Source organism: Diuraphis noxia, unplaced genomic scaffold (assembly GCF_037042655.1).
Source record: "Diuraphis noxia isolate RWA-SAM2 unplaced genomic scaffold, SU_Dnox_SAM2 contig0004, whole genome shotgun sequence".
In the NCBI taxonomy this organism is placed as follows: domain Eukaryota; kingdom Metazoa; phylum Arthropoda; class Insecta; order Hemiptera; family Aphididae; genus Diuraphis; species Diuraphis noxia.
The window spans coordinates 73,907,288-73,979,376 of record NW_028301714.1 but is presented as its reverse complement, the minus strand read 5'-3'; the positions used below and the strand labels follow the sequence as shown (position 1 = coordinate 73,979,376).

At 23.7% G+C, this 72,089-nt stretch overlaps 2 protein-coding genes across 2 annotated transcripts; both read left to right on the top strand.

The window, feature by feature from the left end:
- The first annotated feature begins 53,087 nt into the window (after positions 1 to 53,087).
- LOC149056482 (uncharacterized) lies at positions 53,088 to 59,029 on the top strand. Its single transcript, XM_089226450.1, has 10 exons — positions 53,088 to 53,165; positions 55,521 to 55,724; positions 56,180 to 56,341; positions 56,416 to 56,607; positions 56,695 to 56,817; positions 57,067 to 57,219; positions 57,289 to 57,399; positions 57,478 to 57,740; positions 58,101 to 58,260; positions 58,825 to 59,029. Exons 2-10 carry the CDS (start codon positions 55,529 to 55,531, stop codon positions 58,941 to 58,943), a joined length of 1,479 nt encoding a protein of 492 aa, XP_089082576.1. The 5' UTR covers positions 53,088 to 53,165; positions 55,521 to 55,528; the 3' UTR covers positions 58,944 to 59,029.
- LOC149056483 (uncharacterized) lies at positions 53,251 to 55,347 on the top strand. Its single transcript, XM_089227088.1, has one exon. The coding sequence runs from the start codon at positions 53,251 to 53,253 to the stop codon at positions 55,345 to 55,347; it is 2,097 nt and encodes a 698-aa protein (XP_089083214.1).
- Positions 59,030 to 72,089: the final 13,060 nt, after the last annotated feature.

Here is a 72,089-nt window from a genome sequence, read left to right as displayed (position 1 = left end):
AATAGAAATGACTTAAGACGATATTTAGCGGATTCATCACCTGTATTTCAAAATTTTTTTACGACCTTTTATATTCACCCAAATGTATTGTAAATACGTGTTTTAGATGTAAAATAATGTGAACTTAACGATAAAAACATAAAAAGTATGATTAGTTCAATACAAATGACTTTAAAAGATATTTAGCGGAATTATCACCATTTTTTTTTATCAAATTTTTTCCCAAATTTTTTTTCTATTTTTTGTATTCACCCAAATGTATTGTAAATACGTGTTTTAGATGTAAAATAATGTGAACTTAACGATAAAAATATAAAAAGTATGATTAGTTCAATACAAATGACTTTAAACGATATTTAGCGGAATTATCACCATTTTTTACCAAATTTTTTTTCTATTTTTTGTATTCACCCAAATGTATTGTAAACACGAGTTTTTAGATGTAAAATAATGTGAATTTAACTTTAAAAATATAAAAAGTATGATTAGTTCAATACAAATGACTTTAAACGATATTTAGCGGAATTATCACCATTTTTTACCAAATTTTTTCCCAAATTTTTTTTCTATTTTTTGTATTCACCCAAATGTATTGTAAATACGTGTTTTAGATGTAAAATAATGTGAACTTAACGATAAAAATATAAAAAGTATGATTAGTTCAATACAAATGACTTTAAACGATATTTAGCGGAATTATCACCATTTTTTACCCAATTTTTGCCCAAATTTTTTTTCTATTTTTTGTATTCACCCAAATGTATTGTAAACACGTGTTTTAGATGTAAAATAATGTGAACTTAACGTTAAAAATATAAAAAGTATGATTAGTTTAATAGAAATGACTTAAGACGATATTTAGCGGATTCATCACCTGTATTTCAAAATTTTTTTACGACCTTTTATATTCACCCAAATGTATTGTAAATACGTGTTTTAGATGTAAAATAATGTGAACTTAACGATAAAAATATAAAAAGTATGATTAGTTCAATACAAATGACTTTAAAAGATATTTAGCGGAATTATCACCATTTTTTATCAAATTTTTTCCCAAATTTTTTTTCTATTTTTTGTATTCACCCAAATGTATTGTAAATACGTGTTTTAGATGTAAAATAATGTGAACTTAACGATAAAAATATAAAAAGTATGATTAGTTCAATACAAATGACTTTAAACGATATTTAGCGGAATTATCACCATTTTTTACCAAATTTTTTTTCTATTTTTTGTATTCACCAAAATGTATTGTAAACACGAGTTTTTAGATGTAAAATAATGTGAACTTAACTTTAAAAATATAAAAAGTATGATTAGTTCAATACAAATGACTTTAAACGATATTTAGCGGAATTATCACCATTTTTTACCAAATTTTTTCCCAAATTTTTTCCCAAATTTTTTTTCTATTTTTTGTATTCACCCAAATGTATTGTAAATACGTGTTTTAGATGTAAAATAATGTGAACTTAACGTTAAAAATATAAAAAGTATGATTAGTTTAATAGAAATGACTTAAGACGATATTTAGCGGATTCATCACCTGTATTTCAAAATTTTTTTACGACCTTTTATATTCACCCAAATGTATTGTAAAGACGTGTTTTAGATGTAAAATAATGTGAACTTAACGATAAAAATATAAAAAGTATGATTAGTTCAATACAAATGACTTTAAACGATATTTAGCGGAATTATCACCATTTTTTACCAAATTTTTTCCCAAATTTTTTTTCTATTTTTTGTATTCACCCAAATGATTTGTAAATACGTGTTTTAGATGTAAAATAATGTGAACTTAACGATAAAAATATAAAAAGTATGATTAGTTCAATACAAATGACTTTAAACGATATTTAGCGGAATTATCACCATTTTTTACCAAATTTTTTTTCTATTTTTTGTATTCACCCAAATGTATTGTAAACACGTGTTTTAGATGTAAAATAATGTGAACTTAACGTTAAAAATATAAAAAGTATGATTAGTTTAATAGAAATGACTTAAGACGATATTTAGCGGATTCATCACCTGTATTTCAAAATTTTTTTACGACCTTTTATATTCACCCAAATGTATTGTAAATACGTGTTTTAGATGTAAAATAATGTGAACTTAACGATAAAAATATAAAAAGTATGATTAGTTCAATACAAATGACTTTAAAAGATATTTAGCGGAATTATCACCATTTTTTTTTATCAAATTTTTTCCCAAATTTTTTTTCTATTTTTTGTATTCACCCAAATGTATTGTAAATACGTGTTTTAGATGTAAAATAATGTGAACTTAACGATAAAAATATAAAAAGTATGATTAGTTCAATACAAATGACTTTAAACGATAGTTAGCGGAATTATCACCATTTTTTACCAAATTTTTTTTCTATTTTTTGTATTCACCCAAATGTATTGTAAACACGAGTTTTTAGATGTAAAATAATGTGAACTTAACTTTAAAAATATAAAAAGTATGATTAGTTCAATACAAATGACTTTAAACGATATTTAGCGGAATTATCACCATTTTTTACCAAATTTTTTCCCAAATTTTTTTTCTATTTTTTGTATTCACCCAAATGTATTGTAAATACGTGTTTTAGATGTAAAATAATGTGAACTTAACGATAAAAATATAAAAAGTATGATTAGTTCAATACAAATGACTTTAAACGATATTTAGCGGAATTATCACCATTTTTTACCCAATTTTTGCCCAAATTTTTTTTCTATTTTTTGTATTCACCCAAATGTATTGTAAACACGTGTTTTAGATGTAAAATAATGTGAACTTAACGTTAAAAATATAAAAAGTATGATTAGTTTAATAGAAATGACTTAAGACGATATTTAGCGGATTCATCACCTGTATTTCAAAATTTTTTTACGACCTTTTATATTCACCCAAATGTATTGTAAATACGTGTTTTAGATGTAAAATAATGTGAACTTAACGATAAAAATATAAAAAGTATGATTAGTTCAATACAAATGACTTTAAAAGATATTTAGCGGAATTATCACCATTTTTTATCAAATTTTTTCCCAAATTTTTTTTCTATTTTTTGTATTCACCCAAATGTATTGTAAATACGTGTTTTAGATGTAAAATAATGTGAACTTAACGATAAAAATATAAAAAGTATGATTAGTTCAATACAAATGACTTTAAACGATATTTAGCGGAATTATCACCATTTTTTACCAAATTTTTTTTCTATTTTTTGTATTCACCCAAATGTATTGTAAACACGAGTTTTTAGATGTAAAATAATGTGAACTTAACTTTAAAAATATAAAAAGTATGATTAGTTCAATACAAATGACTTTAAACGATATTTAGCGGAATTATCACCATTTTTTACCAAATTTTTTCCCAAATTTTTTCCCAAATTTTTTTTCTATTTTTTGTATTCACCCAAATGTATTGTAAATACGTGTTTTAGATGTAAAATAATGTGAACTTAACGATAAAAATATAAAAAGTATGATTAGTTCAATACAAATGACTTTAAACGATATTTAGCGGAATTATCACCATTTTTTACCAAATTTTTTCCCAAATTTTTTTTCTATTTTTTGTATTCACCCAAATGTATTGTAAATACGTGTTTTAGATGTAAAATAATGTGAACTTAACGATAAAAATATAAAAAGTATGATTAGTTCAATACAAATGACTTTAAACGATATTTAGCGGAATTATCACCATTTTTTACCAAATTTTTTCCCAAATTTTTTTTCTATTTTTTGTATTCATCCAAATGTATTGTAAATACGTGTTTTAGATGTAAAATAATGTGAACTTAACGTTAAAAATATAAAAAGTATGATTAGATTAATAGAAATGACTTTAATCGGTATTTAGCAAAATTATCACCATTTTTTACCAAATTTTTTCCAAATTTTTTCCCAAATTTTTTTTCTATTTTTTGTATTCACCCAAATGTATTGTAAATACGTGTTTTAGATGTAAAATAATGTGAACATAACGTTAAAAATATAAAAAGTATGATTAGTTTAATAGAAATGACTTAAGACGATATTTAGCGGATTCATCACCTGTATTTCAAAATTTTTTTACGAACTTTTATATTCACCCAAATGTATTGTAAATACGTGTTTTAGATGTAAAATAATGTGAACTTAACGATAAAAATATAAAAAGTATGATTAGTTCAATACAAATGACTTTAAACGATATTTAGCGGAATTATCACCATTTTTTACCAAATTTTTTTTCTATTTTTTGTATTCACCCAAATGTATTGTAAACACGTGTTTCAGATGTAAAATAATGTGAACTTAACGTTAAAAATATAAAAAGTATGATTAGTTTAATAGAAATGACTTAAGACGATATTTAGCGGATTCATCACCTGTATTTCAAAGTTTTTTTACGACCTTTTATATTCACCCAAATGTATTGTAAATACGTGTTTTAGATGTAAAATAATGTGAACTTAACGATAAAAATATAAAAAGTATGATTAGTTCAATACAAATGACTTTAAACGATATTTAGCGGAATTATCACCATTTCTTACCAAATTTTTTTTCTATTTTTTGTATTCACCCAAATGTATTGTAAACACGTGTTTTAGATGTAAAATAATGTGAACTTAACGTTAAAAATATAAAAAGTATGATTAGTTTAATAGAAATGACTTAAGACGATATTTAGCGGATTCATCACCTGTATTTCAAAATTTTTTTACGACCTTTTATATTCACCCAAATGTATTGTAAAGACGTGTTTTAGATGTAAAATAATGTGAACTTAACGATAAAAATATAAAAAGTATGATTAGTTCAATACAAATGACTTTAAACGATATTTAGCGGAATTATCACCATTTTTTACCAAATTTTTTCCCAAATTTTTTTTCTATTTTTTGTATTCACCCAAATGTATTGTAAATACGTGTTTTAGATGTAAAATAATGTGAACTTAACGATAAAAATATAAAAAGTATGATTAGTTCAATACAAATGACTTTAAACGATATTTAGCGGAATTATCACCATTTTTTACCAAATTTTTTTTCTATTTTTTGTATTCACCCAAATGTATTGTAAACACGTGTTTTAGAAGTAAAATAATGTGAACTTAACGTTAAAAATATAAAAAGTATGATTAGTTTAATAGAAATGACTTAAGACGATATTTAGCGGATTCATCACCTGTATTTCAAAATTTTTTTACGACCTTTTATATTCACCGAAATGTATTGTAAATACGTGTTTTAGATGTAAAATAATGTGAACTTAACGATAAAAATATAAAAAGTATGATTAGTTCAATACAAATGACTTTAAAAGATATTTAGCGGAATTATCACCATTTTTTTTTATCAAATTTTTTCCCAAATTTTTTTTCTATTTTTTGTATTCACCCAAATGTATTGTAAATACGTGTTTTAGATGTAAAATAATGTGAACTTAACGATAAAAATATAAAAAGTATGATTAGTTCAATACAAATGACTTTAAACGATATTTAGCGGAATTATCACCATTTTTTACCAAATTTTTTTTCTATTTTTTGTATTCACCCAAATGTATTGTAAACACGAGTTTTTAGATGTAAAATAATGTGAACTTAACTTTAAAAATATAAAAAGTATGATTAGTTCAATACAAATGACTTTAAACGATATTTAGCGGAATTATCACCATTTTTTACCAAATTTTTTCCCAAATTTTTTTTCTATTTTTTGTATTCACCCAAATGTATTGTAAATACGTGTTTTAGATGTAAAATAATGTGAACTTAACGATAAAAATATAAAAAGTATGATTAGTTCAATACAAATGACTTTAAACGATATTTAGCGGAATTATCACCATTTTTTACCAAATTTTTTTTCTATTTTTTGTATTCACCCAAATGTATTGTAAACACGAGTTTTTAGATGTAAAATAATGTGAACTTAACTTTAAAAATATAAAAAGTATGATTAGTTCAATACAAATGACTTAAGACGATATTTAGCGGATTCATCACCTGTATTTCAAAATTTTTTTACGACCTTTTATATTCACCCAAATGTATTGTAAATACGTGTTTTAGATGTAAAATAATGTGAACTTAACGATAAAAATATAAAAAGTATGATTAGTTCATTACAAATGACTTTAAAAGATATTTAGCGGAATTATCATCATTTTTTATCAAATTTTTTCCCAAATTTTTTTTCTATTTTTTGTATTCACCCAAATGTATTGTAAATACGTGTTTTTAGATGTAAAATAATGTGAACTTAACGATAAAAATATAAAAAGTATGATTAGTTCAATACAAATGACTTTAAACGATATTTAGCGGAATTATCACCATTTTTTACCAAATTTTTTTTCTATTTTTTGTATTCACCCAAATGTATTGTAAACACGAGTTTTTAGATGTAAAATAATGTGAACTTAACTTTAAAAATATAAAAAGTATGATTAGTTCAATACAAATGACTTTAAACGATATTTAGCGGAATTATCACCATTTTTTACCAAATTTTTTCCCAAATTTTTTCCCAAATTTTTTTTCTATTTTTTGTATTCACCCAAATGTATTGTAAATACGTGTTTTAGATGTAAAATAATGTGAACTTAACGATAAAAATATAAAAAGTATGATTAGTTCAATACAAATGACTTTAAACGATATTTAGCGGAATTATCACCATTTTTTACCCAATTTTTGCCCAAATTTTTTTTCTATTTTTTGTATTCACCCAAATGTATTGTAAACACGTGTTTTAGATGTAAAATAATGTGAACTTAACGTTAAAAATATAAAAAGTATGATTAGTTTAATAGAAATGACTTAAGACGATATTTAGCGGATTCATCACCTGTATTTCAAAATTTTTTTACGACCTTTTATATTCACCCAAATGTATTGTAAAGACGTGTTTTAGATGTAAAATAATGTGAACTTAACGATAAAAATATAAAAAGTATGATTAGTTCAATACAAATGACTTTAAACGATATTTAGCGGAATTATCACCATTTTTTACCAAATTTTTTCCCAAATTTTTTTTCTATTTTTTGTATTCACCCAAATGTATTGTAAATACGTGTTTTAGATGTAAAATAATGTGAACTTAACGATAAAAATATAAAAAGTATGATTAGTTCAATACAAATGACTTTAAACGATATTTAGCGGAATTATCACCATTTTTTACCAAATTTTTTTTCTATTTTTTGTATTCACCCAAATGTATTGTAAACACGTGTTTTAGAAGTAAAATAATGTGAACTTAACGTTAAAAATATAAAAAGTATGATTAGTTTAATAGAAATGACTTAAGACGATATTTAGCGGATTCATCACCTGTATTTCAAAATTTTTTTACGACCTTTTATATTCACCCAAATGTATTGTAAATACGTGTTTTAGATGTAAAATAATGTGAACTTAACGATAAAAATATAAAAAGTATGATTAGTTCAATACAAATGACTTTAAAAGATATTTAGCGGAATTATCACCATTTTTTTTTATCAAATTTTTTCCCAAATTTTTTTTCTATTTTTTGTATTCACCCAAATGTATTGTAAATACGTGTTTTAGATGTAAAATAATGTGAACTTAACGATAAAAATATAAAAAGTATGATTAGTTCAATACAAATGACTTTAAACGATATTTAGCGGAATTATCACCATTTTTTACCAAATTTTTTTTCTATTTTTTGTATTCACCCAAATGTATTGTAAACACGAGTTTTTAGATGTAAAATAATGTGAACTTAACTTTAAAAATATAAAAAGTATGATTAGTTCAATACAAATGACTTTAAACGATATTTAGCGGAATTATCACCATTTTTTACCAAATTTTTTCCCAAATTTTTTTTCTATTTTTTGTATTCACCCAAATGTATTGTAAATACGTGTTTTAGATGTAAAATAATGTGAACTTAACGATAAAAATATAAAAAGTATGATTAGTTCAATACAAATGACTTTAAACGATATTTAGCGGAATTATCACCATTTTTTACCAAATTTTTTTTCTATTTTTTGTATTCACCCAAATGTATTGTAAACACGAGTTTTTAGATGTAAAATAATGTGAACTTAACTTTAAAAATATAAAAAGTATGATTAGTTCAATACAAATGACTTTAAACGATATTTAGCGGAATTATCACCATTTTTTACCAAATTTTTTCCCAAATTTTTTCCCTAATTTTTTTTCTATTTTTTGTATTCACCCAAATGTATTGTAAATACGTGTTTTAGATGTAAAATAATGTGAACTTAACGATAAAAATATAAAAAGTATGATTAGTTCAATACAAATGACTTTAAACGATATTTAGCGGAATTATCACCATTTTTTACCCAATTTTTGCCCAAATTTTTTTTCTATTTTTTGTATTCACCCAAATGTATTGTAAACACGTGTTTTAGATGTAAAATAATGTGAACTTAACGTTAAAAATATAAAAAGTATGATTAGTTTAATAGAAATGACTTAAGACGATATTTAGCGGATTCATCACCTGTATTTCAAAATTTTTTTACGACCTTTTATATTCACCCAAATGTATTGTAAATACGTGTTTTAGATGTAAAATAATGTGAACTTAACGTTAAAAATATAAAAAGTATGATTAGTTTAATAGAAATGACTTAAGACGATATTTAGCGGATTCATCACCTGTATTTCAAAATTTTTTTACGACCTTTTATATTCACCCAAATGTATTGTAAATACGTGTTTTAGATGTAAAATAATGTGAACTTAACGATAAAAATATAAAAAGTATGATTAGTTCATTACAAATGACTTTAAAAGATATTTAGCGGAATTATCATCATTTTTTATCAAATTTTTTCCCAAATTTTTTTTCTATTTTTTGTATTCACCCAAATGTATTGTAAATACGTGTTTTTAGATGTAAAATAATGTGAACTTAACGATAAAAATATAAAAAGTATGATTAGTTCAATACAAATGACTTTAAACGATATTTAGCGGAATTATCACCATTTTTTACCAAATTTTTTTTCTATTTTTTGTATTCACCCAAATGTATTGTAAACACGAGTTTTTAGATGTAAAATAATGTGAACTTAACTTTAAAAATATAAAAAGTATGATTAGTTCAATACAAATGACTTTAAACGATATTTAGCGGAATTATCACCATTTTTTACCAAATTTTTTCCCAAATTTTTTCCCAAATTTTTTTTCTATTTTTTGTATTCACCCAAATGTATTGTAAATACGTGTTTTAGATGTAAAATAATGTGAACTTAACGATAAAAATATAAAAAGTATGATTAGTTCAATACAAATGACTTTAAACGATATTTAGCGGAATTATCACCATTTTTTACCCAATTTTTGCCCAAATTTTTTTTCTATTTTTTGTATTCACCCAAATGTATTGTAAACACGTGTTTTAGATGTAAAATAATGTGAACTTAACGTTAAAAATATAAAAAGTATGATTAGTTTAATAGAAATGACTTAAGACGATATTTAGCGGATTCATCACCTGTATTTCAAAATTTTTTTACGACCTTTTATATTCACCCAAATGTATTGTAAATACGAGTTTTAGATGTAAAATAATGTGAACTTAACGATAAAAATATAAAAAGTATGATTAGTTCAATACAAATGACTTTAAAAGATATTTAGCGGAATTATCACCATTTTTTACCAAATTTTTTCCCAAATTTTTTTTCTATTTTTTGTATTCACCCAAATGTATTATAAATACGTGTTTTAGATGTAAAATAATGTGAACTTAACGATAAAAATATAAAAAGTATGATTAGTTCAATACAAATGACTTTAAACGATATTTAGCGGAATTATCACCATTTTTTACCAAATTTTTTTTCTATTTTTTGTATTCACCCAAATGTATTGTAAACACGTGTTTTAGATGTAAAATAATGTGAACTTAACGTTAAAAATATAAAAAGTATGATTAGTTTAATAGAAATGACTTAAGACGATATTTAGCGGATTCATCACCTGTATTTCAAAATTTTTTTACGACCTTTTATATTCACCCAAATGTATTGTAAAGACGTGTTTCAGATGTAAAATAATGTGAACTTAACGATAAAAATATAAAAAGTATGATTAGTTCAATACAAATGACTTTAAACGATATTTAGCGGAATTATCACCATTTTTTACCAAATTTTTTCCCAAATTTTTTTTCTATTTTTTGTATTCACCCAAATGTATTATAAATACGTGTTTTAGATGTAAAATAATGTGAACTTAACGATAAAAATATAAAAAGTATGATTAGTTCAATACAAATGACTTTAAACGATATTTAGCGGAATTATCACCATTTTTTACCAAATTTTTTTTCTATTTTTTGTATTCACCCAAATGTATTGTAAACACGTGTTTTAGATGTAAAATAATGTGAACTTAACGTTAAAAATATAAAAAGTATGATTAGTTTAATAGAAATGACTTAAGACGATATTTAGCGGATTCATCACCTGTATTTCAAAATTTTTTTACGACCTTTTATATTCACCCAAATGTATTGTAAAGACGTGTTTTAGATGTAAAATAATGTGAACTTAACGATAAAAATATAAAAAGTATGATTGGTTCAATACAAATGACTTTAAACGATATTTAGCGGAATTATCACCATTTTTTACCAAATTTTTTCCCAGATTTTTTCCCAAATTTTTTTTCTATTTTTTGTATTCACCCAAATGTATTGTAAATACGTGTTTTAGATGTAAAATAATGTGAACTTAACGATAAAAATATAAAAAGTATGATTAGTTCAATACAAATGACTTTAAAAGATATTTAGCGGAATTATCACCATTTTTTACCAAATTTTTTCCCAAATTTTTTTTCTATTTTTTGTATTCACCCAAATGTATTATAAATACGTGTTTTAGATGTAAAATAATGTGAACTTAACGATAAAAATATAAAAAGTATGATTAGTTCAATACAAATGACTTTAAAAGATATTTAGCGGAATTATCACCATTTTTTACCAAATTTTTTCCCAAATTTTTTTTCTATTTTTTGTATTCACCCAAATGTATTATAAATACGTGTTTTAGATGTAAAATAATGTGAACTTAACGATAAAAATATAAAAAGTATGATTAGTTCAATACAAATGACTTTAAACGATATTTAGCGGAATTATCACCATTTTTTACCAAATTTTTTTTCTATTTTTTGTATTCACCCAAATGTATTGTAAACACGTGTTTTAGATGTAAAATAATGTGAACTTAACGTTAAAAATATAAAAAGTATGATTAGTTTAATAGAAATGACTTAAGACGATATTTAGCGGATTCATCACCTGTATTTCAAAATTTTTTTACGACCTTTTATATTCACCCAAATGTATTGTAAAGACGTGTTTTAGATGTAAAATAATGTGAACTTAACGATAAAAATATAAAAAGTATGATTAGTTCAATACAAATGACTTTAAACGATATTTAGCGGAATTATCACCATTTTTTACCAAATTTTTTCCCAAATTTTTTCCCAAATTTTTTTTCTATTTTTTGTATTCACCCAAATGTATTGTAAATACGTGTTTTAGATGTAAAATAATGTGAACTTAACGATAAAAATATAAAAAGTATGATTAGTTCAATACAAATGACTTTAAACGATATTTAGCGGAATTATCACCATTTTTTACCCAATTTTTGCCCAAATTTTTTTTCTATTTTTTGTATTCACCCAAATGTATTGTAAACACGTGTTTTAGATGTAAAATAATGTGAACTTAACGTTAAAAATATAAAAAGTATGATTAGTTTAATAGAAATGACTTAAGACGATATTTAGCGGATTCATCACCTGTATTTCAAAATTTTTTTACGACCTTTTATATTCACCCAAATGTATTGTAAATACGAGTTTTAGATGTAAAATAATGTGAACTTAACGATAAAAATATAAAAAGTATGATTAGTTCAATACAAATGACTTTAAAAGATATTTAGCGGAATTATCACCATTTTTTACCAAATTTTTTCCCAAATTTTTTTTCTATTTTTTGTATTCACCCAAATGTATTATAAATACGTGTTTTAGATGTAAATTAATGTGAACTTAACGATAAAAATATAAAAAGTATGATTAGTTCAATACAAATGACTTTAAACGATATTTAGCGGAATTATCACCATTTTTTACCAAATTTTTTTTCTATTTTTTGTATTCACCCAAATGTATTGTAAACACGTGTTTTAGATGTAAAATAATGTGAACTTAACGTTAAAAATATAAAAAGTATGATTAGTTTAATAGAAATGACTTAAGACGATATTTAGCGGATTCATCACCTGTATTTCAAAATTTTTTTACGACCTTTTATATTCACCCAAATGTATTGTAAAGACGTGTTTTAGATGTAAAATAATGTGAACTTAACGATAAAAATATAAAAAGTATGATTAGTTCAATACAAATGACTTTAAAAGATATTTAGCGGAATTATCACCATTTTTTACCAAATTTTTTCCCAAATTTTTTTTCTATTTTTTGTATTCCTCCAAATGTATTATAAATACTTGTTTTAGATGTAAAATAATGTGAACTTAACGATAAAAATATAAAAAGTATGATTAGTTCAATACAAATGACTTTAAAAGATATTTAGCGGAATTATCACCATTTTTTACCAAATTTTTTCCCAAATTTTTTTTCTATTTTTTGTATTCACCCAAATGTATTATAAATACGTGTTTTAGATGTAAAATAATGTGAACTTAACGATAAAAATATAAAAAGTATGATTAGTTCAATACAAATGACTTTAAACGATATTTAGCGGAATTATCACCATTTTTTACCAAATTTTTTTTCTATTTTTTGTATTCACCCAAATGTATTGTAAACACGTGTTTTAGATGTAAAATAATGTGAACTTAACGTTAAAAATATAAAAAGTATGATTAGTTTAATAGAAATGACTTAAGACGATATTTAGCGGATTCATCACCTGTATTTCAAAATTTTTTTACGACCTTTTATATTCACCCAAATGTATTGTAAAGACGTGTTTTAGATGTAAAATAATGTGAACTTAACGATAAAAATATAAAAAGTATGATTGGTTCAATACAAATGACTTTAAACGATATTTAGCGGAATTATCACCATTTTTTACCAAATTTTTTCCCAGATTTTTTCCCAAATTTTTTTTCTATTTTTTGTATTCACCCAAATGTATTGTAAATACGTGTTTTAGATGTAAAATAATGTGAACTTAACGATAAAAATATAAAAAGTATGATTAGTTCAATACAAATGACTTTAAAAGATATTTAGCGGAATTATCACCATTTTTTACCAAATTTTTTCCCAAATTTTTTTTCTATTTTTTGTATTCACCCAAATGTATTATAAATACGTGTTTTAGATGTAAAATAATGTGAACTTAACGATAAAAATATAAAAAGTATGATTAGTTCAATACAAATGACTTTAAAAGATATTTAGCGGAATTATCACCATTTTTTACCAAATTTTTTCCCAAATTTTTTTTCTATTTTTTGTATTCACCCAAATGTATTATAAATACGTGTTTTAGATGTAAAATAATGTGAACTTAACGATAAAAATATAAAAAGTATGATTAGTTCAATACAAATGACTTTAAACGATATTTAGCGGAATTATCACCATTTTTTACCAAATTTTTTTTCTATTTTTTGTATTCACCCAAATGTATTGTAAACACGTGTTTTAGATGTAAAATAATGTGAACTTAACGTTAAAAATATAAAAAGTATGATTAGTTTAATAGAAATGACTTAAGACGATATTTAGCGGATTCATCACCTGTATTTCAAAATTTTTTTACGACCTTTTATATTCACCCAAATGTATTGTAAAGACGTGTTTTAGATGTAAAATAATGTGAACTTAACGATAAAAATATAAAAAGTATGATTAGTTCAATACAAATGACTTTAAACGATATTTAGCGGAATTATCACCATTTTTTACCAAATTTTTTCCCAAATTTTTTCCCAAATTTTTTTTCTATTTTTTGTATTCACCCAAATGTATTGTAAATACGTGTTTTAGATGTAAAATAATGTGAACTTAACGATAAAAATATAAAAAGTATGATTAGTTCAATACAAATGACTTTAAACGATATTTAGCGGAATTATCACCATTTTTTACCCAATTTTTGCCCAAATTTTTTTTCTATTTTTTGTATTCACCCAAATGTATTGTAAACACGTGTTTTAGATGTAAAATAATGTGAACTTAACGTTAAAAATATAAAAAGTATGATTAGTTTAATAGAAATGACTTAAGACGATATTTAGCGGATTCATCACCTGTATTTCAAAATTTTTTTACGACCTTTTATATTCACCCAAATGTATTGTAAATACGAGTTTTAGATGTAAAATAATGTGAACTTAACGATAAAAATATAAAAAGTATGATTAGTTCAATACAAATGACTTTAAAAGATATTTAGCGGAATTATCACCATTTTTTACCAAATTTTTTCCCAAATTTTTTTTCTATTTTTTGTATTCACCCAAATGTATTGTAAACACGTGTTTTAGATGTAAAATAATGTGAACTTAACGTTAAAAATATAAAAAGTATGATTAGTTTAATAGAAATGACTTAAGACGATATTTAGCGGATTCATCACCTGTATTTCAAAATTTTTTTACGACCTTTTATATTCACCCAAATGTATTGTAAAGACGTGTTTTAGATGTAAAATAATGTGAACTTAACGATAAAAATATAAAAAGTATGATTAGTTCAATACAAATGACTTTAAACGATATTTAGCGGAATTATCACCATTTTTTACCAAATTTTTTCCCAAATTTTTTCCCAAATTTTTTTTCTATTTTTTGTATTCACCCAAATGTATTGTAAATACGTGTTTTAGATGTAAAATAATGTGAACTTAACGATAAAAATATAAAAAGTATGATTAGTTCAATACAAATGACTTTAAACGATATTTAGCGGAATTACCACCATTTTTTACCCAATTTTTGCCCAAATTTTTTTTCTATTTTTTGTATTCACCCAAATGTATTGTAAACACGTGTTTTAGATGTAAAATAATGTGAACTTAACGTTAAAAATATAAAAAGTATGATTAGTTTAATAGAAATGACTTAAGACGATATTTAGCGGATTCATCACCTGTATTTCAAAATTTTTTTACGACCTTTTATATTCACCCAAATGTATTGTAAATACGAGTTTTAGATGTAAAATAATGTGAACTTAACGATAAAAATATAAAAAGTATGATTAGTTCAATACAAATGACTTTAAAAGATATTTAGCGGAATTATCACCATTTTTTACCAAATTTTTTCCCAAATTTTTTTTCTATTTTTTGTATTCACCCAAATGTATTATAAATACGTGTTTTAGATGTAAAATAATGTGAACTTAACGATAAAAATATAAAAAGTATGATTAGTTCAATACAAATGACTTTAAAAGATATTTAGCGGAATTATCACCATTTTTTACCAAATTTTTTCCCAAATTTTTTTTCTATTTTTTGTATTCACCCAAATGTATTATAAATACGTGTTTTAGATGTAAAATAATGTGAACTTAACGATAAAAATATAAAAAGTATGATTAGTTCAATACAAATGACTTTAAACGATATTTAGCGGAATTATCACCATTTTTTACCAAATTTTTTTTCTATTTTTTGTATTCACCCAAATGTATTGTAAACACGTGTTTTAGATGTAAAATAATGTGAACTTAACGTTAAAAATATAAAAAGTATGATTAGTTTAATAGAAATGACTTAAGACGATATTTAGCGGATTCATCACCTGTATTTCAAAATTTTTTTACGACCTTTTATATTCACCCAAATGTATTGTAAAGACGTGTTTTAGATGTAAAATAATGTGAACTTAACGATAAAAATATAAAAAGTATGATTAGTTCAATACAAATGACTTTAAACGATATTTAGCGGAATTATCACCATTTTTTACCAAATTTTTTCCCAAATTTTTTCCCAAATTTTTTTTCAATTTTTTGTATTCACCCAAATGTATTGTAAATACGTGTTTTAGATGTAAAATAATGTGAACTTAACGATAAAAATATAAAAAGTATGATTAGTTCAATACAAATGACTTTAAACGATATTTAGCGGAATTATCACCATTTTTTACCCAATTTTTGCCCAAATTTTTTTTCTATTTTTTGTATTCACCCAGATGTATTGTAAACACGTGTTTTAGATGTAAAATAATGTGAACTTAACGTTAAAAATATAAAAAGTATGATTAGTTTAATAGAAATGACTTAAGACGATATTTAGCGGATTCATCACCTGTATTTCAAAATTTTTTTACGACCTTTTATATTCACCCAAATGTATTGTAAATACGAGTTTTAGATGTAAAATAATGTGAACTTAACGATAAAAATATAAAAAGTATGATTAGTTCAATACAAATGACTTTAAAAGATATTTAGCGGAATTATCACCATTTTTTACCAAATTTTTTCCCAAATTTTTTTTCTATTTTTTGTATTCACCCAAATGTATTATAAATACGTGTTTTAGATGTAAAATAATGTGAACTTAACGATAAAAATATAAAAAGTATGATTAGTTCAATACAAATGACTTTAAACGTTATTTAGCGGAATTATCACCATTTTTTACCAAATTTTTTTTCTATTTTTTGTATTCACCCAAATGTATTGTAAACACGTGTTTTAGATGTAAAATAATGTGAACTTAACGTTAAAAATATAAAAAGTATGATTAGTTTAATAGAAATGACTTAAGACGATATTTAGCGGATTCATCACCTGTATTTCAAAATTTTTTTACGACCTTTTATATTCACCCAAATGTATTGTAAAGACGTGTTTTAGATGTAAAATAATGTGAACTTAACGATAAAAATATAAAAAGTATGATTAGTTCAATACAAATGACTTTAAACGATATTTAGCGGAATTATCACCATTTTTTACCAAATTTTTTCCCAAATTTTTTCCCAAATTTTTTTTCTATTTTTTGTATTCACCCAAATGTATTGTAAATACGTGTTTTAGATGTAAAATAATGTGAACTTAACGATAAAAATATAAAAAGTATGATTAGTTCAATACAAATGACTTTAAACGATATTTAGCGGAATTATCACCATTTTTTACCCAATTTTTGCCCAAATTTTTTTTCTATTTTTTGTATTCACCCAAATGTATTGTAAACACGTGTTTTAGATGTAAAATAATGTGAACTTAACGTTAAAAATATAAAAAGTATGATTAGTTTAATAGAAATGACTTAAGACGATATTTAGCGGATTCATCACCTGTATTTCAAAATTTTTTTACGACCTTTTATATTCACCCAAATGTATTGTAAATACGTGTTTTAGATGTAAAATAATGTGAACTTAACGATAAAAATATAAAAAGTATGATTAGTTCAATACAAATGACTTTAAAAGATATTTAGCGGAATTATCACCATTTTTTATCAAATTTTTTCCCAAATTTTTTTTCTATTTTTTGTATTCACCCAAATGTATTGTAAATACGTGTTTTAGATGTAAAATAATGTGAACTTAACGATAAAAATATAAAAAGTATGATTAGTTCAATACAAATGACTTTAAACGATATTTAGCGGAATTATCACCATTTTTTACCAAATTTTTTTTCTATTTTTTGTATTCACCCAAATGTATTGTAAACACGAGTTTTTAGATGTAAAATAATGTGAACTTAACTTTAAAAATATAAAAAGTATGATTAGTTCAATACAAATGACTTTAAACGATATTTAGCGGAATTATCACCATTTTTTACCAAATTTTTTCCCAAATTTTTTTTCTATTTTTTGTATTCACCCAAATGTATTGTAAATACGTGTTTTAGATGTAAAATAATGTGAACTTAACGATAAAAATATAAAAAGTATGATTGGTTCAATACAAATGACTTTAAACGATATTTAGCGGAATTATCACCATTTTTTACCAAATTTTTTTTCTTTTTTTTGTATTCACCCAAATGTATTGTAAACACGTGTTTTAGATGTAAAATAATGTGAACTTAACTTTAAAAATATAAAAAGTATGATTAGTTTAATAGAAATGACTTGAGACGATATTTAGCGGATTCATCACCTGTATTTCAAAGTTTTTTTACGACCTTTTATATTCACCCAAATGTATTGTAAAGACGTGTTTTAGATGTAAAATAATGTGAACTTAACGATAAAAATATAAAAAGTATGATTAGTTCAATACAAATGACTTTAAACGATATTTAGCGGAATTATCACCATTTTTTACCAAATTTTTTTTCTACTTTTTGTATTCACCCAAATGTATTGTAAACACGTGTTTTAGAAGTAAAATAATGTGAACTTAACGTTAAAAATATAAAAAGTATGATTAGTTTAATAGAAATGACTTAAGACGATATTTAGAGGATTCATCACCTGTATTTCAAAATTTTTTTACGACCTTTTATATTCACCCAAATGTATTGTAAAGACGTGTTTTAGATGTAAAATAATGTGAACTTAACGATAAAAATATAAAAAGTATGATTAGTTCAATACAAATGACTTTAAACGATATTTAGCGGAATTATCACCATTTTTTACCAAATTTTTTTTCTATTTTTTGTATTCACCCAAATGTATTGTAAACACGTGTTTTAGATGTAAAATAATGTGAACTTAACGTTAAAAATATAAAAAGTATGATTAGTTTAATAGAAATGACTTAAGACGATATTTAGCGGAATTATCACCATTTTTTACCAAATTTTTTCCCAAATTTTTTTTCTATTTTTTGTATTCACCCAATTGTATTGTAAATACGTGTTTTAGATGTAAAATAATGTGAACTTAACGATAAAAATATAAAAAGTATGATTAGTTCAATACAAATGACTTTAAACGATATTTAGCGGAATTATCACCATTTTTTACCAAATTTTTTTTCTATTTTTTGTATTCACCCAAATGTATTGTAAACACGTGTTTTAGATGTAAAATAATGTGAACTTAACGTTAAAAATATAAAAAGTATGATTAGTTTAATAGAAATGACTTAAGACGATATTTAGCGGATTCATCACCTGTATTTCAAAATTTTTTTACGACCTTTTATATTCACCCAAATGTATTGTAAAGACGTGTTTTAGATGTAAAATAATGTGAACTTAACGATAAAAATATAAAAAGTATGATTAGTTCAATACAAATGAATTTAAACGATATTTAGCGGAATTATCACCATTTTTTACCAAATTTTTTTTCTATTTTTTGTATTCACCCAAATGTATTGTAAATAAGTGTTTTAGATGTAAAATAATGTGAACTTAACGTTAAAAATATAAAAAGTATGATTAGTTTAATAGAAATGACTTAAGACGATATTTAGCGGAATTATCACCATTTTTTACCAAATTTTTTCCCAAATTTTTTTTCTATTTTTTGTATTCACCCAATTGTATTGTAAATACGTGTTTTAGATGTAAAATAATGTGAACTTAACGATAAAAATATAAAAAGTATGATTAGTTCAATATAAATGACTTTAAACGATATTTAGCGGAATTATCACCATTTTTTACCAAATTTTTTTTCTATTTTTTGTATTCACCCAAATGTATTGTAAACACGTGTTTTAGATGTAAAATAATGTGAACTTAACGTTAAAAATATAAAAAGTATGATTAGTTTAATAGAAATGACTTAAGGCGATATTTAGCGGATTCATCACCTGTATTTCAAAATTTTTTTACGACCTTTTATATTCACCCAAATGTATTGTAAAGACGTGTTTTAGATGTAAAATAATGTGAACTTAACGATAAAAATATAAAAAGTATGATTAGTTCAATACAAATGACTTAAACGATATTTAGCGGAATTATCACCATTTTTTACCAAATTTTTTCCCAAATTTTTTTTCTATTTTTTGTATTCACCCAAATGTATTGTAAATACGTGTTTTAGATGTAAAATAATGTGAACTTAACGATAAAAATATAAAAAGTATGATTAGTTCAATACAAATGACTTTAAACGATATTTAGCGGAATTATCACCATTTTTTACCAAATTTTTTTTCTATTTTTTGTATTCACCCAAATGTATTGTAAACACGTGTTTTAGATGTAAAATAATGTGAACTTAACGTTAAAAATATAAAAAGTATGATTAGTTTAATAGAAATGACTTAAGACGATATTTAGCGGATTCATCACCTGTATTTCAAAATTTTTTTACGACCTTTTATATTCACCCAAATGTATTGTAAAGACGTGTTTTAGATGTAAAATAATGTGAACTTAACGATAAAAATATAAAAAGTATGATTAGTTCAAAACAAATGACTTTAAACGATATTTAGCGGAATTATCACCATTTTTTACCAAATTTTTTCCCAAATTTTTTTTCTATTTTTTCTATTCACCCAAATGTATTGTAAATACGTGTTTTAGATGTAAAATAATGTGAACTTAACGTTAAAAATATAAAAAGTATGATTAGTTTAATAGAAATGACTTAAGACGATATTTAGCGGAATTATCACCATTTTTTACCAAATTTTTTCCCAAATTTTTTTTCTATTTTTTGTATTCACCCAATTGTATTGTAAATACGTGTTTTAGATGTAAAATAATGTGAACTTAACGATAAAAATATAAAAAGTATGATTAGTTCAATACAAATGACTTTAAACGATATTTAGCGGAATTATCACCATTTTTTACCAAATTTTTTTTCTATTTTTTGTATTCACCCAAATGTATTGTAAACACGTGTTTTAGATGTAAAATAATGTGAACTTAACGTTAAAAATATAAAAAGTATGATTAGTTTAATAGAAATGACTTAAGACGATATTTAGCGGATTCATCACCATTTTTTAACAAATTTTTTTTCTATTTTTTGTATTCACCCAAATGTATTGTAAACACGTGTTTTAGATGTAAAATAATGTGAACTTAACGTTAAAAATATAAAAAGTATGATTAGTTTAATAGAAATGACTTAAGACGATATTTAGCGGAATTATCACCATTTTTTACCAAATTTTTTCCCAAATTATTTTTCTATTTTTTGTATTCACCCAATTGTATTGTAAATACGTGTTTTAGATGTAAAATAATGTGAACTTAACGATAAAAATATAAAAAGTATGATTAGTTCAATACAAATGACTTTGAACGATATTTAGCGGAATTATCACCATTTTTTACCAAATTTTTTTTCTATTTTTTGTATTCACCCAAATGTATTGTAAACACGTGTTTTAGATGTAAAATAATGTGAACTTAACGTTAAAAATATAAAAAGTATGATTAGTTTAATAGAAATGACTTAAGACGATATTTAGCGGATTCATCACCTGTATTTCAAAATTTTTTTACGACCTTTTATATTCACCCAAATGTATTGTAAAGACGTGTTTTAGATGTAAAATAATGTGAACTTAACAATAAAAATATAAAAAGTATGATTAGTTCAATACAAATGACTTTAAACGATATTTAGCGGAATTATCACCATTTTTTACCTAATTTTTTCCCAAATTTTTTTTCTATTTTTTGTATTCACCCAAATGTATTGTAAATACGTGTTTTAGATGTAAAATAATGTGAACTTAACGATAAAAATATAAAAAGTATGATTAGTTCAATACAAATGACTTTAAAAGATATTTAGCGGAATTATCACCATTTTTTACCAAATTTTTTTTCTATTTTTTGTATTCACCCAAATGTATTGTAAACACGTGTTTTAGATGTAAAATAATGTGAACTTAACGATAAAAATATAAAAAGTATGATTAGTTCAATACAAATGACTTTAAACGATATTTAGCGGAATTATCACCATTTTTTACCAAATTTTTTCCCAAATTTTTTTTCTATTTTTTGTATTCACCCAAATGTATTGTAAATACATGTTTTAGATGTAAAATAATGTGAACTTAACGATAAAAATATAAAAAGTATGATTAGTTCAATACAAATGACTTTAAACGATATTTAGCGGAATTATCACCATTTCTTACCAAATTTTTTTTCTATTTTTTGTATTCACCCAAATGTATTGTAAACACGTGTTTTAGATGTAAAATAATGTGAACTTAACGATAAAAATATAAAAAGTATGATTAGTTCAATACAAATGACTTTAAACGATATTTAGCGGAATTATCACCATTTTTTACCAAATTTTTTTTCTATTTTTTGTATTCACCCAAATGTATTGTAAACACGTGTTTTAGATGTAAAATAATGTGAACTTAACGATAAAAATATAAAAAGTATGATTAGTTCAATACAAATGACTTTAAACGATATTTAGCGGAATTATCACCATTTTTTACCAAATTTTTTTTCTATTTTTTGTATTCACCCAAATGTATTGTAAACACGTGTTTTAGATGTAAAATAATGTGAACTTAACGTTAAAAATATAAAAAGTATGATTAGTTTAATAGAAATGACTTAAGACGATATTTAGCGGATTCATCACCTGTATTTCAAAATTTTTTTACGACCTTTTATATTCACCCAAATGTATTGTAAAGACGTGTTTTAGATGTAAAATAATGTGAACTTAACGATAAAAATATAAAAAGTATGATTAGTTCAATACAAATGACTTTAAACGATATTTAGCGGAATTATCACCATTTTTTACCAAATTTTTTCCCAAATTTTTTTTCTATTTTTTGTATTCACCCAAATGTATTGTAAATACGTGTTTTAGATGTAAAATAATGTGAACTTAACGATAAAAATATAAAAAGTATGATTAGTTCAATACAAATGACTTTAAACGATATTTAGCGGAATTATCACCATTTTTTACCCAATTTTTGCCCAAATTTTTTTTCTATTTTTTGTATTCACCCAAATGTATTGTAAACACGTGTTTTAGATGTAAAATAATGTGAACTTAACGTTAAAAATATAAAAAGTATGATTAGTTTAATAGAAATGACTTAAGACGATATTTAGCGGATTCATCACCTGTATTTCAAAATTTTTTTACGACCTTTTATATTCACCCAAATGTATTGTAAAGACGTGTTTTAGATGTAAAATAATGTGAACTTAACGATAAAAATATAAAAAGTATGATTAGTTCAATACAAATGACTTTAAACGATATTTAGCGGAATTATCACCATTTTTTACCAAATTTTTTTTCTATTTTTTGTATTCACCCAAATGTATTGTAAACACGTGTTTTAGATGTAAAATAATGTGAACTTAACGTTAAAAATATAAAAAGTATGATTAGTTTAATAGAAATGACTTAAGACGATATTTAGCGGATTCATCACCTGTATTTCAAAATTTTTTTACGACCTTTTATATTCACCCAAATGTATTGTAAAGACGTGTTTTAGATGTAAAATAATGTGAACTTAACGATAAAAATATAAAAAGTATGATTAGTTCAATACAAATGACTTTAAACGATATTTAGCGGAATTATCACCATTTTTTACCAAATTTTTTCCCAAATTTTTTTTCTATTTTTTGTATTCACCCAAATGTATCGTAAATACGTGTTTTAGATGTAAAATAATGTGAACTTAACGATAAAAATATAAAAAGTATGATTAGTTCAATACAAATGACTTTAAACGATATTTAGCGGAATTATCACCATTTTTTACCCAATTTTTGCCTAAATTTTTTTTCTATTTTTTGTATTCACCCAAATGTATTGTAAACACGTGTTTTAGATGTAAAATAATGTGAACTTAACGTTAAAAATATAAAAAGTATGATTAGTTTAATAGAAATGACTTAAGACGATATTTAGCGGATTCATCACCTGTATTTCAAAATTTTTTTACGACCTTTTATATTCACCCAAATGTATTGTAAAGACGTGTTTTAGATGTAAAATAATGTGAACATAACGATAAAAATATAAAAAGTATGATTAGTTCAATACAAATGACTTTAAACGATATTTAGCGGAATTATCACCATTTTTTATCAAATTTTTTCACAAATTTTTTTTCTATTTTTTGTATTCACCCAAATGTATTGTAAATACGTGTTTTAGATGTAAAATAATGTGAACTTAACGATAAAAATATAAAAAGTATGATTAGTTCAATACAAATGACTTTAAACGATATTTAGCGGAATTATCACCATTTTTTACCAAATTTTTTTTCTATTTTTTGTATTCACCCAAATGTATTGTAAACACGTGTTTTAGATGTAAAATAATGTGAACTTAACTTTAAAAATATAAAAAGTATGATTAGTTTAATAGAAATGACTTGAGACAATATTTAGCGGATTCATCACCTGTATTTCAAAGTTTTTTTACGACCTTTTATATTCACCCAAATGTATTGTAAAGACGTGTTTTAGATGTAAAATAATGTGAACTTAACGATAAAAATATAAAAAGTATGATTAGTTCAATACAAATGACTTTAAACGATATTTAGCGGAATTATCACCATTTTTTACCAAATTTTTTTTCTATTTTTTGTATTCACCCAAATGTATTGTAAACACGTGTTTTAGATGTAAAATAATGTGAACTTAACGTTAAAAATATAAAAAGTATGATTAGTTTAATAGAAATGACTTAAGACGATATTTAGAGGATTCATCACCTGTATTTCAAAATTTTTTTACGACCTTTTATATTCACCCAAATGTATTGTAAAGACGTGTTTTAGATGTAAAATAATGTGAACTTAACGATAAAAATATAAAAAGTATGATTAGTTCAATACAAATGACTTTAAACGATATTTAGCGGAATTATCACCATTTTTTACCAAATTTTTTCCCAAATTTTTTTTCTATTTTTTGTATTCACCCAAATGTATTGTAAATACGTGTTTTAGATGTAAAATAATGTGAACTTAACGATAAAAATATAAAAAGTATGATTAGTTCAATACAAATGACTTTAAACGATATTTAGCGGAATTATCACCATTTTTTATCAAATTTTTTCACAAATTTTTTTTCTATTTTTTGTATTCACCCAAATGTATTGTAAATACGTGTTTTAGATGTAAAATAATGTGAACTTAACGATAAAAATATAAAAAGTATGATTAGTTCAATACAAATGACTTTAAACGATATTTAGCGGAATTATCACCATTTTTTACCAAATTTTTTTTCTATTTTTTGTATTCACCCAAATGTATTGCAAACACGTGTTTTAGATGTAAAATAATGTGAACTTAACTTTAAAAATATAAAAAGTATGATTAGTTTAATAGAAATGACTTGAGACGATATTTAGCGGATTCATCACCTGTATTTCAAAGTTTTTTTACGACCTTTTATATTCACCCAAATGTATTGTAAAGACGTGTTTTAGATGTAAAATAATGTGAACTTAACGATAAAAATATAAAAAGTATGATTAGTTTAATAGAAATGACTTAAGACGATATTTAGCGGAATTATCACCATTTTTTACCAAATTTTTTTTCTATTTTTTGTATTCACCCAAATGTATTGTAAAGACGTGTTTTAGATGTAAAATAATGTGAACTTAACGTTAAAAATATAAAAAGTATGATTAGTTTAATAGAAATGACTTAAGACGATATTTAGCGGATTCATCACCTGTATTTCAAAATTTTTTTACGACCTTTTATATTCACCCAAATGTATTGTAAAGACGTGTTTTAGATGTAAAATAATGTGAACTTAACGATAAAAATATAAAAAGTATGATTAGTTCAATACAAATGACTTTAAACGATATTTAGCGGAATTATCACCATTTTTTACCAAATTTTATCCCAAATTTTTTTTCTATTTTTTGTATTCACCTAAATGTATGGTAAATACGTGTTTTAGATGTAAAATAATGTGAACTTAACGATAAAAATATAAAAAGTATGATTAGTTCAATACAAATGAATTTAAACGATATTTAGCGGAATTATCACCATTTTTTACCAAATTTTTTTTCTATTTTTTGTATTCACCCAAATGTATTGTAAACACGTGTTTTAGATGTAAAATAATGTGAACTTAACGTTAAAAATATAAAAAGTATGATTAGTTTAATAGAAATGACTTAAGACGATATTTAGCGGAATTATCACCATTTTTTACCAAATTTTTTTTCTATTTTTTGTATTCACCCAAATGTATTGTAAAGACGTGTTTTAGATGTAAAATAATGTGAACTTAACGTTAAAAATATAAAAAGTATGATTAGTTTAATAGAAATGACTTAAGACGATATTTAGCGGATTCATCACCTGTATTTCAAAATTTTTTTACGACCTTTTATATTCACCCAAATGTATTGTAAAGACGTGTTTTAGATGTAAAATAATGTGAACTTAACGATAAAAATATAAAAAGTATGATTAGTTCAATACAAATGACTTTAAACGATATTTAGCGGAATTATCACCATTTTTTACCAAATTTTTTCCCAAATTTTTTTTCTATTTTTTGTATTCACCCAAATGTATTGTAAATACGTGTTTTAGATGTAAAATAATGTGAACTTAACGATAAAAATATAAAAAGTATGATTAGTTCAATACAAATGACTTTAAACGATATTTAGCGGAATTATCACCATTTTTTACCCAATTTTTGCCCAAATTTTTTTTCTATTTTTTGTATTCACCCAAATGTATTGTAAACACGTGTTTTAGATGTAAAATAATGTGAACTTAACGTTAAAAATATAAAAAGTATGATTAGTTTAATAGAAATGACTTAAGACGATATTTAGCGGATTCATCACCTGTATTTCAAAATTTTTTTACGACCTTTTATATTCACCCAAATGTATTGTAAAGACGTGTTTTAGATGTAAAATAATGTGAACTTAACGATAAAAATATAAAAAGTATGATTAGTTCAATACAAATGACTTTAAACGATATTTAGCGGAATTATCACCATTTTTTATCAAATTTTTTCACAAATTTTTTTTCTATTTTTTGTATTCACCCAAATGTATTGTAAATACGTGTTTTAGATGTAAAATAATGTGAACTTAACGATAAAAATATAAAAAGTATGATTAGTTCAATACAAATGACTTTAAACGATATTTAGCGGAATTATCACCATTTTTTACCCAATTTTTGCCTAAATTTTTTTTCTATTTTTTGTATTCACCCAAATGTATTGTAAACACGTGTTTTAGTTGTAAAATAATGTGAACTTAACGTTAAAAATATAAAAAGTATGATTAGTTTAATAGAAATGACTTAAGACGATATTTAGCGGATTCATCACCTGTATTTCAAAATTTTTTTACGACCTTTTATATTCACCCAAATGTATTGTAAAGACGTGTTTTAGATGTAAAATAATGTGAACTTAACGATAAAAATATAAAAAGTATGATTAGTTCAATACAAATGACTTTAAACGATATTTAGCGGAATTATCACCATTTTTTATCAAATTTTTTCACAAATTTTTTTTCTATTTTTTGTATTCACCCAAATGTATTGTAAATACGTGTTTTAGATGTAAAATAATGTGAACTTAACGATAAAAATATAAAAAGTATGATTAGTTCAATACAAATGACTTTAAACGATATTTAGCAGAATTATCACCATTTTTTACCAAATTTTTTTTCTATTTTTTGTATTCACCCAAATGTATTGTAAACACGTGTTTTAGATGTAAAATAATGTGAACTTAACTTTAAAAATATAAAAAGTATGATTAGTTTAATAGAAATGACTTGAGACGATATTTAGCGGATTCATCACCTGTATTTCAAAGTTTTTTTACGACCTTTTATATTCACCCAAATGTATTGTAAAGACGTGTTTTAGATGTAAAATAATGTGAACTTAACGATAAAAATATAAAAAGTATGATTAGTTCAATACAAATGACTTTAAACGATATTTAGCGGAATTATCACCATTTTTTACCAAATTTTTTTTCTATTTTTTGTATTCACCCAAATGTATTGTAAACACGTGTTTTAGATGTAAAATAATGTGAACTTAACGTTAAAAATATAAAAAGTATGATTAGTTTAATAGAAATGACTTAAGACGATATTTAGAGGATTCATCACCTGTATTTCAAAATTTTTTTACGACCTTTTATATTCACCCAAATGTATTGTAAAGACGTGTTTTAGATGTAAAATAATGTGAACTTAACGATAAAAATATAAAAAGTATGATTAGTTCAATACAAATGACTTTAAACGATATTTAGCGGAATTATCACCATTTTTTACCAAATTTTTTCCCAAATTTTTTTTCTATTTTTTGTATTCACCCAAATGTATTGTAAATACGTGTTTTAGATGTAAAATAATGTGAACTTAACGATAAAAATATAAAAAGTATGATTAGTTCAATACAAATGACTTTAAACGATATTTAGCGGAATTATCACCATTTTTTATCAAATTTTTTCACAAATTTTTTTTCTATTTTTTGTATTCACCCAAATGTATTGTAAATACGTGTTTTAGATGTAAAATAATGTGAACTTAACGATAAAAATATAAAAAGTATGATTAGTTCAATACAAATGACTTTAAACGATATTTAGCGGAATTATCACCATTTTTTACCAAATTTTTTTTCTATTTTTTGTATTCACCCAAATGTATTGTAAAGACGTGTTTTAGATGTAAAATAATGTGAACTTAACGATAAAAATATAAAAAGTATGATTAGTTCAATACAAATGACTTTAAACGATATTTAGCGGAATTATCACCATTTTTTATCAAATTTTTTCACAAATTTTTTTTCTATTTTTTGTATTCACCCAAATATATTGTAAATACGTGTTTTAGATGTAAAATAATGTGAACTTAACGATAAAAATATAAAAAGTATGATTAGTTCAATACAAATGACTTTAAACGATATTTAGCGGAATTATCACCATTTTTTACCAAATTTTTTTTCTATTTTTTGTATTCACCCAAATGTATTGCAAACACGTGTTTTAGATGTAAAATAATGTGAACTTAACTTTAAAAATATAAAAAGTATGATTAGTTTAATAGAAATGACTTGAGACGATATTTAGCGGATTCATCACCTGTATTTCAAAGTGTTTTTACGACCTTTTATATTCACCCAAATGTATTGTAAAGACGTGTTTTAGATGTAAAATAATGTGAACTTAACGTTAAAAATATAAAAAGTATGATTAGTTTAATAGAAATGACTTAAGACGATATTTAGCGGAATTATCACCATTTTTTACCAAATTTTTTTTCTATTTTTTGTATTCACCCAAATGTATTGTAAAGACGTGTTTTAGATGTAAAATAATGTGAACTTAACGTTAAAAATATAAAAAGTATGATTAGTTTAATAGAAATGACTTAAGACGATATTTAGCGGATTCATCACCTGTATTTCAAAATTTTTTTACGACCTTTTATATTCACCCAAATGTATTGTAAAGACGTGTTTTAGATGTAAAATAATGTGAACTTAACGATAAAAATATAAAAAGTATGATTAGTTCAATACAAATGACTTTAAACGATATTTAGCGGAATTATCACCATTTTTTACCAAATTTTTTCCCAAATTTTTTTTCTATTTTTTGTATTCACCCAAATGTATTGTAAATACGTGTTTTAGATGTAAAATAATGTGAACTTAACGATAAAAATATAAAAAGTATGATTAGTTCAATACAAATGACTTTAAACGATATTTAGCGGAATTATCACCATTTTTTACCCAATTTTTGCCCAAATTTTTTTTCTATTTTTTGTATTCACCCAAATGTATTGTAAACACGTGTTTTAGATGTAAAATAATGTGAACTTAACGTTAAAAATATAAAAAGTATGATTAGTTTAATAGAAATGACTTAAGACGATATTTAGCGGATTCATCACCTGTATTTCAAAATTTTTTTACGACCTTTTATATTCACCCAAATGTATTGTAAAGACGTGTTTTAGATGTAAAATAATGTGAACTTAACGATAAAAATATAAAAAGTATGATTAGTTCAATACAAATGACTTTAAACGATATTTAGCGGAATTATCACCATTTTTTATCAAATTTTTTCACAAATTTTTTTTCTATTTTTTGTATTCACCCAAATGTATTGTAAATACGTGTTTTAGATGTAAAATAATGTGAACTTAACGATAAAAATATAAAAAGTATGATTAGTTCAATACAAATGACTTTAAACGATATTTAGCGGAATTATCACCATTTTTTACCCAATTTTTGCCTAAATTTTTTTTCTATTTTTTGTATTCACCCAAATGTATTGTAAACACGTGTTTTAGTTGTAAAATAATGTGAACTTAACGTTAAAAATATAAAAAGTATGATTAGTTTAATAGAAATGACTTAAGACGATATTTAGCGGATTCATCACCTGTATTTCAAAATTTTTTTACGACCTTTTATATTCACCCAAATGTATTGTAAAGACGTGTTTTAGATGTAAAATAATGTGAACTTAACGATAAAAATATAAAAAGTATGATTAGTTCAATACAAATGACTTTAAACGATATTTAGCGGAATTATCACCATTTTTTATCAAATTTTTTCACAAATTTTTTTTCTATTTTTTGTATTCACCCAAATGTATTGTAAATACGTGTTTTAGATGTAAAATAATGTGAACTTAACGATAAAAATATAAAAAGTATGATTAGTTCAATACAAATGACTTTAAACGATATTTAGCGGAATTATCACCATTTTTTACCAAATTTTTTTTCTATTTTTTGTATTCACCCAAATGTATTGTAAACACGTGTTTTAGATGTAAAATAATGTGAACTTAACTTTAAAAATATAAAAAGTATGATTAGTTTAATAGAAATGACTTGAGACGATATTTAGCGGATTCATCACCTGTATTTCAAAGTTTTTTTACGACCTTTTATATTCACCCAAATGTATTGTAAAGACGTGTTTTAGATGTAAAATAATGTGAACTTAACGATAAAAATATAAAAAGTATGATTAGTTCAATACAAATGACTTTAAACGATATTTAGCGGAATTATCACCATTTTTTACCAAATTTTTTTTCTATTTTTTGTATTCACCCAAATGTATTGTAAACACGTGTTTTAGATGTAAAATAATGTGAACTTAACGTTAAAAATATAAAAAGTATGATTAGTTTAATAGAAATGACTTAAGACGATATTTAGAGGATTCATCACCTGTATTTCAAAATTTTTTTACGACCTTTTATATTCACCCAAATGTATTGTAAAGACGTGTTTTAGATGTAAAATAATGTGAACTTAACGATAAAAATATAAAAAGTATGATTAGTTCAATACAAATGACTTTAAACGATATTTAGCGGAATTATCACCATTTTTTACCAAATTTTTTCCCAAATTTTTTTTCTATTTTTTGTATTCACCCAAATGTATTGTAAATACGTGTTTTAGATGTAAAATAATGTGAACTTAACGATAAAAATATAAAAAGTATGATTAGTTCAATACAAATGACTTTAAACGATATTTAGCGGAATTATCACCATTTTTTATCAAATTTTTTCACAAATTTTTTTTCTATTTTTTGTATTCACCCAAATGTATTGTAAATACGTGTTTTAGATGTAAAATAATGTGAACTTAACGATAAAAATATAAAAAGTATGATTAGTTCAATACAAATGACTTTAAACGATATTTAGCGGAATTATCACCATTTTTTACCAAATTTTTTTTCTATTTTTTGTATTCACCCAAATGTATTGCAAACACGTGTTTTAGATGTAAAATAATGTGAACTTAACTTTAAAAATATAAAAAGTATGATTAGTTTAATAGAAATGACTTGAGACGATATTTAGCGGATTCATCACCTGTATTTCAAAGTTTTTTTACGACCTTTTATATTCACCCAAATGTATTGTAAAGACGTGTTTTAGATGTAAAATAATGTGAACTTAACGATAAAAATATAAAAAGTATGATTAGTTCAATACAAATGACTTTAAACGATATTTAGCGGAATTATCACCATTTTTTACCAAATTTTATCCCAAATTTTTTTTCTATTTTTTGTATTCACCTAAATGTATGGTAAATACGTGTTTTAGATGTAAAATAATGTGAACTTAACGATAAAAATATAAAAAGTATGATTAGTTCAATACAAATGAATTTAAACGATATTTAGCGGAATTATCACCATTTTTTACCAAATTTTTTTTCTATTTTTTGTATTCACCCAAATGTATTGTAAACACGTGTTTTAGATGTAAAATAATGTGAACTTAACGTTAAAAATATAAAAAGTATGATTAGTTTAATAGAAATGACTTAAGACGATATTTAGCGGAATTATCACCATTTTTTACCAAATTTTTTTTCTATTTTTTGTATTCACCCAAATGTATTGTAAAGACGTGTTTTAGATGTAAAATAATGTGAACTTAACGTTAAAAATATAAAAAGTATGATTAGTTTAATAGAAATGACTTAAGACGATATTTAGCGGATTCATCACCTGTATTTCAAAATTTTTTTACGACCTTTTATATTCACCCAAATGTATTGTAAAGACGTGTTTTAGATGTAAAATAATGTGAACTTAACGATAAAAATATAAAAAGTATGATTAGTTCAATACAAATGACTTTAAACGATATTTAGCGGAATTATCACCATTTTTTACCAAATTTTTTCCCAAATTTTTTTTCTATTTTTTGTATTCACCCAAATGTATTGTAAATACGTGTTTTAGATGTAAAATAATGTGAACTTAACGATAAAAATATAAAAAGTATGATTAGTTCAATACAAATGACTTTAAACGATATTTAGCGGAATTATCACCATTTTTTACCCAATTTTTGCCCAAATTTTTTTTCTATTTTTTGTATTCACCCAAATGTATTGTAAACACGTGTTTTAGATGTAAAATAATGTGAACTTAACGTTAAAAATATAAAAAGTATGATTAGTTTAATAGAAATGACTTAAGACGATATTTAGCGGATTCATCACCTGTATTTCAAAATTTTTTTACGACCTTTTATATTCACCCAAATGTATTGTAAAGACGTGTTTTAGATGTAAAATAATGTGAACTTAACGATAAAAATATAAAAAGTATGATTAGTTCAATACAAATGACTTTAAACGATATTTAGCGGAATTATCACCATTTTTTATCAAATTTTTTCACAAATTTTTTTTCTATTTTTTGTATTCACCCAAATGTATTGTAAATACGTGTTTTAGATGTAAAATAATGTGAACTTAACGATAAAAATATAAAAAGTATGATTAGTTCAATACAAATGACTTTAAACGATATTTAGCGGAATTATCACCATTTTTTACCAAATTTTTTTTCTATTTTTTGTATTCACCCAAATGTATTGTAAACACGTGTTTTAGATGTAAAATAATGTGAACTTAACTTTAAAAATATAAAAAGTATGATTAGTTTAATAGAAATGACTTGAGACGATATTTAGCGGATTCATCACCTGTATTTCAAAGTTTTTTTACGACCTTTTATATTCACCCAAATGTATTGTAAAGACGTGTTTTAGATGTAAAATAATGTGAACTTAACGATAAAAATATAAAAAGTATGATTAGTTCAATACAAATGAATTTAAACGATATTTAGCGGAATTATCACCATTTTTTACCAAATTTTTTTTCTATTTTTTGTATTCACCCAAATGTACGGTAAATAGGTGTTTTAGATGTAAAATAATGTGAACTTAACGTTAAAAATATTACAAGTATGATTAGTTTAATAGAAATGACTTAAGACGATATTTAGAGGATTCATCACCTGTATTTCAAAATTTTTTTACGACCTTTTATATTCACCCAAATGTATTGTAAAGACGTGTTTTAGATGTAAAATAATGTGAACTTAACGATAAAAATATAAAAAGTATGATTAGTTCAATACAAATGACTTTAAACGATATTTAGCGGAATTATCACCATTTTTTACCAAATTTTTTCCCAAATTTTTTTTCTATTTTTTGTATTCACCTAAATGTATGGTAAATACGTGTTTTAGATGTAAAATAATGTGAACTTAACGATAAAAATATAAAAAGTATGATTAGTTCAATACAAATGAATTTGAACGATATTTAGCGGAATTATCACCATTTTTTACCAAATTTTTTTTCTATTTTTTGTATTCACCCAAATGTATTGTAAACACGTGTTTTAGATGTAAAATAATGTGAACTTAACGTTAAAAATATAAAAAGTATGATTAGTTTAATAGAAATGACTTAAGACGATATTTAGAGGATTCATCACCTGTATTTCAAAATTTTTTTACGACCTTTTATATTCACCCAAATGTATTGTAAAGACGTGTTTTAGATGTAAAATAATGTGAACTTAACAATAAAAATATAAAAAGTATGATTAGTTCAATACAAATGACTTTAAACGATATTTAGCGGAATTATCACCATTTTTTACCAAATTTTTTCCCAAATGTTTTTTCTATTTTTTGTATTCACCCAAATGTATTGTAAATACGTGTTTTAGATGTAAAATAATGTGAACTTAACGATAAAAATATAAAAAGTATGATTAGTTCAATACAAATGACTTTAAACGATATTTAGCGGAATTATCACCATTTTTTACCAAATTTTTTTTCTATTTTTTGTATTCACCCAAATGTATTGTAAACACGTGTTTTAGATGTAAAATAATGTGAACTTAACGTTAAAAATATAAAAAGTATGATTAGTTTAATAGAAATGACTTAAGACGATATTTAGAGGATTCATCACCATTTTTTACCAAATTTTTTCCCAAATTTTTTTTCTATTTTTTGTATTCACCCAAATGTATTGTAAATACGTGTTTTAGATGTAAAATAATGTGAACTTAACGATAAAAATATAAAAAGTATGATTAGTTCAATACAAATGACTTTAAACGATATTTAGCGGAATTATCACCATTTCTTACCAAATTTTTTTTCTATTTTTTGTATTCACCCAAATGTATTGTAAACACGTGTTTTAGATGTAAAATAATGTGAACTTAACGTTAAAAATATGAAAAGTATGATTAGTTTAATACAAATGACTTTAAACGATATTTAGCGGAATTATCACCATTTTTTACCAAATTTTATCCCAAATTTTTTTTCTATTTTTTGTATTCACCTAAATGTATGGTAAATACGTGTTTTAGATGTAAAATAATGTGAACTTAACGATAAAAATATAAAAAGTATGATTATTTCAATACAAATGAATTTAAACGATATTTAGCGGAATTATCACCATTTTTTACCAAATTTTTTTTCTATTTTTTGTATTCACCCAAATGTATTGTAAACACGTGTTTTAGATGTAAAATAATGTGAACTTAACGTTAAAAATATAAAAAGTATGATTAGTTTAATAGAAATGACTTAAGACGATATTTAGAGGATTCATCACCTGTATTTCAAAATTTTTTTACGACCTTTTATATTCACCCAAATGTATTGTAAAGACGTGTTTTAGATGTAAAATAATGTGAACTTAACGATAAAAATATAAAAAGTATGATTAGTTCAATACAAATGACTTTAAACGATATTTAGCGGAATTATCACCATTTTTTACCAAATTTTTTCCCAAATTTTTTTTCTATTTTTTGTATTCACCCAAATGTATTGTAAATACGTGTTTTAGATGTAAAATAATGTGAACTTAACGATAAAAATATAAAAAGTATGATTAGTTCAATACAAATGACTTTAAACGATATTTAGCGGAATTATCACCATTTTTTACCAAATTTTTTTTCTATTTTTTGTATTCACCCAAATGTATTGTAAACACGTGTTTTAGATGTAAAATAATGTGAACTTAACTTTAAAAATATAAAAAGTATGATTAGTTTAATAGAAATGACTTGAGACGATATTTAGCGGATTCATCACCTGTATTTCAAAGTTTTTTTACGACCTTTTATATTCACCCAAATGTATTGTAAAGACGTGTTTTAGATGTAAAATAATGTGAACTTAACGATAAAAATATAAAAAGTATGATTAGTTCAATACAAATGACTTTAAACGATATTTAGCGGAATTATCACCATTTTTTACCAAATTTTATCCCAAATTTTTTTTCTATTTTTTGTATTCACTTAAATGTATGGTAAATACGTGTTTTAGATGTAAAATAATGTGAACTTAACGATAAAAATATAAAAAGTATGATTAGTTCAATACAAATGAATTTAAACGATATTTAGCGGAATTATCACCATTTTTTACCAAATTTTTTTTCTATTTTTTGTATTCACCCAAATGTATTGTAAACACGTGTTTTAGATGTAAAATAATGTGAACTTAACATTAAAAATATAAAAAGTATGATTAGTTTAATAGAAATGACTTAAGACGATATTTAGCGGAATTATCACCATTTCTTACCAAATTTTTTTTCTATTTTTAGTATTCACCCAAATGTACGGTAAATAGGTGTTTTAGATGTAAAATAATGTGAACTTAACGTTAAAAATATAAAAAGTATGATTAGTTTAATAGAAATGACTTAAGACGATATTTAGAGGATTCATCACCTGTATTTCAAAATTTTTTTACGACCTTTTATATTCACCCAAATGTATTGTAAAGACGTGTTTTAGATGTAAAATAATGTGAACTTAACGATAAAAATATAAAAAGTATGATTAGTTCAATACAAATGACTTTAAACGATATTTAGCGGAATTATCACCATTTTTTACCAAATTTTTTCCCAAATTTTTTCCCAAATTTTTTTTCTATTTTTTGTATTCACCTAAATGTATGGTAAATACGTGTTTTAGATGTAAAATAATGTGAACTTAACGATAAAAATATAAAAAGTATGATTAGTTCAATACAAATGAATTTAAACGATATTTAGCGGAATTATCACCATTTTTTACCAAATTTTTTTTCTATTTTTTGTATTCACCCAAATGTATTGTAAACACGTGTTTTAGATGTAAAATAATGTGAACTTAACGTTAAAAATATAAAAAGTATGATTAGTTTAATAGAAATGACTTAAGACGATATTTAGAGGATTCATCACCTGTATTTCAAAATTTTTTTACGACCTTTTATATTCACCCAAATGTATTGTAAAGACGTGTTTTAGATGTAAAATAATGTGAACTTAACGATAAAAATATAAAAAGTATGATTAGTTCAATACAAATGACTTTAAACGATATTTAGCGGAATTATCACCATTTTTTACCAAATTTTTTCCCAAATGTTTTTTCTATTTTTTGTATTCACCCAAATGTATTGTAAATAGGTGTTTTAGATGTAAAATAATGTGAACTTAACGATAAAAATATAAAAAGTATGATTAGTTCAATACAAATGACTTTAAACGATATTTAGCGGAATTATCACCATTTTTTACCAAATTTTTTTTCTATTTTTTTTATTCACCCAAATGTATTGTAAACACGTGTTTTAGATGTAAAATAATGTGAACTTAACGTTAAAAATATGAAAAGTATGATTAGTTTAATAGAAATGACTTAAGACGATATTTAGCGGAATTATCACCATTTTTTACCAAATTTTTTCCCAAATTTTTTTTCTATTTTTTGTATTCACCCAAATGTATTGTAAATACGTGTTTTAGATGTAAAATAATGTGAACTTAACGATAAAAATATAAAAAGTATGATTAGTTCAATACAAATGACTTTAAACGATATTTAGCGGAATTATCACCATTTTTTACCAAATTTTTTTTCTATTTTTTGTATTCACCCAAATGTAATGTAAACACGTGTTTTAGATGTAAAATAATGTGAACTTAACGTTAAAAATATAAAAAGTATGATTAGTTTAATAGAAATGACTTAAGACGATATTTAGCGGATTCATCACCTGTATTTCAAAATTTTTTTTCGACCTTTTATATTCACCCAAATGTATTGTAAAGACGTGTTTTAGATGTAAAATAATGTGAACTTAACGATAAAAATATAAAAAGTATGATTAGTTCAATACAAATGACTTTAAACGATATTTAGCGGAATTATCACCATTTTTTACCCAATTTTTGCCCAAATTTTTTTTCTATTTTTTGTATTCACCCAAATGTATTGTAAATACGTGTTTTAGATGTAAAATAATGTGAACTTAACGATAAAAATATAAAAAGTATGATTAGTTCAATACAAATGACTTTAAACGATATTTAGCGGAATTATCACCATTTTTTACCAAATTTTTTTTCTATTTTTTGTATTCACCCAAATGTATTGTAAACACGTGTTTTAGATGTAAAATAATGTGAACTTAACTTTAAAAATATAAAAAGTATGATTAGTTTAATAGAAATGACTTGAGACGATATTTAGCGGATTCATCACCTGTATTTCAAAGTTTTTTTACGACCTTTTATATTCACCCAAATGTATTGTAAAGACGTGTTTTAGATGTAAAATAATGTGAACTTAACGATAAAAATATAAAAAGTATGATTAGTTCAATACAAATGACTTTAAACGATATTTAGCGGAATTATCACCATTTTTTACCAAATTTTATCCCAAATTTTTTTTCTATTTTTTGTATTCACTTAAATGTATGGTAAATACGTGTTTTAGATGTAAAATAATGTGAACTTAACGATAAAAATATAAAAAGTATGATTAGTTCAATACAAATGAATTTAAACGATATTTAGCGGAATTATCACCATTTTTTACCAAATTTTTTTTCTATTTTTTGTATTCACCCAAATGTATTGTAAACACGTGTTTTAGATGTAAAATAATGTGAACTTAACATTAAAAATATAAAAAGTATGATTAGTTTAATAGAAATGACTTAAGACGATATTTAGCGGAATTATCACCATTTCTTACCAAATTTTTTTTCTATTTTTAGTATTCACCCAAATGTACGGTAAATAGGTGTTTTAGATGTAAAATAATGTGAACTTAACGTTAAAAATATAAAAAGTATGATTAGTTTAATAGAAATGACTTAAGACGATATTTAGAGGATTCATCACCTGTATTTCAAAATTTTTTTACGACCTTTTATATTCACCCAAATGTATTGTAAAGACGTGTTTTAGATGTAAAATAATGTGAACTTAACGATAAAAATATAAAAAGTATGATTAGTTCAATACAAATGACTTTAAACGATATTTAGCGGAATTATCACCATTTTTTACCAAATTTTTTCCCAAATTTTTTCCCAAATTTTTTTTCTATTTTTTGTATTCACCTAAATGTATGGTAAATACGTGTTTTAGATGTAAAATAATGTGAACTTAACGATAAAAATATAAAAAGTATGATTAGTTCAATACAAATGAATTTAAACGATATTTAGCGGAATTATCACCATTTTTTACCAAATTTTTTTTCTATTTTTTGTATTCACCCAAATGTATTGTAAACACGTGTTTTAGATGTAAAATAATGTGAACTTAACGTTAAAAATATAAAAAGTATGATTAGTTTAATAGAAATGACTTAAGACGATATTTAGAGGATTCATCACCTGTATTTCAAAATTTTTTTACGACCTTTTATATTCACCCAAATGTATTGTAAAGACGTGTTTTAGATGTAAAATAATGTGAACTTAACGATAAAAATATAAAAAGTATGATTAGTTCAATACAAATGACTTTAAACGATATTTAGCGGAATTATCACCATTTTTTACCAAATTTTTTCCCAAATGTTTTTTCTATTTTTTGTATTCACCCAAATGTATTGTAAATAGGTGTTTTAGATGTAAAATAATGTGAACTTAACGATAAAAATATAAAAAGTATGATTAGTTCAATACAAATGACTTTAAACGATATTTAGCGGAATTATCACCATTTTTTACCAAATTTTTTTTCTATTTTTTTTATTCACCCAAATGTATTGTAAACACGTGTTTTAGATGTAAAATAATGTGAACTTAACGTTAAAAATATGAAAAGTATGATTAGTTTAATAGAAATGACTTAAGACGATATTTAGCGGAATTATCACCATTTTTTACCAAATTTTTTCCCAAATTTTTTTTCTATTTTTTGTATTCACCCAAATGTATTGTAAATACGTGTTTTAGATGTAAAATAATGTGAACTTAACGATAAAAATATAAAAAGTATGATTAGTTCAATACAAATGACTTTAAACGATATTTAGCGGAATTATCACCATTTTTTACCAAATTTTTTTTCTATTTTTTGTATTCACCCAAATGTAATGTAAACACGTGTTTTAGATGTAAAATAATGTGAACTTAACGTTAAAAATATAAAAAGTATGATTAGTTTAATAGAAATGACTTAAGACGATATTTAGCGGATTCATCACCTGTATTTCAAAATTTTTTTTCGACCTTTTATATTCACCCAAATGTATTGTAAAGACGTGTTTTAGATGTAAAATAATGTGAACTTAACGATAAAAATATAAAAAGTATGATTAGTTCAATACAAATGACTTTAAACGATATTTAGCGGAATTATCACCATTTTTTACCCAATTTTTGCCCAAATTTTTTTTCTATTTTTTGTATTCACCCAAATGTATTGTAAACACGTGTTTTAGATGTAAAATAATGTGAACTTAACGTTAAAAATATAAAAAGTATGATTAGTTTAATAGAAATGACTTAAGACGATATTTAGCGGATTCATCACCTGTATTTCAAAATTTTTTTACGACCTTTTATATTCACCCAAATGTATTGTAAAGACGTGTTTTAGATGTAAAATAATGTGAACTTAACGATAAAAATATAAAAAGTATGATTAGTTCAATACAAATGACTTTAAACGATATTTAGCGGAATTATCACCATTTTTTACCAAATTTTTTTTCTATTTTTTGTATTCACCCAAATGTATTGTAAACACGTGTTTTAGATGTAAAATAATGTGAACTTAACTTTAAAAATATAAAAAGTATGATTAGTTTAATAGAAATGACTTGAGACGATATTTAGCGGATTCATCACCTGTATTTCAAAGTTTTTTTACGACCTTTTATATTCACCCAAATGTATTGTAAAGACGTGTTTTAGATGTAAAATAATGTGAACTTAACGATAAAAATATAAAAAGTATGATTAGTTCAATACAAATGACTTTAAACGATATTTAGCGGAATTATCACCATTTTTTACCAAATTTTATCCCAAATTTTTTTTCTATTTTTTGTATTCACCTAAATGTATGGTAAATACGTGTTTTAGATGTAAAATAATGTGAACTTAACGATAAAAATATAAAAAGTATGATTAGTTCAATACAAATGAATTTAAACGATATTTAGCGGAATTATCACAATTTTTTACCAAATTTTTTTTCTATTTTTTGTATTCACCCAAATGTATTGTAAACACGTGTTTTAGATGTAAAATAATGTGAACTTAACGTTAAAAATATAAAAAGTATGATTAGTTTAATAGAAATGACTTAAGACGATATTTAGCGGAATTATCACTATTTCTTACCAAATTTTTTTTCTATTTTTAGTATTCACCCAAATGTACGGTAAATAGGTGTTTTAGATGTAAAATAATGTGAACTTAACGTTAAAAATATAAAAAGTATGATTAGTTTAATAGAAATGACTTAAGACGATATTTAGAGGATTCATCACCTGTATTTCAAAATTTTTTTACGACCTTTTATATTCACCCAAATGTATTGTAAAGACGTGTTTTAGATGTAAAATAATGTGAACTTAACGATAAAAATATAAAAAGTATGATTAGTTCAATACAAATGACTTTAAACGATATTTAGCGGAATTATCACCATTTTTTACCAAATTTTTTCCCAAATTTTTTCCCAAATTTTTTTTCTATTTTTTGTATTCACCTAAATGTATGGTAAATACGTGTTTTAGATGTAAAATAATGTGAACTTATCGATAAAAATATAAAAAGTATGATTAGTTCAATACAAATGAATTTAAACGATATTTAGCGGAATTATCACCATTTTTTACCAAATTTTTTTTCTATTTTTTGTATTCACCCAAATGTATTGTAAACACGTGTTTTAGATGTAAAATAATGTGAACTGAACGTTAAAAATATAAAAAGTATGATTAGTTTAATAGAAATGACTTAAGACGATATTTAGAGGATTCATCACCTGTATTTCAAAATTTTTTTACGACCTTTTATATTCACCCAAATGTATTGTAAAGACGTGTTTTAGATGTAAAATAATGTGAACTTAACGATAAAAATATAAAAAGTATGATTAGTTCAATACAAATGACTTTAAACGATATTTAGCGGAATTATCACCATTTTTTACCAAATTTTTTCCCAAATGTTTTTTCTATTTTTTGTATTCACCCAAATGTATTGTAAATACGTGTTTTAGATGTAAAATAATGTGAACTTAACGATAAAAATATAAAAAGTATGATTAGTTCAATACAAATGACTTTAAACGATATTTAGCGGAATTATCACCATTTTTTACCAAATTTTTTTTCTATTTTTTGTATTCACCCAAATGTATTGTAAACACGTGTTTTAGATGTAAAATAATGTGAACTTAACGTTAAAAATATAAAAAGTATGATTAGTTTAATAGAAATGACTTAAGACGATATTTAGAGGATTCATCACCATTTTTTACCAAATTTTTTCCCAAATTTTTTTTCTATTTTTTGTATTCACCCAAATGTATGGTAAATACGTGTTTTAGATGTAAAATAATGTGAACTTAACGATAAAAATATAAAAAGTATGATTAGTTCAATACAAATGAATTTAAACGATATTTAGCGGAATTATCACCATTTTTTACCAAATTTTTTTTCTATTTTTTGTATTCACCCAAATGTATTGTAAATACGTGTTTTAGATGTAAAATAATGTGAACTTAACGATAAAAATATAAAAAGTATGATTAGTTCAATACAAATGACTTTAAACGATATTTAGCGGAATTATCACCATTTTTTATCAAATTTTTTCACAAATTTTTTTTCTATTTTTTGTATTCACCCAAATGTATTGTAAATACGTGTTTTAGATGTAAAATAATGTGAACTTAACGATAAAAATATAAAAAGTATGATTAGTTCAATACAAATGACTTTAAACGATATTTAGCGGAATTATCACCATTTTTTACCAAATTTTTTTTCTATTTTTTGTATTCACCCAAATGTATTGTAAACACCTGTTTTAGATGTAAAATAATGTGAACTTAACTTTAAAAATATAAAAAGTATGATTAGTTTAATAGAAATGACTTGAGACGATATTTAGCGGATTCATCACCTGTATTTCAAAGTTTTTTTACGACCTTTTATATTCACCCAAATGTATTGTAAAGACGTGTTTTAGATGTAAAATAATGTGAACTTAACGATAAAAATATAAAAAGTATGATTAGTTCAATACAAATGACTTTAAACGATATTTAGCGGAATTATCACCATTTTTTACCAAATTTTATCCCAAATTTTTTTTCTATTTTTTGTATTCACCTAAATGTATGGTAAATACGTGTTTTAGATGTAAAATAATGTGAACTTAACGATAAAAATATAAAAAGTATGATTAGTTCAATACAAATGAATTTAAACGATATTTAGCGGAATTATCACCATTTTTTACCAAATTTTTTTTCTATTTTTTGTATTCACCCAAATGTATTGTAAACACGTGTTTTAGATGTAAAATAATGTGAACTTAACGTTAAAAATATAAAAAGTATGATTAGTTTAATAGAAATGACTTAAGACGATATTTAGCGGAATTATCACCATTTCTTACCAAATTTTTTTTCTATTTTTAGTATTCACCCAAATGTACGGTAAATAGGTGTTTTAGATGTAAAATAATGTGAACTTAACGTTAAAAATATAAAAAGTATGATTAGTTTAATAGAAATGACTTAAGACGATATTTAGAGGATTCATCACCTGTATTTCAAAATTTTTTTACGACCTTTTATATTCACCCAAATGTATTGTAAAGACGTGTTTTAGATGTAAAATAATGTGAACTTAACGATAAAAATATAAAAAGTATGATTAGTTCAATACAAATGACTTTAAACGATATTTAGCGGAATTATCACCATTTTTTACCAAATTTTTTCCCAAATGTTTTTTCTATTTTTTGTATTCACCCAAATGTATTGTAAATACGTGTTTTAGATGTAAAATAATGTGAACTTAACGATAAAAATATAAAAAGTATGATTAGTTCAATACAAATGACTTTAAACGATATTTAGCGGAATTATCACCATTTTTTATCAAATTTTTTCACAAATTTTTTTTCTATTTTTTGTATTCACCCAAATGTATTGTAAATACGTGTTTTAGATGTAAAATAATGTGAACTTAACGATAAAAATATAAAAAGTATGATTAGTTCAATACAAATGACTTTAAACGATATTTAGCGGAATTATCACCATTTTTTACCAAATTTTTTTTCTATTTTTTGTATTCACCCAAATGTATTGTAAACACGTGTTTTAGATGTAAAATAATGTGAACTTAATTTTAAAAATATAAAAAGTATGATTAGTTTAATAGAAATGACTTGAGACGATATTTAGCGGATTCATCACCTGTATTTCAAAGTTTTTTTACGACCTTTTATATTCACCCAAATGTATTGTAAAGACGTGTTTTAGATGTAAAATAATGTGAACTTAACGATAAAAATATAAAAAGTATGATTAGTTCAATACAAATGACTTTAAACGATATTTAGCGGAATTATCACCATTTTTTACCAAATTTTATCCCAAATTTTTTTTCTATTTTTTGTATTCACCTAAATGTATGGTAAATACGTGTTTTAGATGTAAAATAATGTGAACTTAACGATAAAAATATAAAAAGTATGATTAGTTCAATACAAATGAATTTAAACGATATTTAGCGGAATTATCACCATTTTTTACCAAATTTTTTTTCTATTTTTTGTATTCACCCAAATGTATTGTAAACACGTGTTTTAGATGTAAAATAATGTGAACTTAACGTTAAAAATATAAAAAGTATGATTAGTTTAATAGAAATGACTTAAGACGATATTTAGCGGAATTATCACCATTTCTTACCAAATTTTTTTTCTATTTTTAGTATTCACCCAAATGTACGGTAAATAGGTGTTTTAGATGTAAAATAATGTGAACTTAACGTTAAAAATATAAAAAGTATGATTAGTTTAATAGAAATGACTTAAGACGATATTTAGAGGATTCATCACCTGTATTTCAAAATTTTTTTACGACCTTTTATATTCACCCAAATGTATTGTAAAGACGTGTTTTAGATGTAAAATAATGTGAACTTAACGTTAAAAATATAAAAAGTATGATTAGTTTAATAGAAATGACTTAAGACGATATTTAGAGGATTCATCACCATTTTTTACCAAATTTTTTCCCAAATTTTTTTTCTATTTTTTGTATTCACCCAAATGTATTGTAAATACGTGTTTTAGATGTAAAATAATGTGAACTTAACGATAAAAATATAAAAAGTATGATTAGTTCAATACAAATGACTTTAAACGATATTTAGCGGAATTATCACCATTTCTTACCAAATTTTTTTTCTATTTTTTGTATTCACCCAAATGTATTGTAAACACGTGTTTTAGATGTAAAATAATGTGAACTTAACGTTAAAAATATAAAAAGTATGATTAGTTTAATAGAAATGACTTAAGACGATATTTAGCGGAATTATCACCATTTTTTACCAAATTTTTTCCCAAATTTTTTTTCTATTTTTTGTATTCACCCAAATGTATTGTAAATACGTGTTTTAGATGTAAAATAATGTGAACTTAACGATAAAAATATAAAAAGTATGATTAGTTCAATACAAATGACTTTAAACGATATTTAGCGGAATTATCACCATTTTTTACCAAATTTTTTTTCTATTTTTTGTATTCACCCAAATGTAATGTAAACACGTGTTTTAGATGTAAAATAATGTGAACTTAACGTTAAAAATATAAAAAGTATGATTAGTTTAATAGAAATGACTTAAGACGATATTTAGCGGAATTATCACCATTTTTTACCAAATTTTTTCCCAAATTTTTTTTCTATTTTTTGTATTCACCCAAATGTATTGTAAATACGTGTTTTAGATGTAAAATAATGTGAACTTAACGATAAAAATATAAAAAGTATGATTAGTTCAATACAAATGACTTTAAACGATATTTAGCGGAATTATCACCATTTTTTACCAAATTTTTTTTCTATTTTTTGTATTCACCCAAATGTATTGTAAACACCTGTTTTAGATGTAAAATAATGTGAACTTAACTTTAAAAATATAAAAAGTATGATTAGTTTAATAGAAATGACTTAAGACGATATTTAGCGGAATTATCACCATTTCTTACCAAATTTTTTTTCTATTTTTAGTATTCACCCAAATGTACGGTAAATAGGTGTTTTAGATGTAAAATAATGTGAACTTAACGTTAAAAATATAAAAAGTATGATTAGTTTAATAGAAATGACTTAAGACGATATTTAGAGGATTCATCACCTGTATTTCAAAATTTTTTTACGACCTTTTATATTCACCCAAATGTATTGTAAAGACGTGTTTTAGATGTAAAATAATGTGAACTTAACGATAAAAATATAAAAAGTATGATTAGTTCAATACAAATGACTTTAAACGATATTTAGCGGAATTATCACCATTTTTTACCAAATTTTTTCCCAAATGTTTTTTCTATTTTTTGTATTCACCCAAATGTATTGTAAATACGTGTTTTAGATGTAAAATAATGTGAACTTAACGATAAAAATATAAAAAGTATGATTAGTTCAATACAAATGACTTTAAACGATATTTAGCGGAATTATCACCATTTTTTATCAAATTTTTTCACAAATTTTTTTTCTATTTTTTGTATTCACCCAAATGTATTGTAAATACGTGTTTTAGATGTAAAATAATGTGAACTTAACGATAAAAATATAAAAATTATGATTAGTTCAATACAAATGACTTTAAACGATATTTAGCGGAATTATCACCATTTTTTACCAAATTTTTTTTCTATTTTTTGTATTCACCCAAATGTATTGTAAACACGTGTTTTAGATGTAAAATAATGTGAACTTAACTTTAAAAATATAAAAAGTATGATTAGTTTAATAGAAATGACTTGAGACGATATTTAGCGGATTCATCACCTGTATTTCAAAGTTTTTTTACGACCTTTTATATTCACCCAAATGTATTGTAAAGACGTGTTTTAGATGTAAAATAATGTGAACTTAACGATAAAAATATAAAAAGTATGATTAGTTCAATACAAATGACTTTAAACGATATTTAGCGGAATTATCACCATTTTTTACCAAATTTTATCCCAAATTTTTTTTCTATTTTTTGTATTCACCTAAATGTATGGTAAATACGTGTTTTAGATGTAAAATAATGTGAACTTAACGATAAAAATATAAAAAGTATGATTAGTTCAATACAAATGAATTTAAACGATATTTAGCGGAATTATCACCATTTTTTACCAAATTTTTTTTCTATTTTTTGTATTCACCCAAATGTATTGTAAACACGTGTTTTAGATGTAAAATAATGTGAACTTAACGTTAAAAATATAAAAAGTATGATTAGTTTAATAGAAATGACTTAAGACGATATTTAGCGGAATTATCACCATTTCTTACCAAATTTTTTTTCTATTTTTAGTATTCACCCAAATGTACGGTAAATAGGTGTTTTAGATGTAAAATAATGTGAACTTAACGTTAAAAATATAAAAAGTATGATTAGTTTAATAGAAATGACTTAAGACGATATTTAGAGGATTCATCACCTGTATTTCAAAATTTTTTTACGACCTTTTATATTCACCCAAATGTATTGTAAAGACGTGTTTTAGATGTAAAATAATGTGAACTTAACGATAAAAATATAAAAAGTATGATTAGTTCAATACAAATGACTTTAAACGATATTTAGCGGAATTATCACCATTTTTTATCAAATTTTTTCACAAATTTTTTTTCTATTTTTTGTATTCACCCAAATGTATTGTAAATACGTGTTTTAGATGTAAAATAATGTGAACTTAACGATAAAAATATAAAAAGTATGATTAGTTCAATACAAATGACTTTAAACGATATTTAGCGGAATTATCACCATTTTTTACCAAATTTTTTTTCTATTTTTTGTATTCACCCAAATGTATTGTAAACACCTGTTTTAGATGTAAAATAATGTGAACTTAACTTTAAAAATATAAAAAGTATGATTAGTTTAATAGAAATGACTTGAGACGATATTTAGCGGATTCATCACCTGTATTTCAAAGTTTTTTTACGACCTTTTATATTCACCCAAATGTATTGTAAAGACGTGTTTTAGATGTAAAATAATGTGAACTTAACGATAAAAATATAAAAAGTATGATTAGTTCAATACAAATGACTTTAAACGATATTTAGCGGAATTATCACCATTTTTTACCAAATTTTATCCCAAATTTTTTTTCTATTTTTTGTATTCACCTAAATGTATGGTAAATACGTGTTTTAGATGTAAAATAATGTGAACTTAACGATAAAAATATAAAAAGTATGATTAGTTCAATACAAATGAATTTAAACGATATTTAGCGGAATTATCACCATTTTTTACCAAATTTTTTTTCTATTTTTTGTATTCACCCAAATGTATTGTAAACACGTGTTTTAGATGTAAAATAATGTGAACTTAACGTTAAAAATATAAAAAGTATGATTAGTTTAATAGAAATGACTTAAGACGATATTTAGCGGAATTATCACCATTTCTTACCAAATTTTTTTTCTATTTTTAGTATTCACCCAAATGTACGGTAAATAGGTGTTTTAGATGTAAAATAATGTGAACTTAACGTTAAAAATATAAAAAGTATGATTAGTTTAATAGAAATGACTTAAGACGATATTTAGAGGATTCATCACCTGTATTTCAAAATTTTTTTACGACCTTTTATATTCACCCAAATGTATTGTAAAGACGTGTTTTAGATGTAAAATAATGTGAACTTAACGATAAAAATATAAAAAGTATGATTAGTTCAATACAAATGACTTTAAACGATATTTAGCGGAATTATCACCATTTTTTACCAAATTTTTTCCCAAATGTTTTTTCTATTTTTTGTATTCACCCAAATGTATTGTAAATACGTGTTTTAGATGTAAAATAATGTGAACTTAACGATAAAAATATAAAAAGTATGATTAGTTCAATACAAATGACTTTAAACGATATTTAGCGGAATTATCACCATTTTTTATCAAATTTTTTCACAAATTTTTTTTCTATTTTTTGTATTCACCCAAATGTATTGTAAATACGTGTTTTAGATGTAAAATAATGTGAACTTAACGATAAAAATATAAAAAGTATGATTAGTTCAATACAAATGACTTTAAACGATATTTAGCGGAATTATCACCATTTTTTACCAAATTTTTTTTCTATTTTTTGTATTCACCCAAATGTATTGTAAACACGTGTTTTAGATGTAAAATAATGTGAACTTAACTTTAAAAATATAAAAAGTATGATTAGTTTAATAGAAATGACTTGAGACGATATTTAGCGGATTCATCACCTGTATTTCAAAGTTTTTTTACGACCTTTTATATTCACCCAAATGTATTGTAAAGACGTGTTTTAGATGTAAAATAATGTGAACTTAACGATAAAAATATAAAAAGTATGATTAGTTCAATACAAATGACTTTAAACGATATTTAGCGGAATTATCACCATTTTTTACCAAATTTTATCCCAAATTTTTTTTCTATTTTTTGTATTCACCTAAATGTATGGTAAATACGTGTTTTAGATGTAAAATAATGTGAACTTAACGATAAAAATATAAAAAGTATGATTAGTTCAATACAAATGAATTTAAACGATATTTAGCGGAATTATCACCATTTTTTACCAAATTTTTTTTCTATTTTTTGTATTCACCCAAATGTATTGTAAACACGTGTTTTAGATGTAAAATAATGTGAACTTAACGTTAAAAATATAAAAAGTATGATTAGTTTAATAGAAATGACTTAAGACGATATTTAGCGGAATTATCACCATTTCTTACCAAATTTTTTTTCTATTTTTAGTATTCACCCAAATGTACGGTAAATAGGTGTTTTAGATGTAAAATAATGTGAACTTAACGTTAAAAATATAAAAAGTATGATTAGTTTAATAGAAATGACTTAAGACGATATTTAGAGGATTCATCACCTGTATTTCAAAATTTTTTTACGACCTTTTATATTCACCCAAATGTATTGTAAAGACGTGTTTTAGATGTAAAATAATGTGAACTTAACGATAAAAATATAAAAAGTATGATTAGTTCAATACAAATGACTTTAAACGATATTTAGCGGAATTATCACCATTTTTTACCAAATTTTTTCCCAAATTTTTTTTCTATTTTTTGTATTCACCTAAATGTATGGTAAATACGTGTTTTAGATGTAAAATAATGTGAACTTAACGATAAAAATATAAAAAGTATGATTAGTTCAATACAAATGAATTTAAACGATATTTAGCGGAATTATCACCATTTTTTACCAAATTTTTTTTCTATTTTTTGTATTCACCCAAATGTATTGTAAACACGTGTTTTAGATGTAAAATAATGTGAACTTAACGTTAAAAATATAAAAAGTATGATTAGTTTAATAGAAATGACTTAAGACGATATTTAGAGGATTCATCACCTGTATTTCAAAATTTTTTTACGACCTTTTATATTCACCCAAATGTATTGTAAAGACGTGTTTTAGATGTAAAATAATGTGAACTTAACGATAAAAATATAAAAAGTATGATTAGTTCAATACAAATGACTTTAAACGATATTTAGCGGAATTATCACCATTTTTTACCAAATTTTTTCCCAAATGTTTTTTCTATTTTTTGTATTCACCCAAATGTATTGTAAATACGTGTTTTAGATGTAAAATAATGTGAACTTAACGATAAAAATATAAAAAGTATGATTAGTTCAATACAAATGACTTTAAACGATATTTAGCGGAATTATCACCATTTTTTACCAAATTTTTTTTCTATTTTTTGTATTCACCCAAATGTATTGTAAACACGTGTTTTAGATGTAAAATAATGTGAACTTAACGTTAAAAATATAAAAAGTATGATTAGTTTAATAGAAATGACTTAAGACGATATTTAGAGGATTCATCACCATTTTTTACCAAATTTTTTCCCAAATTTTTTTTCTATTTTTTGTATTCACCCAAATGTATTGTAAATACGTGTTTTAGATGTAAAATAATGTGAACTTAACGATAAAAATATAAAAAGTATGATTAGTTCAATACAAATGACTTTAAACGATATTTAGCGGAATTATCACCATTTCTTACCAAATTTTTTTTCTATTTTTTGTATTCACCCAAATGTATTGTAAACACGTGTTTTAGATGTAAAATAATGTGAACTTAACGTTAAAAATATAAAAAGTATGATTAGTTTAATAGAAATGACTTAAGACGATATTTAGCGGAATTATCACCATTTTTTACCAAATTTTTTCCCAAATTTTTTTTCTATTTTTTGTATTCACCCAAATGTATTGTAAATACGTGTTTTAGATGTAAAATAATGTGAACTTAACGATAAAAATATAAAAAGTATGATTAGTTCAATACAAATGACTTTAAACGATATTTAGCGGAATTATCACCATTTTTTACCAAATTTTTTTTCTATTTTTTGTATTCACCCAAATGTAATGTAAACACGTGTTTTAGATGTAAAATAATGTGAACTTAACGTTAAAAATATAAAAAGTATGATTAGTTTAATAGAAATGACTTAAGACGATATTTAGCGGATTCATCACCTGTATTTCAAAATTTTTTTTCGACCTTTTATATTCACCCAAATGTATTGTAAAGACGTGTTTTAGATGTAAAATAATGTGAACTTAACGATAAAAATATAAAAAGCTAAGCTGCTAGGTTTTACTATAGCTGTTATTAGAATTTAGGAAGTACCTATTATCTTCTAATCATATTCCATAAAATCGAAAATTGAATTTTGGAAAATTTTCACTTTAACTACCTACTGTATTTTTTGATTTTCTTTTACTTATTTATTTTAAATAGTTAAGAACCATGATGCAAAAAAATAATTTGGAAACTACTATATAGTTTTGAAGTTTAGGTATTGCTGTTTTGTTTATTTTATTATAAATATTAAATACATCTATGAATAGGGACTCTAATTTTAATATAGTTATAAATGCACTACTTGCAGTTAAATTAATAGAAATATATCTAGGTAGGTAGTAACCAGTAGGTACTAATTTTATAATAGATATTATAATAATGAGTATATACTATATATTATACCTATATGCACATAATAATTACCTAACTTATAAGTTATAATCGCATATCATAATAATATTACTCATCGCCTTTGACTATCGCCCCGATAGTATCCTAACCTAACCTATTTATTTTTATTAAAAAAAGAAAATACTTTCCTCTATTGAGTGTTCCAAATTAAACAAAATAACAAGCATAATAATACGACATATTGTTCTATTTTAATTATTGTTGGATGAGCAATGGTTTTTGAGATGCAATTGCTAGAAAAAAGGGTATTACCAATAACTGAAGTTAATGTAAATTAAAGATACTAGGTAGGCATATTACCTGGACTATGCTAAATTTGTGTAAAGAAATAATAATAATTTAATTTTGGTTTTTGCTGTTATGCATCAACTTTTATCATCATGATTTGTAAATCTTCATTTGTACAAATTTAATTTTTAGTGAAATATCAAAAATAAAATTAAAGTTACTGACAACAATTAATAAATCCTAGCATATACCTACAAGTAAAACACTAAGACATAGCAGCTTTTTACCTATAATGATCAAACTTTATTGGTATATTAATTATAATTTATTTATACATAAGAATATAATTATGTTTACATACAATATTTTTATTTCAGCTAGTTGTTGCACATATATCAAGCCTAATCTGACGATCACCATAGATTTAGACTAATAGTAAATAGCTTTGATAGCCAGTAAGTAATTTTTGTATTTATACACCTAGGTATTACCTACTAAGTTAAATAATTACTTTTATATAATCAAAAACAATATTCAGTTATGTATAACCATAATATTAGTAAATCTACTAAGCGTAGAAGGTTTTTAGAAGAACTTGAAACAGTAAATTTTTTGATCGATGACCAACCTGAATTGGGTCCTCAACCATCTTGTTCATCTTATGAAATCCCTTTTATGTCAAGTTCTGAGAGCTCTAATAATCTTATAACTGAATCAAACATTTTAAACCAACCACTTGATGCTACTGAAAAAAATAATTTTGTACATGGTTCTTTTTCAATAACTTCTGATTCTAGTAGTGATGAATCTATTTGTCATGAAATTAATATGCTGGACATATTTGATGAAAAACAATCAATATTAAATTCTTTAGCGAAATGGACTGTGAATTATTCAATTACATCGGAATCTTTTTCTAGTTTGTTAAAAATATTAAAAGGTCATAGTTGTTTCAACAATTTTCCTATTGATTCAAGAACAATTTTAAAAACAAATAAGAAAAATCAATCTAGTGAAATTCAAACTATTCATCCTGGTTTATATTACCATTTTGGTATTGAAAATGGTTTAAAATCTCTTTATGATTTGAGTCTTTTTGAGGAAAAAATTAATTTAGTTGTGGGGATTGATGGCTTACCACTGACCAAGAGTTCTTCAAGTACATTCTGGCCCATTCTCGGTTATACTCGTTATCCTAAATATAAACCGAATTTATTTATAATAGGTCTTTATTGGGGGAAAGAAAAACCTAAATGTAGTAATTTGTTTCTGAGTGATATGGTTGATGAACTTAAACGTTTATCCTATAGTGGCATGATTACGGAATTTGGTACTAAGTTTGTTGTTTTAGATTTAATAAGTTGTGATCTTCCTGCTCGAAGTTTTGTTACTCGCACTAAGAATTTCAATGGATACAATTCTTGTTCAAGATGCACTGTTGTGGGTGAAAGGATTAATTTTACAACATGCTTTTTGGGAACAATTTTTTGTAAAAGAACCCATAGTGACTTTTTAAATCGTACTGATGATGATCATCATGTCACTAATGATGTTTCTATATTAACTGAAGTACCATATATTGATATGGTTACATGTTTCAGTTTAGATTATATGCATTTAGGGTGCTTAGGTGTTATGAAAAAGTTAATTCTCCTTTGGTTAGGAATGATGAAAAATGCATCTGTATCAGTTCGATTACAAAATTGTGATGTAACAAAAATATCTAATCATCTTTTATCCATTAAATCATTTATTACAAGTGATTTCCCTCGAAAGACTAGAGGGTTAAATGAAATTTTGAGGTTTAAGGCTACTGAGTTTAAATTTATGCTAGTATATGTTGGACCAATTGTTTTAAAAGGTGTAATTACAGATGAATGTTATTCTCATTTTCTATGTTTACATGTAGCCTTTAGGATTCTGTTATCACCACACAGTAGTATGAATCGTGTAGAGTTTGCTGAAAAGTTACTCGTATATTTTGTAGAAACATTTGAAGAATTATATGGGGCACAGTTTTCTTCTCTTAATATACATGGTTTAATACACCTTGCTGATGATTACAGAAAATATGGAGCCCTGGATAATTGTTCATGTTTCCCTTTTGAGAATTTCATGAAGTTCTTAAAAAAAATGGTTAGGAAACATGAAAAACCTTTGGAACAGGTGATAAATCGTTACCAAGAATTCATAACTTTCAACAAACCATTGGTCAATAATAATAGCAATGTATCTTTCAAAAAAGAACATACCAATGGTCCTTTAACTGAACATTATACTGGACCTCAATTTCAAATTCTTATTAAAAATAACCTTAAAATTAATACTAAGTCTGGGTCTGATGTATATATTGGTTTCAAAGAACAAAACAAACTATTCATTTTTAAAATTCTAAACATATGTCATGATCCTCGTTCAGGTAAAAATGTATTTTTAAGTAAAAGTTTTACTCAGGTTGAACCATTTTTTGATAAACCCATTAACAGTTTGAAGCTAGGTATAGCTAAAGTTGGTAATCTATCAAAAAATTTTACAATTATTGATATTGAAACGGAATTTTCTAAATATATGATTATGTATGATTATAGTCTCAACCATAGTATTGCATATCCTATTATACATACATATTATGAATAGTGTGAATATTAATTATAATAGGTATTAAGAATTTTATTTTATTGTTTTGTCACTTTTTAAATATTTTTAAATTATCAGTTATTATTATATAATTTGTATTTGCTAAATGTGTGAAATTTTAATTTAATAAACAAAATTATTACTGTATTCTATATGTATTATATTTTATAAAGGTATAAAAATGAATACCTATTCAGTGGTCGTTTTCACCGAAGATAATTCTATTGAAGCTGTTCCTACAAACTGGTTTAAAAATAATAAGTGTGCCTGGCCAATAACCAAAAATCATTCTACAATTAGAAAACTAATTGAGCGAAGAAGTGTCCCTAATGAAATTGAATATACTTATTTCAACGCCAAAGTATTGAAAACAACTGGTAAAATACTTACTTAAACTTAAGTAAACTTAACTATAGTTTTTAATTTAGTGTATATTTGGTATTGTTATATTTATAGTTAGGTATTTCTTATTATTTATGGGTATCATTATGTATTTTTAATTTGCATTCCAAGTTAGGTATGGTTATAATAAACCAACATGACTTGTAAGTTTGTGCACTAAGAAACAAAATTCATCAATAATAAGCTATAAAAGGTTAATATCTTGAATGTAATTTCCATAATATGTCACTTATTTAACTATCGAGACAGCAATAAGTCCTGCTTATAACATAAACATAATAGTACTATAATATAACCTTAATAGTAACATATTATTATATTATACATTTATAAAGAATCAGTATAGAACATCAATGAATATGTTGATATATCTCATACTATCATATTCATAGTTGTTATACATTATACTTAAAAATGTACAATATTATAGATTCATTGCTTAGAGCTCGAGAAATGACAAAAAAAGGTTTAAATAGAACAGATATATCATCTGCCGAGGACTATGATAATATTGTAAGAACCAAACGGAAAAGTAAGGGTACAACATTAAAAAATATAATGGAGCCCGGTTCCTCCTGCCCAACTTACTCAGGTATCTACATTAAATATTAAAATACCAAACTACTTGGATGTTTGTTAAAAAACAAAGATTTTTTTTTAATTTAGCATCTGAGGATGATGATGATGATGACAATAGTACTGACAAACGTAAAGCTTCCTGTAGGAATACACCTAAGAGTGGATGGTCACCGTCACCGAAAAAAATTAAATGTGGGTTAAATGATGATGACAATAGTACTGACAAACCTAAAGCTAGGAATACACCTATGAGTGGATGGTCACCGTCACCGAAAAAAAGTAAATGTGATAGTTAAATACTTATACTTTTCTGAAATACCTACTATAAAATAATAAATAAAAGTAATACATCCCATTTGTATATAGTTTTGATAAGTCCAATTTCTCCAAATACTAAAATCGTAAACAGCAGCTATTACAAAGAAATGGATCACCATTCACAAACCAAATCAATCTCCAGAAAACTTTCTTATAATATTGCAAATGAAGGTATGTTGGTTTAAATAAATTATTTTCAGCCTAAGACGCGTAAATGTTGGTAGTGACGGCATTGGGAGTAAAAGATGAACATTTTATACAATTTTACTACAATACTCAGTATAAATAGCTATTTTTTTGCATTTACAAACATTTACATCTGCAAATTATTTTCTTTCATTGTAAAAATATAATATAGGTACTATTAAAATAATATAGAAACATCTTATTATAATTTATAAATTGTAATCTAATTTACAGTAACAGAAACTATAACTAAAAAACCATTAAACCGCAATGACTATACAATTGATAATGATGGGGACTGCAGTGTTGGAAATAATAATGACATTAATACCACTGATGTTTTACAAGTTGATAAAAATATAACAAAACCTATTGAATCCCAACCAGGTAAATTAAATTAATTATTTCTAATTATCAAAACTAATAATTACACAATATGCATTAATCCATGACTAGGTATTGTAAAAAATTATGAGCATTTTGTGAAAATAAATGACAGTTTTAATAATACATCCGCTTCCCCAGATGACCAATCATTAACTAATATAATTTCATATAAATCAGTGGGTAAGTTACATTGTGTGATATTCATTAATAAAAAAAAACAATTATACAAATATGGTTTTAAAATTTCCTGCAATATAGATAATGGTTTTCAAAAAGATGTCCTGCATAGATTGGCTTTTATAAAGTATGAGTTAAGAAGAGTTGTAAACAATCAATTGGATTTGAGCCAGAGATTTGAAACATTTGAGTCCAAATTTGAAGACATTTCACATGCTAGTCATCCAGATAACCAGTCATTATTGAACAATATAATCGACTGTCCTTTACCTATGGATAATACAATTGACCTTGAGACGTTTAACGATAAAATATCTGGCGATAGCAAATTCAGAATTAATTTGGTATACTAACCAACATATTTTAAACATTAATTACTTTTGAATAGAGCTGAGAATTTTTTGGATAAGCGTTTTTATTAAGCTTATTGCAAAATATAATTTTCCATTGATGAATATTTTTATTTTAATTGAGGAACTATTGAAATAGTTTAAATGTTAAAATTTTTTATTCATAAAATGGTTTTTTATTTTCTATATGACTATTGACTCTTATATTAGAATTTTGATTTTTTAATGAATTGTACGGTGTTTTAAGAATATTGAATGTATCAGATTATAATAATCAGATTCACAGCCCTAATTATTTTAACATTATTATTTATAACCCATACCTATAGTCAAATTATTTTCTGTTTTTTTAAGACCAATCAATTATCTTACATCGGTGGAAAACATTGTAAGTCAATGATTAAAAGGATTATGAGTAAGCTGTTTACAGATGAGTTGTTGAAATTGTATTCATTTAGCGGGAAAAAAGGAAAAATTAAGTTTTCACAATTGGCTGTTTGTTCAGTCATATTTGGTAAGTTCACAATTACATTGGTTTTATTAATTTATTTTAGATTCTGAATAGAGCGATGAATAAATATTAATATCCTAAAATATTGATATCTTAATTCTTAATCTGATAGAGATCATAATTTCTCTTCAGAATCACTTTTTATTATATACAATAATTTATCATTGAATTCAAATTTAAAACATCTACGAGTGGCCTACCTAATGGCGAGGTGCACTCGAAAACTACTATACAGCAGAGAAATTTTTCCGTTTTTAAAGTTTTAAATTTGTTTTCAATACATAATCGCTAACAACTGTGACTACCTAATCAATTTTTCCAAATAATTCTAGATTTCATTAAAAAAATATAAATAATGCATGCAGATTTTTATTATTGCTCTTATAATCAATAAATATTTTTACATCTAATCAACTTCTTTAGTATTTTGAATTAAATAACTTAATATTATCTTAATTCTAATATTTAAATAATTAGTATGTAATGATTAATTACTGACCCAACTGATGTATACCTATTAATTATTATTATATTAATAATGATTTCCAATACATTTTATACTTGCAGATGCAGTTAAACAAAATCATAAATTCAAAAACGTTACTCAAAATGACATGGAGGAAGTTATAAAATATGTATTGGCACAAGCTCCTTTCAATATTAAAAGACTTGAAAAAAAAAAATGATTCTATATTCTTTTAATTATTAAATTTTATAATTTTCTATATACTTATTATTAATTTTTATTAATTTTTCAAAATGTAAAAGGATACTAAAGATTATAATTTGAAATACATATTATAATGATTTTTATAATGCATCAATATTTTTTGTATTAATAAATAAATATAATTAATATAATAATCATAATGCGTTGGTAATTTATTTATTTTTTATAAATATTCATTAACTAGCTAGGTGTCTTGCAATACAAATTAAATATTGGATTTACAATATTTTATACAAAAATTAGGCCAACATTTATTGCATGTCTTTTATAAATGTTGATTTAACTTTGGATGTATACTATTAAATAATTATTTATAAAAAAAATTTATTTAACATTGGTTTTCAATATTTAATTGAAAATGCAAAAGGGTTCACCCAATGGTTATTTAATCAAAATTAAATATTTAAAAATCTATTGTCAATAAAATTTCGATATTTAATAATGATTGACATTTATTCTTAAATATTTATTTAACATTGAATAAATATATCTATGCTGTGTGGGACGTGTTTTAGATGTAAAATAATGTGAACTTAACGATAAAAATATAAAAAGTATGATTAGTTCAATACAAATGACTTTAAACGATATTTAGCGGAATTATCACCATTTTTTATCAAATTTTTTCACAAATTTTTTTTCTATTTTTTGTATTCACCCAAATGTATTGTAAACACGTGTTTTAGATGTAAAATAATGTGAACTTAACGATAAAAATATAAAAAGTATGATTAGTTCAATACAAATGACTTTAAACGATATTTAGCGGAATTATCACCATTTTTTACCAAATTTTTTTTCTATTTTTTGTATTCACCCAAATGTATTGTAAACACGTGTTTTAGATGTAAAATAATGTGAACTTAACGATAAAAATATAAAAAGTATGATTAGTTCAATACAAATGACTTTAAACGATATTTAGCGGAATTATCACCATTTTTTACCAAATTTTTTCCCAAATTTTTTTTCTATTTTTTGTATTCACCCAAATGTATTGTAAATACGTGTTTTAGATGTAAAATAATGTGAACTTAACGATAAAAATATAAAAAGTATGATTAGTTCAATACAAATGACTTTAAACGATATTTAGCGGAATTATCACCATTTCTTACCAAATTTTTTTTCTATTTTTTGTATTCACCCAAATGTATTGTAAACACGTGTTTTAGATGTAAAATAATGTGAACTTAACGTTAAAAATATAAAAAGTATGATTAGTTTAATAGAAATGACTTAAGACGATATTTAGCGGAATTATCACCATTTTTTACCAAATTTTTTCCCAAATTTTTTTTCTATTTTTTGTATTCACCCAAATGTATTGTAAATACGTGTTTTAGATGTAAAATAATGTGAACTTAACGATAAAAATATAAAAAGTATGATTAGTTCAATACAAATGACTTTAAACGATATTTAGCGGAATTATCACCATTTTTTATCAAATTTTTTCCCAAATTTTTTTTCTATTTTTTGTATTCACCCAAATGTATTGTAAACACGTGTTTTAGATGTAAAATAATGTGAACTTAACGTTAAAAATATAAAAAGTATGATTAGTTTAATAGAAATGACTTAAGACGATATTTAGCGGATTCATCACCTGTATTTCAAAATTTTTTTACGACCTTTTATATTCACCCAAATGTATTGTAAAGACGTGTTTTAGATGTAAAAAAATGTGAACTTAACGATAAAAATATAAAAAGTATGATTAGTTCAATACAAATGACTTTAAACGATATTTAGCGGAATTATCACCATTTTTTACCAAATTTTTTTTCTATTTTTTGTATTCACCCAAATGTATTGTAAACACGTGTTTTAGATGTAAAATAATGTGAACTTAACGTTAAAAATATAAAAAGTATGATTAGTTTAATAGAAATGACTTAAGACGATATTTAGCGGATTCATCACCTGTATTTCAAAATTTTTTTACGAGCTTTTATATTCACCCAAATGTATTGTAAAGACGTGTTTTAGATGTAAAATAATGTGAACTTAACGATAAAAATATAAAAAGTATGATTAGTTCAATACAAATGACTTTAAACGATATTTAGCGGAATTATCACCATTTTTTACCAAATTTTTTCCCAAATTTTTTCCCAAATTTTTTTTCTATTTTTTGTATTCACCCAAATGTATTGTAAATACGTGTTTTAGATGTAAAATAATGTGAACTTAACGATAAAAATATAAAATGTATGATTAGTTCAATACAAATGACTTTAAACGATATTTAGCGGAATTATCACCATTTTTTACCAAATTTTATCCCAAATTTTTTTTCTATTTTTTGTATTCACCTAAATGTATGGTAAATACGTGTTTTAGATGTAAAATAATGTGAACTTAACGATAAAAATATAAAAAGTATGATTAGTTCAATACAAATGAATTTAAACGATATTTAGCGGAATTATCACCATTTCTTACCAAATTTTTTTTCTATTTTTTGTATTCACCCAAATGTATTGTAAACACGTGTTTTAGATGTAAAATAATGTGAACTTAACGATAAAAATATAAAAAGTATGATTAGTTCAATACAAATGACTTTAAACGATATTTAGCGGAATTATCACCATTTTTTACCATATTTTTTCCCAAATTTTTTTTCTATTTTTTGTATTCACCCAAATGTATTGTAAATGCGTGTTTTAGATGTAAAATAATGTGAACTTAACGATAAATATATAAAAAGTATGATTAGTTCAATACAAATGACTTTAAACGATATTTAGCGGAATTATCACCATTTCTTACCAAATTTTTTTTCTATTTTTTGTATTCACCCAAATGTATTGTAAACACGTGTTTTAGATGTAAAATAATGTGAACTTAACGTTAAAAATATAAAAAGTATGATTAGTTTAATAGAAATGACTTAAGACGATATTTAGCGGAATTATCACCATTTTTTACCAAATTTTTTCCCAAATTTTTTTTCTATTTTTTGTATTCACCCAAATGTATTGTAAATACGTGTATTGGATGTAAAATAATGTGAACTTAACGATAAAAATATAAAAAGTATGATTAGTTCAATACAAATGACTTTAAACGATATTTAGCGGAATTATCACCATTTTTTACCAAATTTTTTTTCTATTTTTTGTATTCACCCAAATGTATTGTAAACACGTGTTTTAGATGTAAAATAATGTGAACTTAACGTTAAAAATATAAAAAGTATGATTAGTTTAATAGAAATGACTTAAGACGATATTTAGCGGATTCATCACCTGTATTTCAAAATTTTTTTACGACCTTTTATATTCACCCAAATGTATTGTAAAGACGTGTTTTAGATGTAAAAAAATGTGAACTTAACGATAAAAATATAAAAAGTATGATTAGTTCAATACAAATGACTTTAAACGATATTTAGCGGAATTATCACCATTTTTTACCAAATTTTTTTTCTATTTTTTGTATTCACCCAAATGTATTGTAAACACGTGTTTTAGATGTAAAATAATGTGAACTTAACGATAAAAATATAAAAAGTATGATTAGTTCAATACAAATGACTTTAAACGATATTTAGCGGAATTATCACCATTTTTTACCAAATTTTTTCCCAAATTTTTTTTCTATTTTTTGTATTCACCCAAATGTATTGTAAATACGTGTTTTAGATGTAAAATAATGTGAACTTAACGATAAAAATATAAAAAGTATGATTAGTTCAATACAAATGACTTTAAACGATATTTAGCGGAATTATCACCATTTCTTACCAAATTTTTTTTCTATTTTTTGTATTCACCCAAATGTATTGTAAACACGTGTTTTAGATGTAAAATAATGTGAACTTAACGTTAAAAATATAAAAAGTATGATTAGTTTAATAGAAATGACTTAAGACGATATTTAGCGGAATTATCACCATTTTTTACCAAATTTTTTCCCAAATTTTTTTTCTATTTTTTGTATTCACCCAAATGTATTGTAAATACGTGTTTTAGATGTAAAATAATGTGAACTTAACGATAAAAATATAAAAAGTATGATTAGTTCAATACAAATGACATTAAACGATATTTAGCGGAATTATCACCATTTTTTATCAAATTTTTTCCCAAATTTTTTTTCTATTTTTTGTATTCACCCAAATGTATTGTAAACACGTGTTTTAGATGTAAAATAATGTGAACTTAACGTTAAAAATATAAAAAGTATGATTAGTTTAATAGAAATGACTTAAGACGATATTTAGCGGATTCATCACCTGTATTTCAAAATTTTTTTACGACCTTTTATATTCACCCAAATGTATTGTAAAGACGTGTTTTAGATGTAAAAAAATGTGAACTTAACGATAAAAATATAAAAAGTATGATTAGTTTAATAGAAATGACTTAAGACGATATTTAGCGGATTCATCACCTGTATTTCAAAATTTTTTTACGACCTTTTATATTCACCCAAATGTATTGTAAAGATGTGTTTTAGATGTAAAAAAATGTGAACTTAACGATAAAAATATAAAAAGTATGATTAGTTCAATACAAATGACTTTAAACGATATTTAGCGGAATTATCACCATTTTTTACCAAATTTTTTTTCTATTTTTTGTATTCACCCAAATGTATTGTAAACACGTGTTTTAGATGTAAAATAATGTGAACTTAACGTTAAAAATATAAAAAGTATGATTAGTTTAATAGAAATGACTTAAGACGATATTTAGCGGATTCATCACCTGTATTTCAAAATTTTTTTACGAGCTTTTATATTCACCCAAATGTATTGTAAAGACGTGTTTTAGATGTAAAATAATGTGAACTTAACGATAAAAATATAAAAAGTATGATTAGTTCAATACAAATGACTTTAAACGATATTTAGCGGAATTATCACCATTTTTTACCAAATTTTTTCCCAAATTTTTTTTCTATTTTTTGTATTCACCCAAATGTATTGTAAATACGTGTTTTAGATGTAAAATAATGTGAACTTAACGATAAAAATATAAAATGTATGATTAGTTCAATACAAATGACTTTAAACGATATTTAGCGGAATTATCACCATTTTTTACCAAATTTTATCCCAAATTTTTTTTCTATTTTTTGTATTCACCTAAATGTATGGTAAATACGTGTTTTAGATGTAAAATAATGTGAACTTAACGATAAAAATATAAAAAGTATGATTAGTTCAATACAAATGAATTTAAACGATATTTAGCGGAATTATCACCATTTCTTACCAAATTTTTTTTCTATTTTTTGTATTCACCCAAATGTATTGTAAACACGTGTTTTAGATGTAAAATAATGTGAACTTAACGATAAAAATATAAAAAGTATGATTAGTTCAATACAAATGACTTTAAACGATATTTAGCGGAATTATCACCATTTTTTACCAAATTTTTTCCCAAATTTTTTTTCTATTTTTTGTATTCACCCAAATGTATTGTAAATGCGTGTTTTAGATGTAAAATAATGTGAACTTAACGATAAATATATAAAAAGTATGATTAGTTCAATACAAATGACTTTAAACGATATTTAGCGGAATTATCACCATTTCTTACCAAATTTTTTTTCTATTTTTTGTATTCACCCAAATGTATTGTAAACACGTGTTTTAGATGTAAAATAATGTGAACTTAACGTTAAAAATATAAAAAGTATGATTAGTTTAATAGAAATGACTTAAGACGATATTTAGCGGAATTATCACCATTTTTTACCAAATTTTTTCCCAAATTTTTTTTCTATTTTTTGTATTCACCCAAATGTATTGTAAATACGTGTATTGGATGTAAAATAATGTGAACTTAACGATAAAAATATAAAAAGTATGATTAGTTCAATACAAATGACTTTAAACGATATTTAGCGGAATTATCACCATTTTTTACCAAATTTTTTTTCTATTTTTTGTATTCACCCAAATGTATTGTAAACACGTGTTTTAGATGTAAAATAATGTGAACTTAACGTTAAAAATATAAAAAGTATGATTAGTTTAATAGAAATGACTTAAGACGATATTTAGCGGATTCATCACCTGTATTTCAAAATTTTTTTACGACCTTTTATATTCACCCAAATGTATTGTAAAGACGTGTTTTAGATGTAAAAAAATGTGAACTTAACGATAAAAATATAAAAAGTATGATTAGTTCAATACAAATGACTTTAAACGATATTTAGCGGAATTATCACCATTTTTTACCAAATTTTTTTTCTATTTTTTGTATTCACCCAAATGTATTGTAAACACGTGTTTTAGATGTAAAATAATGTGAACTTAACGATAAAAATATAAAAAGTATGATTAGTTCAATACAAATGACTTTAAACGATATTTAGCGGAATTATCACCATTTTTTACCAAATTTTTTCCCAAATTTTTTTTCTATTTTTTGTATTCACCCAAATGTATTGTAAATACGTGTTTTAGATGTAAAATAATGTGAACTTAACGATAAAAATATAAAAAGTATGATTAGTTCAATACAAATGACTTTAAACGATATTTAGCGGAATTATCACCATTTCTTACCAAATTTTTTTTCTATTTTTTGTATTCACCCAAATGTATTGTAAACACGTGTTTTAGATGTAAAATAATGTGAACTTAACGTTAAAAATATAAAAAGTATGATTAGTTTAATAGAAATGACTTAAGACAATATTTAGCGGAATTATCACCATTTTTTACCAAATTTTTTCCCAAATTTTTTTTCTATTTTTTGTATTCACCCAAATGTATTGTAAATACGTGTTTTAGATGTAAAATAATGTGAACTTAACGATAAAAATATAAAAAGTATGATTAGTTCAATACAAATGACATTAAACGATATTTAGCGGAATTATCACCATTTTTTATCAAATTTTTTCCCAAATTTTTTTTCTATTTTTTGTATTCACCCAAATGTATTGTAAACACGTGTTTTAGATGTAAAATAATGTGAACTTAACGTTAAAAATATAAAAAGTATGATTAGTTTAATAGAAATGACTTAAGACGATATTTAGCGGATTCATCACCTGTATTTCAAAATTTTTTTACGACCTTTTATATTCACCCAAATGTATTGTAAAGACGTGTTTTAGATGTAAAAAAATGTGAACTTAACGATAAAAATATAAAAAGTATGATTAGTTCAATATAAATGACTTTAAACGATATTTAGCGGAATTATCACCATTTTTTACCAAATTTTTTTTCTATTTTTTGTATTCACCCAAATGTATTGTAAACACGTGTTTTAGATGTAAAATAATGTGAACTTAACGTTAAAAATATAAAAAGTATGATTAGTTTAATAGAAATGACTTAAGACGATATTTAGCGGATTCATCACCTGTATTTCAAAATTTTTTTACGAGCTTTTATATTCACCCAAATGTATTGTAAAGACGTGTTTTAGATGTAAAATAATGTGAACTTAACGATAAAAATATAAAAAGTATGATTAGTTCAATACAAATGTCTTTAAACGATATTTAGCGGAATTATCACCATTTTTTACCAAATTTTTTCCCAAATTTTTTCCCAAATTTTTTTTCTATTTTTTGTATTCACCCAAATGTATTGTAAATACGTGTTTTAGATGTAAAATAATGTGAACTTAACGATAAAAATATAAAAAGTATGATTAGTTCAATACAAATGACTTTAAACGATATTTAGCGGAATTATCACCATTTTTTACCAAATTTTATCCCAAATTTTTTTTCTATTTTTTGTATTCACTTAAATGTATGGTAAATACGTGTTTTAGATGTAAAATAATGTGAACTTAACGATGAAAATATAAAAAGTATGATTAGTTCAATACAAATGACTTTAAACGATATTTAGCGGAATTATCACCATTTTTTACCAAATTTTTTCCCAAATTTTTTCCCAAATTTTTTTTCTATTTTTTGTATTCACCCAAATGTATTGTAAATACGTGTTTTAGATGTAAAATAATGTGAACTTAACGATAAAAATATAAAAAGTATGATTAGTTCAATACAAATGACTTTAAACGATATTTAGCGGAATTATCACCATTTTTTACCAAATTTTTTCCCAAATTTTTTTTCTATTTTTTGTATTCACCCAAATGTATTGTAAATACGTGTTTTAGATGTAAAATAATGTGAACTTAACGATAAAAATATAAAAAGTATGATTAGTTCAATACAAATGACTTTAAACGATATTTAGCGGAATTATCACCATTTCTTACCAAATTTTTTTTCTATTTTTTGTATTCACCCAAATGTATTGTAAACACGTGTTTTAGATGTAAAATAATGTGAACTTAACGTTAAAAATATAAAAAGTATGATTAGTTTAATAGAAATGACTTAAGACGATATTTAGCGGAATTATCACCATTTTTTACCAAATTTTTTCCCAAATTTTTTTTCTATTTTTTGTATTCACCCAAATGTATTGTAAATACGTGTTTTAGATGTAAAATAATGTGAACTTAACGATAAAAATATAAAAAGTATGATTAGTTCAATACAAATGACATTAAACGATATTTAGCGGAATTATCACCATTTTTTATCAAATTTTTTCCCAAATTTTTTTTCTATTTTTTGTATTCACCCAAATGTATTGTAAACACGTGTTTTAGATGTAAAATAATGTGAACTTAACGTTAAAAATATAAAAAGTATGATTAGTTTAATAGAAATGACTTAAGACGATATTTAGCGGATTCATCACCTGTATTTCAAAATTTTTTTACGACCTTTTATATTCACCCAAATGTATTGTAAAGACGTGTTTTAGATGTAAAAAAATGTGAACTTAACGATAAAAATATAAAAAGTATGATTAGTTTAATAGAAATGACTTAAGACGATATTTAGCGGATTCATCACCTGTATTTCAAAATTTTTTTACGACCTTTTATATTCACCCAAATGTATTGTAAAGACGTGTTTTAGATGTAAAAAAATGTGAACTTAACGATAAAAATATAAAAAGTATGATTAGTTCAATACAAATGACTTTAAACGATATTTAGCGGAATTATCACCATTTTTTACCAAATTTTTTTTCTATTTTTTGTATTCACCCAAATGTATTGTAAACACGTGTTTTAGATGTAAAATAATGTGAACTTAACGTTAAAAATATAAAAAGTATGATTAGTTTAATAGAAATGACTTAAGACGATATTTAGCGGATTCATCACCTGTATTTCAAAATTTTTTTACGAGCTTTTATATTCACCCAAATGTATTGTAAAGACGTGTTTTAGATGTAAAATAATGTGAACTTAACGATAAAAATATAAAAAGTATGATTAGTTCAATACAAATGACTTTAAACGATATTTAGCGGAATTATCACCATTTTTTACCAAATTTTTTCCCAAATTTTTTTTCTATTTTTTGTATTCACCCAAATGTATTGTAAATACGTGTTTTAGATGTAAAATAATGTGAACTTAACGATAAAAATATAAAATGTATGATTAGTTCAATACAAATGACTTTAAACGATATTTAGCGGAATTATCACCATTTTTTACCAAATTTTATCCCAAATTTTTTTTCTATTTTTTGTATTCACCTAAATGTATGGTAAATACGTGTTTTAGATGTAAAATAATGTGAACTTAACGATAAAAATATAAAAAGTATGATTAGTTCAATACAAATGAATTTAAACGATATTTAGCGGAATTATCACCATTTCTTACCAAATTTTTTTTCTATTTTTTGTATTCACCCAAATGTATTGTAAACACGTGTTTTAGATGTAAAATAATGTGAACTTAACGATAAAAATATAAAAAGTATGATTAGTTCAATACAAATGACTTTAAACGATATTTAGCGGAATTATCACCATTTTTTACCAAATTTTTTCCCAAATTTTTTTTCTATTTTTTGTATTCACCCAAATGTATTGTAAATGCGTGTTTTAGATGTAAAATAATGTGAACTTAACGATAAATATATAAAAAGTATGATTAGTTCAATACAAATGACTTTAAACGATATTTAGCGGAATTATCACCATTTCTTACCAAATTTTTTTTCTATTTTTTGTATTCACCCAAATGTATTGTAAACACGTGTTTTAGATGTAAAATAATGTGAACTTAACGTTAAAAATATAAAAAGTATGATTAGTTTAATAGAAATGACTTAAGACGATATTTAGCGGAATTATCACCATTTTTTACCAAATTTTTTCCCAAATTTTTTTTCTATTTTTTGTATTCACCCAAATGTATTGTAAATACGTGTATTGGATGTAAAATAATGTGAACTTAACGATAAAAATATAAAAAGTATGATTAGTTCAATACAAATGACTTTAAACGATATTTAGCGGAATTATCACCATTTTTTACCAAATTTTTTTTCTATTTTTTGTATTCACCCAAATGTATTGTAAACACGTGTTTTAGATGTAAAATAATGTGAACTTAACGTTAAAAATATAAAAAGTATGATTAGTTTAATAGAAATGACTTAAGACGATATTCAGCGGATTCATCACCTGTATTTCAAAATTTTTTTACGACCTTTTATATTCACCCAAATGTATTGTAAAGACGTGTTTTAGATGTAAAAAAATGTGAACTTAACGATAAAAATATAAAAAGTATGATTAGTTCAATACAAATGACTTTAAACGATATTTAGCGGAATTATCACCATTTTTTACCAAATTTTTTTTCTATTTTTTGTATTCACCCAAATGTATTGTAAACACGTGTTTTAGATGTAAAATAATGTGAACTTAACGATAAAAATATAAAAAGTATGATTAGTTCAATACAAATGACTTTAAACGATATTTAGCGGAATTATCACCATTTTTTACCAAATTTTTTCCCAAATTTTTTTTCTATTTTTTGTATTCACCCAAATGTATTGTAAATACGTGTTTTAGATGTAAAATAATGTGAACTTAACGATAAAAATATAAAAAGTATGATTAGTTCAATACAAATGACTTTAAACGATATTTAGCGGAATTATCACCATTTCTTACCAAATTTTTTTTCTATTTTTTGTATTCACCCAAATGTATTGTAAACACGTGTTTTAGATGTAAAATAATGTGAACTTAACGTTAAAAATATAAAAAGTATGATTAGTTTAATAGAAATGACTTAAGACGATATTTAGCGGAATTATCACCATTTTTTACCAAATTTTTTCCCAAATTTTTTTTCTATTTTTTGTATTCACCCAAATGTATTGTAAATACGTGTTTTAGATGTAAAATAATGTGAACTTAACGATAAAAATATAAAAAGTATGATTAGTTCAATACAAATGACATTAAACGATATTTAGCGGAATTATCACCATTTTTTATCAAATTTTTTCCCAAATTTTTTTTCTATTTTTTGTATTCACCCAAATGTATTGTAAACACGTGTTTTAGATGTAAAATAATGTGAACTTAACGTTAAAAATATAAAAAGTATGATTAGTTTAATAGAAATGACTTAAGACGATATTTAGCGGATTCATCACCTGTATTTCAAAATTTTTTTACGACCTTTTATATTCACCCAAATGTATTGTAAAGACGTGTTTTAGATGTAAAAAAATGTGAACTTAACGATAAAAATATAAAAAGTATGATTAGTTCAATATAAATGACTTTAAACGATATTTAGCGGAATTATCACCATTTTTTACCAAATTTTTTTTCTATTTTTTGTATTCACCCAAATGTATTGTAAACACGTGTTTTAGATGTAAAATAATGTGAACTTAACGTTAAAAATATAAAAAGTATGATTAGTTTAATAGAAATGACTTAAGACGATATTTAGCGGATTCATCACCTGTATTTCAAAATTTTTTTACGAGCTTTTATATTCACCCAAATGTATTGTAAAGACGTGTTTTAGATGTAAAATAATGTGAACTTAACGATAAAAATATAAAAAGTATGATTAGTTCAATACAAATGACTTTAAACGATATTTAGCGGAATTATCACCATTTTTTACCAAATTTTTTCCCAAATTTTTTCCCAAATTTTTTTTCTATTTTTTGTATTCACCCAAATGTATTGTAAATACGTGTTTTAGATGTAAAATAATGTGAACTTAACGATAAAAATATAAAAAGTATGATTAGTTCAATACAAATGACTTTAAACGATATTTAGCGGAATTATCACCATTTTTTACCAAATTTTATCCCAAATTTTTTTTCTATTTTTTGTATTCACTTAAATGTATGGTAAATACGTGTTTTAGATGTAAAATAATGTGAACTTAACGATAAAAATATAAAAAGTATGATTAGTTCAATACAAATGACTTTAAACGATATTTAGCGGAATTATCACCATTTTTTACCAAATTTTTTCCCAAATTTTTTTTCTATTTTTTGTATTCACCCAAATGTATTGTAAATACGTGTTTTAGATGTAAAATAATGTGAACTTAACGATAAAAATATAAAAAGTATGATTAGTTCAATACAAATGACTTTAAACGATATTTAGCGGAATTATCACCATTTTTTACCAAATTTTATCCCAAATTTTTTTTCTATTTTTTGTATTCACTTAAATGTATGGTAAATACGTGTTTTAGATGTAAAATAATGTGAACTTAACGATAAAAATATAAAAAGTATGATTAGTTCAATACAAATGACTTTAAACGATATTTAGCGGAATTATCACCATTTCTTACCAAATTTTTTTTCTATTTTTTGTATTCACCCAAATGTATTGTAAACACGTGTTTTAGATGTAAAATAATCTGAAACTAACGTTAAAAATATAAAAAGTATGATTAGTTTAATAGAAATGACTTAAGACGATATTTAGCGGAATTATCACCATTTTTTACCAAATTTTTTCCCAAATTTTTTTTCTATTTTTTGTATTCACCCAAATGTATTGTAAATACGTGTTTTAGATGTAAAATAATGTGAACTTAACGATGAAAATATAAAAAGTATGATTAGTTCAATACAAATGACTTTAAACGATATTTAGCGGAATTATCACCATTTTTTACCAAATTTTATCCCAAATTTTTTTTCTATTTTTTGTATTCACCTAAATGTATGGTAAATACGTGTTTTAGATGTAAAATAATGTGAACTTAACGAT

Coding starts and splice junctions, on each gene's coding strand:
- LOC149056483 (XM_089227088.1), top strand. CDS start 53,251: ATGTATAACCATAATATTAGTAAATCTACTAAGCGTAGAAGGTTTTTA.
- LOC149056482 (XM_089226450.1), top strand. CDS start 55,529: ATGAATACCTATTCAGTGGTCGTTTTCACCGAAGATAATTCTATTGAA. Junction 56,818..57,066: donor TTATAATATTGCAAATGAAG/GTATGTTGGTTT, acceptor TCTAATTTACAG/TAACAGAAACTATAACTAAA. Junction 57,220..57,288: donor ACCTATTGAATCCCAACCAG/GTAAATTAAATT, acceptor ATCCATGACTAG/GTATTGTAAAAAATTATGAG.